The 72089-nt window shown below is 39.2% G+C and overlaps 1 protein-coding gene across 3 annotated transcripts; it reads right to left on the bottom strand.

The window, feature by feature from the left end:
• Positions 1-27926: 27926 nt before the first annotated feature.
• On the bottom strand, positions 27927-58954 carry LGSN (lengsin, lens protein with glutamine synthetase domain). Of its 3 annotated transcripts, none has more exons than XM_059699640.1 (5): positions 58887-58954; positions 42741-42870; positions 41777-41971; positions 35229-35395; positions 27927-30660 (listed from the first exon to the last, which is right to left on the bottom strand). In XM_059699640.1, exons 2-5 carry the CDS (start codon positions 42829-42831, stop codon positions 29455-29457), a joined length of 1659 nt encoding a protein of 552 aa, XP_059555623.1. In that variant the 5' UTR covers positions 42832-42870; positions 58887-58954; the 3' UTR covers positions 27927-29454. The 3 variants fall into 3 exon arrangements, with proteins under 3 accessions (XP_059555623.1, XP_059555622.1, XP_059555624.1); XM_059699639.1 differs by lacking the exon at positions 58887-58954 and adding an exon at positions 58778-58832; XM_059699641.1 differs by lacking the exons at positions 42741-42870; positions 58887-58954 and adding an exon at positions 58778-58832.
• Positions 58955-72089: the final 13135 nt, after the last annotated feature.

Below are 72089 nucleotides of genomic sequence, written 5' to 3'. Positions count from 1 at the left end.
CTCACAAGTATTTGTTCTCTTGCCAATTTAGTTGTGCTTACTTTCCAGCCCACAGATATGACAGGCTTTGGTCACTGAGATATGAGTGGACATAATATTTGTCATATCTGAGCTGCAGCTTCAAATCCAATTGCATTGTTTGGCTTGCCCTTTCTTGCTCCTATGACCACAGACAGGAAAAAAAAAGACCTGTCCCAGATAAAAGCTGTTCTTTCCATCTCGGACACAAAATGAAAAAAAAATTTAGGAGAATACTTTTACCTGATATATAACCTAGAACCTAATCTAGCTCAGTACAATCCACAGTCAAACCCTAAGCCCTCATGTAATATGAACAACAGAAAAAAATTATCGTTATTGAAACCTATAAAGGTGTTGGGGTTATGTTCTTGCAGCAGAAGCTGACAGTTAAAATTACATTTTTGTGATATTTTTGCACTATCTTTTTTACTGAGAATGATTATCTGTTTCTCAACATAATAGCAAAATATATATTTTTCACCTTTTTAATATTAAAAAATAGTCATGTGGCACTTGTTTACATTAACATTAAAATAATCAGTTGAAACATTCTATTCCATTCTTCAGGTTGCTTTTATATCATAGCATCAAAATTTGTCAATTTTTATATATCTGATGTGCTTTATTAATTGATGGGATTCTAAATGTTTAGTATTTTTCTATTCAACTATGATCTCCTAAGTAAATTTTTTATGCTTTGGTTCATTATTTTTAAAATGTCAGTTTGTGACCCTGATTAAGTATCACCTATTGCTTAACCAAGCAATTTTAAGTGACAATATGCTCAAAACTGTGTAACACAAATTTTTATTAATAAATTTTTATAAATACAATCAAATGGACCTCTAAATACTCATTTTAAAGACCAGGCTATTGGAGATTAGTCTCTTAATATTTTTTAATAGACCATGCACACAATCATAGGCCTAAAACTATGAACCATGCCTTGGAAATCTTGAAATTTATCTAGAAAATGTAAGAAAATGATATAGACCTGCTTAATGAGCAAGTATTTCATCAGCCATTAAAACTAGTGGGCCTGGCTGCATCGTGGCCCCACCCACTGGTCATTCTGAAGGTCATTCTGGAAGGTCATTCTGCCATCTGATCTAATTAGCATATTAGTTCTTTATTATGTAGGATTATGCCCTGGCCGGGTAGTTAGAGCATCATCCCATACACCAAAAAGCTTCAGGCTTGACTCCTAGTCAGGGCTCATACCTAAGTTTTGAGATCCATCCCTGGTAGGAGTGAGTATGGAAGGCAACCGAACGATATTTCTCTCTCTCTCTCTCTCTCTCTCTCTCTCTCTCTCTCTCTCTCTCCCTCATCAATTAAAAACTATCCTTGGGTGAGGATTAAAAAAGTAAATAATAAAAAGTAAATTTAAATGGTATGCTTATCAAGGACAACAAGGTTTCTGAAATTATTCCCTGCGTAACTAGCCTGCCAGCTTCCTGGATGTTTTCTCTGTAGAGAAAAAAAACTTTATTACTCTGAGCCCAAGCATACTGGCATCACTCCTCCTTGCCCCAAATCCCACAGAGGGGATGCAAATGGGCTGCAATGCAGGAGAGAAACTCTGAGTCTAGGGAACCTGAATATTTTGTAATGTTCAATAAGCATGCCTGCTGTTTGCTCCGGAGGGAGACACTATGTCTATTTTCCAAGGCTGTTTGCTATGCAAACACCCCTGAAAAAGAGTGTGAAACAAAGACAAGTTAGCGCCTCTCATGCAACATGTGCAGAATCATAAGATTCCTGGAGGATTGTCTCCCAACACACTTCCAAATATGTCTAAGTGGACTCAAATTAATATAAAATAGATCAATAAAATCAATCATTTAAAATCCAAATTTTCAAGCTACAAAAAATATTAATGAATATTTATCTAATATCTTTTTTTTGGTTCATTGGTATGATCTAACACTTTATTTTTTTAATCTTTAAATTCTTTATTAGTTAAGGAATTACAAATGTGTCCTCATTCCCCCCCATTAATCCCCATCCTCCCCCCCCCACACACTCATGCTCTCATCCCCCTGTTGTCCATGTCCATTGGTTTGTCTTATATGCATGCATACAAGTCCTTTGGTTAATGCATATTTATCTAATATCTTTTTTTTTTTACATTTTTATTGAGAGGAAGGGAGAGGAAGAGATAGAAACATCAATGATGAGAGAGAACCATTGATCGGCTGCCTCCTGCACACCCCACACTGGGGATCGAGCCTGCAATCCTGACCAGGAATGGAACCCTGACCTTTTGGTTTACAGGTCGATGCTCAACTGCTGAGCCACACCAGCCGGACTTATCTAATATCTTGAGAGAAGAAATTTCAAACATTAAAGTAAAGGAAATTACAACATAAAAGATTAATGAATTGTACATAAAACTTGAATTTAAACACAGCAAACCACATAAATGAAAATAATTAGCAAATGAGAAACTGGGAAAATATTTACAATAAATGTCATAAATAAATGCTTGGTATCCTTATTATAACAAGAGATCAAGATGAACAAGAAATATTAATCTCCCTTATCCCTAATAATTAACAGAATAAGTTCAAATAAACTATTAAAATTATTAACTCAACAATAGTCAAAGAAACAATGTTATTTATCAACAATGAGTTACCATTCTTTGCCTATCAAATTTTAAAAAGTCTTTTTGAATAATACTCAACTTTTTCAATTATGTAATGAAATTAGAACATTCTTCCCTGCTGATGAGAGATTCAAATGTTGCATTTTCTACAAAGCAAAGAATTATATATCATTTTTAAATGCATTATGTATCATTTTAAAATGTTCTTAACTTATGATTTAGTAATCCCTCCTAAAGAAAAAACTACAAATATAAATGAATAAAGAAGCCACTACAGCATTATTTATATGAGTAAATAACAGGAATCAATCTAAATGTCTAAAATAAAGAGCTGAGTAAATTATGGCAAATGCATTAAGACTGAATATATATTATTTATATGCATCCATCTTTAATTCAATATTTATCAAAATTTAAATTTATTCTTTTTTACAACAACCTTGAGAGAATAAGAAATTGCTGACATGAGAACTTTAGAGAATATATAGCAGTTTAGTTTTATTTAGGTAAATAAGAGTTTAAAAATGTTGCACCTCATGTTACAACAAAATGTAAAATAAAATAAACTTTAATTTCTACCTCTTTTAAATTTGTTTATTTAAGAGATTAAGCATCTTATTCTAATAATGAACTTTTAAAATATTTTTATGAATTTATCACTTTTCATTAACATTATATATGCTAAAGGAAATGCTACTTCATAAAATTTTTATTAGAGAAAATAGTGTTTGTTGGCTGAAAGTTGTAAACTTTAGATTTTATTTACTGACAATGATAATTATTATAATCACACTGGTCTAGTTATGCTTATTCTAACCAGTATGAAAGGAGATATCTAAAGGATTTCCAACTTATAATAACAATTCATTAAATGTGACTCTGGTTAAGAAAACAATAAAGAATGCCACTTTTCCATTATAGCAGAATACTTATGAGATCTCAATGAAATGCAAAAATAATCTTGATATAATGTTAAGTGCAAAAGAAAGATTAAAATTGTAGAGCATCAGACTGAAAAATCTACCTGAAATAATTTCAGAAAGGAGCACCACTGTAATTAGCAATTGCTAATATGATTTGTTATAGGAAATATTTGTTTTTGTGTACTTATCTATATTTTAAATTTTTATATTGAGGAAAAATTATTATTAAAACATATTTTACAATTCAGAATATATCAGCTTCAAATTTCTACTCTATACAAAAGATGGCAACACATCTTGATATCTTCTGTTTTGAGAATTCCTCCCCACCCCTGGTTCTGCTCAAATTTCTCTTCCAAAAATTTGTCCTGATACCTAAAAGTCTCCCATTGGTATTTCCTTCCCATGGCTTTTTTCTAAAATATATACATGCCTCTCCAAAAGCTAAGTACTTCTGGTTATTTTCAACAAATCAGACTGAGCCATAATAATACAGTAGTAACTTACCAAATGTTTTACTTTTGATGAGTGAAACAGAGCAGAGGTAAGAATTAGGTGGAGGAACTATCACTAATGATGCACAACCCCAGAAAAGTGTAGCAATGGGCATCAACAATGAGTTTTGCTTCTTCCCCATTTTAACTATAACTGTCTCTGACATCTCATTCAAACATATTAACCTCCAGGATAATCTAATAGATTGCTTAACTGATGGCTATGCCTGTAATTTTCTATTTAAAAAGAAATTATGAGTAGTCCTCTAGCTCTACAAAACTTGATGGTATTTCTTACTCTCTGTTTTGTACTATCAAATATATCAAACATAAACCAGTGTGTTATCAACTTTTTATTTTTTTAATATATTTTTATTGTTGTTTTTTTACAGAGAGGGAGAGGGATATAGAGTTAGAAACATCGATGAGAGAGAAACATTGATCACCTTCTTCCTGCATGCCCCCTACTGGGGATCGAACCTGCAACCAAGGTATACGCTCTTGATCAGAATCAAACGCGGGACCCTTTAGTTCGCAAGCTGACACTCCAGGGGTGGGCAAACTTTTTGACTCGAGGGCCACAATGGGTTCTTAAACTGGACCGGAGGGCCGGAACAAAAGCATGGATGGAGTGTTTGTGTGAACTAATATCAATTCAAAGTAAACATCATTACATAAAAGGGTACGGTCTTTTTTTTTTTTTTTTTAGTTTTATTCATTTCAAACGGGCCGGATCCGGCCCGCAGGCCGTGGTTTGCCCACGGCTGCTAGCCACTGAGCCAAATCAATTAGGGCTGTTATCAACTTTTTAAAACATATATTGTTTCCTGATGATGCTGCAACAAATCACCACAAATTTGGTAACTTAAAACAACACAAGTTTATTATTTTACAGTTCTGGAGGTCAGAAGTCCAAAATCAATCTCACTGAGCTAGAGTCAAGGTGTTGGCAGGCCTGGTTCCTTCTGGAAGTTCTAGGGGAAATTATGTTTCTTGCTTCTCACAGCTTCCAGAGGCTGCCACCATTCCTTGGCTTGTTGCCACATCACTCCAATCTCTGCTCTTGTTAGATTACCTTTTCTAACTTTGATCTTGCTTTTCTCTTATAAGGACATTTGTAATTACATTTAGCCTACCCAGATAATCTCACCATCTCCAGAGCCATATCTTTGGAGAATCATTATTCTATCTATCATAGTGCAGTATAATTATTACCAAATAACTTACTAGTATTTTATTTCTATGAAACTAATTACAGAGATATAAACAATATTATAACTTCATTGACAGCTGAGTAAAATCTAATACCTTTCACTGAATCAAGTACATCATCAATATTTTTAAATAACATAAAATAAGTTTTAGAGGATGTTGTTATTTGATGGACCTACGATGTGTCAAAAAAAGTGCATCAAATGACTTTAAAGTTAAAGCTGTCCAAACCTTATTTTGTGATCATTCGCTAAATCTGTAAAGGACTTTTTCCTTTTGAGTCTTTAAAGACCATTTGAAGATTAGATTAATTGTCTGTGGGTGTCAGTAATTTATTCAGAAAAGAATGGCATTTAATTATATTGTAACTAGTATAGTGGTTGTGACTGTACCCTCAGGACTCTGAAAATAAGAAAGAATGAATTAAATTGTTTTTTCTGATTAAAAGTTAGAAAGTTGCTAGGAGAAAGTAGTGCATGTTAGTAGAGAAGACAATTTTATTTTTTTTCTGATAGTGACAGGCAGTACGGGGAACAGAAAGGCCTGGATTAGGGGTTTGAGCTAAAGGAAGAAGCAGTGCAAAGAAACCCCAAACAGTACAAAGCACAGTGAAATCACTTCAGTGACTAGACAACAAACATCTGACTTCTCTCTTCTGTCAGCTATGTCAGAAAAATGCTGCCTTAGAGAAAGAGTATTATTTTTAAGAAAAATAAAGTACTTTAAGTTCTCCAAACATTTCTCATAAGTTTCCAAAGTATTTAAGAAGAGGATATAGAAAACTTTACACTGACTTTTATGAAAGCCAGAATTTGTTCACTTTTTAAGAATTAACACTTTGGAAAATACAAATATTTCATTAATAATATTTAATTACATTTTTATTGATTATTTATGATTTTCTTTAATCAGAATAAAATTTTGCTTGTATTTGTAGTATACCAAAGTGGTCAATAAAATGAAACAATAGACAGGAGAATTTCTGTCTGTGTATTGGCAATACTTATAAATAGTAATTTATAATATGAATTTTGTTTCACAAGCATCATCAATGCACATTGGATGCCCACTGGGCATTTAGTGTTCTATGCACTAAAAGCAAGTCAAATGGAAGTCAGATCATGTCATCTTCGCTCAAACTGGGAATGGCATCCAGTGTGAACCAGAGGGAAAGCTGAACTTTTTATAGGGACCTACAAGGCCCCGAATGTTCTGCGCCCCTCCCAGCCCCCTTATTTCCCTGCTGATCCTCGATCTGTCCACGCACCTGTCTACAGCCTCAGCAGAGAACACTCCCATCCATCTGATCAGGCTGGCTCCTGCCTGAGAACATTGCCCGGGCACTTTCTTCTTCCAGGTATCTACTTAGCAAACTTCCTCATCTCCTTCAAATCTTTGCTTCCATCTCACCATGACAGTGAGGCCTCCTCTGACTACCCTATTCAACACTGGGATATGGTCCCAGCACTGCCACCCACACAGTTCCAATGCCCTCTCTCCACTCTTTTCTTTCTTTCTATGGCACTTGTGGCTTTCCAACATCTGCTATAACTAACTGATGGGTTGTTTGACTGATTCTTTTTACTGTTTCTCTCTTCTGCACTATAATACAAGTTCTATGATGGCAGGAGTTTTTGTTATAATTTTATTATATTTAATGTATCTCAAGGTCATACAACTATGTCTGAGACAAGCCAAAGACAGGAATTTTTTTAATTACACTTTAATTGTTGCAATAAATTGTAAATTAAATGGCATTACTAACTTATTTTTGCAGATGGCTAAACGATTTACCCATATCACTTAGCTAGTAAATAAACAATCTGAGCTCAAAATCTTAAACATTTTCCAACCTACCATGCAGCAATATCAGTTCTCATTCTTCAATTCAATAATTCTTTCCTGAGTACCTAAGTCACACTAAGCATAATACTGCAGTAATTATAAAGGATGATAAAATGTGGACCTTGTCTTCAAGGACCTTAACCTCTGATAGATTTTACATGAGAACACTCACAATGTGGACTCAAACCCATCCAGTCATCCAGCTATACGTGCAGAATCCTTAAGCTTTATCCTGATCAACCTACCTCAGTTCCTTCTGTGATTCTTGGTTGGAAGTTTTCCGCGTAAATAACAACTTCTCTAATTTTTTACATTTTGTCAATTGAGAGAAGAAAGTCTTTCTGAATTCTGTTTTATCTTGAAATATTTTACAGACTATAATTACAGTCAGGTCATTGGAAGTCCTTCCAACACCTGAACCCTATTTGTTCTGCAGAGTCTCTGTAAGGTGGGTTCTAATTGATCTATGGATTGTGGACAAGAGGAGAATGAATAATAACCTAAGTGGAACACTTCAGGCCCAGATCTCAGACATTCTCCAAAGCATCTGGAGCTCAAACTGGAAACTTAGCAGGTACAAATACATGAGGACCAGTGTTATGGACTGAATGATTGTGTCCCTTCAAAATTTCATATGTTGATGCCTTAACCCCTTATGTATTTTAAATTAGGGCCTTAGGTAGATAATTCAGGTTTATATTAGGTAGTGAGAGTGGGGCCCTCAGGATGAGATTAGTGCCCTTATAAGAAGAGGAAGCCAGAGGGCACTCTCTTTCTCCACGGTCTTGCACTGAGAAAAGGCCAAGGGCACACAAAACAGACGGCTGCCATCTGCAAGTTGGAAGGGAGGTCTCACCAAGAACTGAATCTGCTGGCACCTGATTTTGGACTTCCTAGCCTCCTCATCTGTGAGAAATAAATGAATGTCTGTTGTTTAAACCACCAGTCTATGGCATTTTGTTATAGCGTCTGAGCTAAGACAAAAGACATTAGAAAATAGGAGCACCAGATGAAATACCTGAAGAGAAATGTCAAAAGGTTCCTCTAATCTGCATCCCCTTCTGACTCTCTTAATAAAAGACCTTGTCAGAACAAGGACTCGGGTTTTTCTGTTATGAGAAGGGAACTGAACTAATAAGTCTTTTAGAAAAGACACTGTGCCATTAGCATGGGGATTGTTCATATTAGATGTGAGAAAATGTTTACTCCCTTGAGTCTGGATGTTACTTTGATTGCTCACAAGATCCTGGTTGGGTTTGTGAAATCCATAAAATCTCCTAATGTGCAAGCTGGACTCAGATTTCAAAAAAATAAATAAATAAAGCATATTTTCAATTTAGGGAGTGGCTTGAAGGAAATAAGGGAAGGAGGTTGTAGCTACTAGTAGTCTGTGGAGGATAGAAGATTCAGGCAGAAGCGATGTGGGCAAATGGCAGTTCAGGTGAAAGGACAACCAAGAGAAAAAGCAGGCATAGTGGTATCAAAACAGCAAGCAAAAAAAAATAAGGACTGCGAACAGTTCAGGAGGACTATGAGGTTTTGGAGGGGAATACAAATAGTAGCTAAGGAATATAAATGTTCTATAGGCAGCTGTGAGCCACTAATGCCTTTTGTTCGGGGGCGGGGGGGACAATATCTGGACTATATCTGAAAGATTAATCTATGTGTAATAAGGATTGAATATCCATATCATTAGTGGAAAAACAAATAGCGAGAAAAGATGTGTATAAGACGTCAACACATTAATGCATGCAACTCATTATAAGAAGACATATACTTACTTTGGCATCCAAGAACCAAAACAGGGAAGGTAGGACAGGACTTGTGCATAGGTTCCCTAAATTACTGGCTCTTATTAAAATGAATGACCAGGTGTGTGCCTCCCTGTGAGACCGCAAATGTTAATAGGCTTTTGGATTATTCATTATTCTGCCTGAAAATTCCTCTGGAGAACCCACCCACTGAGAAGGCCTGAATCCTCCAGCCTGGGAGAATCTGTCTTTTTGTTAATTACCTGAGTCCAATCCTCAGAGATGTTTTTATTTTGCATGAATAATGGAAAGCAAATGTAATAATGGAAAATCCACCCCCCACCCCCCCCCCCAAGCACTGCTCCTCAGCTATTGAGAAGAATGCCCGGTACTCTTAGCATATCCTAATGCAGTGATGGTGAACCTATGACACGCATGTCAGAGGTGACACGCGAACTCATTTTTTTGGTTGATTTTTCTTTGTTAAATGGCATTTAAATATATAAAATAAATATCAAAAATATAAGTCTTTGTTTTACTATGGTTGCAAATATCAAAAAATTTCTATATGTGGCACGGCACCAGAGTTAAGTTAGGGTTTTTTAAAATGCTGACACACCGAGCTCAAAAGGTTCGCCATCACTGTGACCTAATGCATAATTACCTTGGTCCATCTGACTCTGGTGGTCTCTCAGAAGTAGTGTGAGCATTGGAGAATAAATCTCTCATTTAAGCTAGTTATTCTATAGTTCTGATCAAATACAAACTGCCTTTAATAAGCTATTCCTAAACAACATTATAATCTTATATGATATTATAAATGTCCTTCATTATAGAAGTCCATTTAAAGTCTTCTTTTCTTACCTTATCTTTGAAATGATTAATCTTATGTTTGCTCTGCAGTGTCTCTTGAAACTTGAAACTTTCTCCCCACAATCTTAAGCTATTGTGTGAATTCCACATCTTCCGTTCTTTCTCCCCCTGGAGTTACTCTCCTCAAGAGCGTAAGTCTGTGGTTCTCACCTCTCTGTTACCACTGGGCCTTAGCAGTCTTCCTCTCCGTTCCTTCTTCTTTTGTGTTTTCTGAGCCTGTGGTAGTTACCAATGACACTTTTAAAATAGATCACCAATATTATATTATTTAAAAAGGGATAATTATATTATAACTCACTTGGGGGCATTGTATGTGGAGGTCATGTGAACAAAGGAAAAAACTTCTGTAATAGCAATTTTCTCTCACTCTCTCAAACTAGGCTATGATGAGATGATTTTCTATTGGCAGACAAGGAGATATCCTAAGTCTTTCTGCCACTTAAAATGACAGACTTTATCTTTTAATGAAGGAAAAGAAATGTAGTCAGCCTGCTGCACATATTCACATAGACTATTCAGTGGCTTGAATATATTGAAATTGATATATCAAATAGATACCGTATTTAATAAATATCAGAGTCAAATTCAGTTGTTGTGTTTTTCTATAATTTAAGAAACTTATTGGGTTTGGAGAATAGAAAAGGCACTCAACATAGTGAAGCCAAAATTGGTCTTTTAGGCAATTTTTGCATATCTAAGATAAAAAATAATAATTCTGGGGATGATGATTATAACAGTGGTGATAATTACAAGTGTTCTTGGATGATTAGATGGAAGGCACTAATGATAGTATAAGGAAATGTTTCAAAATAAAATTGCATTTTTGAAACCACGTACATTTTTGAAAGCAATATAAGTACGACTAAAATAAAAGACAACCTTGAAATTTTTATTTTTCTTAATAGATGGTAATTAAGTTTTATGATTGTTTCAGGCTTGATATGCTTCTGCTTAATTATCCCTCTCCCCTTGTAATCCTCTCTACATGTATTATTGCTCAGAAAATAATTTATGTATACACTATGAAAACAGCTGCCTCGTACTGAGTACCTTCCACAGGAGGACTGTTTTAGGCACGTTACGTATGTTCTTTTATAATAACTGCACAAAAAAGGTGGTCTTGTACTCATTTCTTTGTTTTCAACTGAATTTATTGGGATGACATGGGTTTGCAAAACCATACAGGTTTCAAATGCACAACTCAATAAAACATCATCTGCACACGGCATTGTGCACCCATCACCCCACACAAAGTTTCTTCCTACCTCCATTTTCTCCCCCTTTGTCCACCTCCACCTAATGCCTACTCTCCTTTCTCCCCTTTCCCTCTGGCTATCACCACACTGTCGTCTGTGTCTACGTTATATATGTATAGTTTTTTGCTAATCCCTTCACCTTCTTTCATCCAGTCCCCCAACCTCCCTCCCTTCTGACAGCTATCAGTCTGCTCCATGTATCCATGTATCTGTTTCTATTTTGTTCCTCATTTTATTTTATTCATTAGATTCCACATATATGGTACTTGTCTTTCTCTGGCTGGTTTATTTTACTTAGCATAATGCTCTCCAGGTCCCTCCATGCTGTTGCAAAAGGTAAGAGTTCCTCCTTTTTTATGGTCATGTAGAATTCCACTGTGTAAAGATACCACAGCTTTTTCATCCACTCACCTACTGATGGGCACTCGGGTATCCATATCTTGGTATTGTAAATAATGCTGCAGTGAACATAGGGATGCATAAATGCTTTCAAATTAGCGATTTGGGTTTCTTAGTCCCAGAAGTGAGACCACTGGGTCAAAAGGCAGTTCCATTTTTAACTTTTTCATGTTTTCCAGTCTGCATTGCCACCAACAGCACACTAGGGTTCCCTTTTCTCCACATCCTCACCAGCACTTGTTGTTTTGTTGACTTGTTGATGGTGGCCATTTTGACAGGTGTGAGGTGATATTGTGGTTTTAATTTGTATCTCTTTGATGGTTAGTGACCTTGAGCATGTTTTCACAGGTCCATTGGCCATCTGTACGTCCTCTTTGGAGAAGTGTCTATTCAGGTCCTTTGCCCATTTTTTATTTCATAGCTGAAAACACAGCTCTCTCAAGTTTATATATGGTGAGTGAAACGCCACAATATAAATCCAAGTCTTTACATCATTAGGAAGTCACTTGATGGATTCATACTCAGGTGAGGCACGTTTATCAATAAACAGTAGTACATCTACCCAAGATTTTCTTCTCCTTTTCTATATTTCCTCCTATTCTTCTTCACTTGGAAGCTGTTTTCCAGCATAACTTCCACTTTTCTGTAAGCTCCCCTCCCCCTCTTCAGCTATGAATAGTAATGTCATAAGGGGTTCCTGTGGAACTCTAAGGATATAAGCCAGTAAAAATTATTTAATAATTGTCAGAGCAGATCAAGAATTCTCTGTTTATGAAGTAGCTGGCTGCGTAAAATATCACTGAGGAGGTATCTTCTTCAAAGCGTATCCTTGGGGACCCACTCTTAAGTAATTTTGCTTAGTTGAGCTGGGATGAGGCCTAGGAATCTGTATCTTTAATTGCTTTCGAAAGTGATTCTCATTCACAGGCAGATTTGAGAACTACTGGCTAAATCAAAAGCAGAATTGCTAATCAATGATTCCTTAAGGCCAAGATCAAAATCAACTCTGCTGCACATTAGACTCACCTTGAGAGATTATTAACACCCTAATGAAGGCCCCACCCCAGACCAATCACATCAGGATGTCAGAAGGCCAGACCTGAGCACCCAGGTTTCCGTGTTTTTTACGTCTCCCTGGGGAGCAATAATGGGCAGCCAAGGTTGGGAACCACTGCTTTAAGGGGTGGAAACAATCAACAACCGGCCAGACTTCGTTTTGTTTTGTTTTTCCCCCAGATCACCTCTCTCTGTTTCTTCTTAAACTCTGGGCTGCGATTGCAGAGTTGTCACCTGAATGAGATGACATGTGACATCTCTGTCTGCAGCTAGAGTACAGCTCCAACAGGAAGCAGGGAACTGGGTCTGCAGCTTCCAGTTGGCCTGTCTTCCACTGGATCAAAATAGCCATATGTCCAAAATGGAAATGTGGGGGGGGAATATCCTAATTTCATTCATTTACCCTACAGACATTTTTCTTAATATATCTTTATTGATTTCAGAGTGGACGGGAGAGGGATAGAGAGTTAGAAACATGATCAGCTGCCTCCTGCACATCCCCTACTGTGGGTGTGCCCGCAACCAAAGTACATGCCTGTGGGGAGCGGCTACAGTGTTTGGCCAGGTTCAAGCCTCGGACTGATGAGAGGGCACAGTCCTCTCATGGCCACGTGCAAGTCCCAGCTTGGAGGGCAGAGCCCTCCCAGTACAATTATAGCCAACAGCTATACAGTGGGGCCTTGACTTACGAGTGTCCCGACTAACGAGTTTTTTGAGATACCAGCTGTCCCTCGGCTGATTTTTTGCATTGAGTTGATAGAGTAATTTGAGTTAACGAGCTCCTTAATGAGCTCCTTAACGAGCTCGGTCTCAGAACGAATTAAATTCGTAAGTCAAGGCCCCACTGTAGTTGTAAGCTTGAAGCTATGGTCCGAACACGTGGTCCCATGTGTCTGAATGATGTGGGCTTGATAGAGTTCAGGTGCATGTAATTGAGTAGGCTCAAAACCCATGAGAATGTTGTAAACATCTCGACCACGCCCTTACATTGCCTCGTGGAATCTGGCTTTAAAATACAGACACGGCTTGCAGTTCGTGGCACTGTCGCTAGCTCTCCATCAGAGAGGCTCTCCATCAGGAAATAGGCAGCCAGTAGCTGAGGCTGAGTAGCGGGGAGCATCCAGGGTCAGGAAATCAAGAGCTAAGGAGGTGATAAAGGACTGGGCGACTCTGAGTCACTAACCCCTGCAGGCATTTTCTCTGGAACAGGTTTGAATCCACTTATTATCTAAAATCTACCACCACTCTTTTTTTTTTTCCTTTATGAGTTTGAATCTGGCCCAAGGTACTCTAAAATCACCTCAAGGGTTGGGATGTTTTCCTCAGTTCCTGTCACAAGACGGTAAAACAAGACAAGAGTCTGACGGGTGATTGGGAAGTAGAGAGAAATTGGAAATTATCTCCAGTTTATGTCTAAGTTGATTTAAATCAGAAGATGGGCCGAAACTCAAGCAGGACAAGCTCATAGTCTTATGAGCCAATTCAAAATGAGCTTTAAAATAAATTTAGAACCCAAAAGGCAATTTAATTCAAAATTCCTCTAGGCAGAAAACCAATGGGACTTTAAAACATGGTAAAATGCAAATAAAAGGGCAGATTCAAGGGTAAAAATATTTTACAAGCTCCAGTGACAGCACAAAAGCGCTATTTAAATATAAGATAGTAGGAAGCTGATATTGTACAGCTTTTTATTTTTAAAGCACTAGACTGGAAATGAGCAGATCCTGATAGAGTTTTGGCTCTGCCAATAACTAACAGCCTTGGGTAGTCATATAAAATTTTCTGATCCTTAGGTTCCTCACTGTTGAAAGAAAGGTGAGAGATAATTGATATATTTCACACCCTCAAATGCTTGGTTTTGTTTCTACTTGGGAACCTTGTACTTTAGATTGTCTAAAACAGTGATGGAGAACCTATGACATGCATGTCAGAGGTGACATGCGAACTCATATTTTTGGTTGATTTTTCTTTGTTAAATGGCATTTAAATATATAAAATAAATATCAAAAATGTAAATCTTTGTTTTACTATGGTTGCATATATCAAAAAATTTCTATATGTGACACGGCGCCAGAATTAAGTTAGGGTTTTTCAAAATGCTGACACGCCGAGCTCAAAAGGTTCGCCATCACTGGTCTAAAAGGTCTACACCATTTGATTATCTTATAAAGTGAAATTGCTTTAAAATTCAATTTGATACTTTACTCTACCAATCTCAGCTCACCCTATGTAAATTTAGTTTACAGAAAATTAATAGTTTTTGTACTGAAAAGGCAAGAAGTTTCCAGATTGAGGAGATATTTTGAGGTTGGCAAAATATTTTTTCTTCAAATAGTTTTTCCTTAATCCCCAAAACATTATAATTAAAAGAGACTATGAAATAAAGTAACTATAGCTCTCTGGCAAGAAAGAATAAAATTTTTACTAAATGATGGGTGGAATTTTTCAATCAATGCTTGGCCAGTATCCCATCTTCTTTCCTCCCACAACTTCCTCATGCTCTCTACACCCTTTGTCCCACCATCATCTCACCTCCAACCATTAGGAGGACTTCTCTTAGCCCTCAGTTTCTTCATGAGTTTGTGGCTCAGAAAATTGTCTTGTTCCTTCCAGTAAGTTTTGTTCCTTTCCTCCAAGTGACTCTAATATTTGACATCATAGAAGGTACTACTTTTATTTTTGAAAAATTCATGTCAATCTTAAGGCATGTCTTAAAAATAAAACTTTATTCTTATCAGAAAGGGTATGCCTCTGAGCTTTACTACCTAATGTGATGGGCAACTATCCAGTTTTAAAATAAATAAAGACACTTGATTTACCATGCAATTCATAGACGCTAAAAGGTGAACCCTATTATGAATCGCCATTGATTGAGTAAAGCACAGTGAAACTTACCATGTAATTCTGTTGTAAAATGCTATTGATTTACTGTACAATAGATAGAAGCTCATGGCGTGGCCTTATTGGGAGACTCTTATTCACCGCAGTGTAGCATGAAACAACGGAGTCCCTCGGTGGCGAAACTCTCCGGTTTAGTATGGATCTCAGAGGACTTAATTGTGTCACTCCATGGTGACAAAGCTTGAACTTCCATTAATCCATTGTGAATTTCTCATTAGAGGTCCCTCTGTACCCTGAGATGTGGCTCCAATCATCCATGAGCAATGGCAAGCACAGTCTTACTCTATGGATCTCATTCATGAAAAAGCAACCTCAGGAGAATAGCTTCTGGCAGAAGACATGTGTGTTACTAATCTTTCCCTTAATAAGAAGGAGGAAGATTTTTTTAAATATATTTTTATTGATTTTTTACAGAGAGGACGGGAGAGGGATAGAGAGTTAGAAACATCGATGAGAAACATCGATCAGCTGCCTCCTGCACACCCCCTACTGGGGATGTGCCCGCAACCAAGGTACATGCCCTTGGCCGGAATTGAACCTGGACCCTTCAGTCCGCAGGCCAACGCTCTATCCACTGAGCCAAACCGGTTAGGGCAAGGAGGAAGATTTTACTCTCCCGAAAAATAATTTAATCAGAATTCTTAGCATAAAAATGCCAAATGTGACAAGAGAAAGAACAATGTGATCATCTTTAGTGTTCATTCACTTTAAGAGTAGCTATATTTTATAAATGCTTTGAGATTGCTTGTGAATATTTTAATTTGCTCATACTTGATTTTTTATTTAGAAAATTCTGTTAATCATTATTTAAACCATGTACAACTAAACGAGGTAACACAACATAAAATAGATTATTATTCTAGAGATTTTTTTTAAAAGCCTTCCAAGATTTTCAAATTTGAAAATTATATAAAAGAACTCATAAAATGTGTAAAATTGTATGATATTTTTGGTCTAAATACTGTTATCAATTTGTAACGTTTTATTTCTAAATTTAATTATAAATATTCCTCATTGGGAAAGAATTTTTATTCCAAAGGTTATCATAAATCTGGTGCTCTTTAGGTCTCCTTGAAATCTAATAAAATAAGCTCTTTTCAGAAGAAACCCCAGTGTCAAACATAATTTTTTGTGTATGTTAGGTTTATGTCCTTTATATAAATTATTCAAATCTGCCTTTCTCATAACCCTGCATATTTCTTCTTTGACTTAACATAAAAATGTACTTACTAGTAAGAAAATGAGTGAGTAGTCATTCATTTCAATTCTTTGTACTGTTCAAGAAACACATTTTGATTTAATATGCTACAAAGACTCCTTTCAACTTCACAGGCAGATGAAACTCCATGCTACATGGGATTTCTTCCATAAACTTTAGTTTACAAATGTTCTCTTCTTACGTGAATATAGAGTGTAACTCTGAAGAACAATGTCTGAGGGGCTGCTGGAATCTGCTATACTATTATATTTTCTGTCAGTCAAAGACTAATTACCTCTGATGTGTATTATCCTATATAATAAAAGGCATATGCAAATAGACCGAACAGCAGAACAACCGAACAACCAGTTGCTAGGATGTGCGCTGACCACCAGGGGGCACACAGGGACTATGGCAGGTGTTGGCAGCAGGCAGCAGAGCACAGAACATGGCGTGTGTCGGCGGGCATCAGCCATGGAAGGATGATGGAGGTGAGTGGGGGCGCCAAATCAAGGCGGGGCACTGGTCACTGTCATTGGGTCGAGCCTCTGCTGGTTACTGACAATTCTTTGCTCCAGCACGCTGCGGTCCTGCCAAGCACTTGCACCTGCTGCTGGCACCAGCTCCACTCACACCCCCTGCAAATGCCCAGTGCCAGCCCCGATCCCTCAGCACTGTCAGCAGGTGCAAGTGGCAGCTGCCAGCCCCAATCACTCCTCAGGGCTTCTCCACCTCCTCCTGCTCCTAAGGAGAGATCAGGGCAGCAGCCGTCATTTGCACCCGCTGATGGCACCAGCCCCAATCGCTCCACACCATCAGCGCATGGGAGCGGGAGCCAGCTGCCAGGAGACAGGGGACCGGAGGCTGTGGCAGGAGAGGCCAGGCAGGGGCGTGGAGGATGGGCCAAGACCCAACCCTATGCCCACCGCAACCTTGAGGCCCACAGTTCCTTTCAACTCCGCAATGGGCCTCTAGTACAGTGATGGCGAACCTTTTGAGCTCGGCGTGTCAGCATTTTGAAAAACCCTAACTTAACTCTGGTGCCGTGTCACGTATAGAAATTTTTTGATATTTGCAACCATAGTAAAACAGAGATTTATATTTTTGATATTTATTTTATATATTTAAATGTCATCTAACAAAGAAAAATCAACCAAAAAAATGAGTTCGCGTGTCACCTCTGACACGCATGTCATAGGTTCTCCATCACTGCTCTAGTAAGTTATAAAGTATATTTGTAAAAGTAATATATACTCCAAAAAAGTGCTCACTTATCCTGTCCAGAGTGATGAAAATTATTTGTAATGGGAAGAAGAAAAACAAACTGAGAAGCCAGAAGGCATCAGGGTTCAATGCTATAACTGGCCCCTCCACTTGCTTCCTCTATGCACACCCCCCTCATAAATGTCTCCAAGGAAACTCCTTTTTAAAGCTATAAACCCCCAGATGGGGAGATCTCAAACCATATGGACAGGGTGAAAGGGAATCCATGTTCTCTCTTGTCACACAAAATGAGTAATACTGTAGTTCACTTGCAGTCATTTACTGCATGCTTCACAAAAGTCAGGCACTATATTAGGGGCTTTTCGCGCATTATCTAATTTAATCCTCAAAGTGACTTTTGAGGCATTATTATGAACCTCGTTTTACAGATGCAGAAACTGAGCACAGAAGGCATACAAAACCGTCCCACGGACACAGAGATAGTAAGTGGCAGAGCAGGGCCCTGACTGTGCTGTAGAGGACTCGACCCTGCACTGCCCCCACAGAGACAGTGACCACCCTTTTTCACATTGTGCAGTTGTGTGTGTTCTTATGTAAAGGGTCAGCTCTATTGTCGATAAACACATTGTTTTGCTCTCTTCTGTTACCATGTGTGTGGGGGGGGGGAGGGGGGTGTGAATAAGGCATTTCAGAAATTTAAGAATCCTTTAGAAGAATGTGGACAAATGCAACGTGTATAATGTGTTTTCCTAGTGTTAGTATATATCCTGACATAGCTGCTTCTGTCCTATGGGTGGAAAGTGAGCTTATTATTAGAGAGAATTAAGAGGCATTAAGGGAATTAAGAGGAATTTCATAACCAGTACCAAACAAAAACTACATGACTTCTTGATCATGCAAGAATTTTGCCTCCTGGGAAATCAGATAGTTCAATAAGGTTAAGTGTGCTTCCAAAATTATATTCTTAAAAATATCCCCAAACCAATAAGTAACAAGCCATTCAATCAGAGACTTTTTTATTTATTTTCTTTTGGGTGTGTTTTTTTAATTGATTTTATAAAGAGAGGTGGGAGAGGAAAAGAGAGAAAAACATCAATGTTTCAATCGGTGGCCTCCAGAAAACGTCCTGACCAGGAATCGAACCGGCAACCTTTCGGTACACAAGATGGCACACAGCCATCCAGGCCACACCAGCCAGGGAGAGACTATTTTGCAATCTTTCTCCTTCCTTAAAGGAGTAAGTAATGAAGTGAAGTGAGATCATTCACATGTCAAAAAGCATTTAAGTGTCTTAGCTGTAAACTTGATTAATAGTCATCACATTGAACCTAATAGCACAGCAGATAGCATACTTTTCTGAAGCGTGTAAAAGCCTTCCTTGGGTATTAAGAAGATAGCCTAGGTGTGAGAACAGCTGTTTGGCTTCTGTAGCAGTTTAGAATAGCAAACTTTTGCCCCAGGGGCACAAGAAACTAGAAGCATGGAAGTAGCATCTTCAAAACAACAGAAGCCTTCGTGTGTGTGTGTTTGGCCATAGATTCAGGGCTTAGGGAACTCTGTGAATGTCCAGGCAGGTCTCGATCTTGAGGAAAAGTGGTTCTTAAACTTGGGCATGTGGAGGAATTGCCTAGAGCACTTGTGAAAACACACATTCCTGGGCCTGAGAATTTGCAGCTCCAAAAAGCCCAGCGGTGTGCCTCTGCTGCTGCAAGGACCCCTTTGAGCAGCTTTGCCCTGTGTGAGGGCATCCTTGTAACCAGGGTGATTCCTCAACTGCCTCTCTTTCTCACTCTGTTATTCTCTTTTCTCATACCCGAGAGACAGAGAAACTGCTCTGGCAACCACAGGACATGCAAAAACAATCTCTGTCCCCTGACCAAAAAACAAAAACAAACTATACAGTTGCCATGCAGCATAGGGCTCCCTCGACTGGGTACCTGAGTGTGAAAAATGAGAATCGCTGCAGGGGGACCAATTCTATCTCACCCTCCTCGAGAGCTGCAACTGTGGCAGGCGACCTTGCCGATTGAATCCTTAGGGTGTTGTTTCACACTATAAAGAGAAGCCAAGAAGGTTCGAAGTTGAATACATGTGGGGTGCAATTCACATGTTCTCAGCAGATTTCAGTCAAGACATTTCTTTAATCTTCATTCAGCTTTAGGTTACTATTGATCCAACTCGTAGCAAAATTTTCAGTAACCATTAGATGATCCAATCATACAATCATCCATTTAATGTTACATTTTTTAAAGGTATGTCCAAAGGAGCTCAGCACAGTACATTTTAGATGCTCCTTATCTATGTGATATAACATTACATATAGTGTTTTTAAGGTAAAAAGTGAGGGAGGAATTATTGTAACAAGTCTTCTGCTGTAGATAAAAAGGATATCCTCATTTTATTGATTGAGGAGTTGTGATTAAAAAAATTAAGTTATTGGGGATGTAAACTACAACATAGAAAATATAGTCAATAATATTGCAATAACTATAGATGGTGTTAGGTGGGTACTTGAAACAGCAGGGGGACCACTTTGTAAAGTATATGATTGTCCAACCACTATGCTATATGCATAAAGTCAGTAGAAGAAAATAATATGGATAGTACACTGTCATTGGAAATTTTAAACATAGATAGGTTATTTGTCCAAGATCATGTGCCAAGAGCATAGAGAGACAGCAGGCCTGCTGTGGGCCACAGTGTGGAGGGTGAGATGAAGCCATAGCTGAAGCTGCTTAGTGAACCATGTAGGGCCTTCAGTGGCTAGCAGACAGGCTAAGACTCAGAGGACCTCTCGTGCCAGAAAGAGCTGAAGGACTGAGGCAACAGATGAGAAGGATCTGGGGGACGCCCTGCCTCTGTGAAGAGGAGACCCCAAGTCTCGCCAACTCTCACTGCTTGAGCTATGGATGGCAGCAGGTGATCAATGACCAGGTGTGACAAGGGATTTTTCTTAGAAGGAGGCCAGTGAAGACTTAAAAAATAGCAGAGAACCAATATGTAAACTTGCAGTCAACAGGTCATGAGTTAAACAGTGGAAATATTGAGTTTGAGGTACCTGGGAAACATTCAAGTAGAGGTGCATTTTGAGAAAGCAGTTTGGCAATCACCTGGTTGTAGATGGGAATTGAAGGTATGGAACGTACCATGGACAGTCACTGGGTTTTCACATCACCCCACAAGGGCTCTCCTGCTCTGTCCCAGCCGCATTGCAATAGAGAGAGTAGCCATGATTGTACACTGTGGCTTCTCCCTTCCAGGCCACAGTTAACTGGGTGAGAGAGGGTACACTGCCCAAACTGAACCAGGCAATTTGGAATTGGAACTAGAAAAGTCCAACTTCAGTCAGGTTGATGATTATAAAAGATATAACTTTAGTCTGTGGTTTTAGCCGCCATGTTCCAATGTGTAGAGGAAGAAACAGAGAAAGCCAGTCTACCACTAAAGAGAACACATACAGACAAGGATAGAGAGGAGAACAAAGAGAAAAACATGTTTTTGTTTATTTACAGCTCTGTGGCCCTTGGTTAGGTACATAGCTGAGTCAAAGGTCTTTGAGTCCACGAGGCAACTTTCTATCTCTACAAAAAAAATATATTTTTTTATTTAATCAAATTTAATGGGAACACATTTTATTTTAGAATGAGGAAAAGACTTTTTAGAGAGAAAAAAGAGTTCCTGAATAATAACCAACATTAAATATCGGAGAGAAGTTTTCAGGAGTTTGAGAAGGGGTGAGAGAAAGAAAAAAAAACTTAGAGACTATGGTGTCTTACAACTCAAGAGAAACCCATTTCAACAAACGGTCAAATTCTGCCTGTCTACTAGTCATGAACTATAAAGAATGAGACGTGGCCAATGGGTTTAACAAGAGGGAGGTCACTGTTGGCTTTGGTGAGGACAGTTGGAGTGGCTTGGTGTGGAGCTGTGAGGAGTAAACAGTAAGAGAACAAGGTATGTGTAACCCAATCAATACATTTGATTTTAAAGAGGAGAGAGTATGAAGGGTTCTTGGGATTATTACAGGGTTTGGTTTTTCCCTCTTGGAACATGTGTGTATATGATACACACTGGAAACATGTCACATAGTTAAATTCTGATGGGAAAGGAACATCGGGAGATTGATACACTCGAGATACAGTAGAAAGGGGGTATTTGGTAGCATTAGGGCCTGAGGAGGTCGGAAGGGTGGGATCCTGAGAACACCCGAGGGACACCTCTTGCATCGAAAGCAGAAGGAAGGGGGAACCATGGTGATATGAAGTAAGAGTCTAGTTTACCGCCAGAGAATTGAGGAAGTGGTTTTCTTCTCTCCTTTCTAGACATACTTCTTTTCCTTCCCCAAGTCCTGGAGACATGAGCTCTGACACCCTTGCCACCCCGGGGTCAAGGAGGTTGGAGCCCAGGAAGTCTGTGATACGAGACCTTAGTATTATTTAATCATTGTCACCCTCCTCTATGCTGTTTTGTTCTCTTCTGCAACACATATAGTCTGTCCTCAACCCATAAATTTAGAAATAAACCTAATTCCCTCAATTAAATTGGAATCTCTCTGTGGGAGAAAAACATGTCTTATCCAGTTGTGTGCCTTCCTCTTCAGTACCTATCATACAAATGATTTCTCAGAAACAATTAGTTAATAAATTGAATAGAAATAGTACTTAGTATCTAATATCAATAACAATTTAAAATCTCACCATCCTTTCTAACATCTGACACCAAAGCATCATCATTTCTGATTACCTCTTAAAAAACTGAATTGGCATATGTGTTTTCCGGTGAACTCAGAAAGAAAACTAGCCCTTTGTAGAAATTATGTAATTTGTAGAGGCTCTAGAGGCTTTTATCCTCTGATTCATATAAATGAACCTCCAAATGAGTAAAAAATTATAGATTTTTTTATATTCCTTTTATAGTTTATTTAATGTTAAACATTTCTTCTTTACTTCTTTTCAGAACTATTTATTCCAAATCCGCTGCAGAGTCACCCAGAATTTTTAAAACCTGGATTAATTTCAGACATCACATAATGCAGCTAATGTTTCCATGGTTTCATATTTCTAATGGCTCTCGAATATACCCTTCAGTATCAGTAATATCCTTCCAATGCTCCCTTCTGCTCTCTCCACTGATACTGAGCCTGTACTTAATAACTGTTAACCAAAACATATTCAAATATAAGTCATGTGATGGAAAGTACATTTCTGCTGTTAGTATTTCTAATACACTTTTTCAATTTCTATTCATTTAAGATCTGGTTACTTTCATGTTTAATATTAGGTTTTTGTGATGATTTCTGAGCCACTAGTACTGACTCTTTAATGGTGCGCTGCTGCCCTCTAGCGCATGTTTGAGAAGTTCCTTACAATGTAACAATTCCTTCAATAATCTCTTGTATCTGCCCAATGAATAGATATCCATTCTTTTTCAATGAATTATATATTGGCAGTTTTATGTAAATTCAATTTGCATGTTGATTAATTAAAATTATACATCTCTTTCCTTTCCAGATAAGATTAATATGATCAGTTGGTCAACTGATCATATTAATCTTAAAAGGAAAAAATCCTTAAAAGGGAGGGGGGAAAAAAATCTGTTTCTCATTGTGTTTTGTATTCTCAACCAATTCTCTTTTCACCATAATTTATACCTTTTCCCTTCAGGTAAGCTGCCTGTTTGTTTGTTTTAATCAGTGTGCTTTCCTATCTGTTATTCCTTAAGCATCCAGAGAGAAGTATCAAATCTTCTATGTGCTTGGTGAATGTGCTTAGTGAATACTTGTCAAAGGCTATTTTTGAAGATGGAACAAAATAATTTCAGTTCAAATTCCAAGGGCTGTCAGAAATTTTACCAGGTATCTGTTATATTAAAAAAAATTATAAAATTCTTTAAGGCTTGATGTACTATTCTTCTTGGAGAAATGTTCTGAAATAAATCCTGTTATGGAATGATACTCTTTTGTGAGAAGATTTCCCTGGCCTGGATAGAGTAGCTGGCAGGTAGCTATTACCTGAAAAATTCCACATCTGGTTTGCTGAGATTTGTTTGTAGTCAAACTTATTAACTATAACTCAATGAAACTACATTGAACTGTATATTAGCAAAAAGGAACAGTCCCATTATTTAAGTATCTACCTGCATTTGGTGCCCAGAAGCCTTAAAATTGAAATGTAATGTGCAACATAATTTTCAGTTTTGTACTCAGCTGAAACTGTATGGTGAATGGCTTTTGGGTATAGCACAGAGACGACGAGGCTCAAAAGGTGGAAGAAATCCACATTTGTCTCAACACTTAATTTCTTTGAGTCTCACTTCTCTTACTTTTAAAATAAACAGCATGCCCTTTTCGTGAAGTCGTAGAGAGCATCAAAAAAATGCAATGAACAATAAAGTATCAGAATGAAGTATGCTCTATACAAGGAGCTCAACAGACCTTTGTTTCATTTAAATTTCATATAAACATTAAATTGTTCCTACTCTTCTGATTAAGGAGCACTCCTTCCCTTTTCCCCCTTCCCACTTATCCAAGTTGCTTGCTCTCTGTGTATCTTTTATATACTCCTTTTCAGTCAGTCTTCATTTTGCAAATTCTAGCCAGTTTAAGCAGGAAATGGATTTATAAAAAGATATTAGGTAATTCACAGAACCTGAGGAGGATCTAAAAACCAGGCTTGGAAGCTACACTTGACTGCTCCGGCGAGAACCTAAGCCACCAGCACTGGGACGCTTGTCACTGCTGCCCCCTCAGGCCGACCCGAGTGGAGTCCCCAGAGGGTTGAATGATTGCATCAGATTGGCAGTCTTTACAGCACTGTGGCTGCAAGAGAAACTGGACAGGTGAACCTCTAGACAGGAGGCAGGAGACAAAAGGAGAGGAATCCCACAAACATGAAAAAGCTAACGGAGGGTTTCACATGGCCCAAAAAATCATGGCCATTTCTCCCTGCTCTTTGTTTTCTATGAACCCCATCATGCTGGTCAAATGTGTTTCCTCAGGAGTTTCTAGAAACAGAGAAGCTGTAACCAATAACAAACCACAAAATATTGATTCTCTCAGCTGTCCCTATCTCTATTTCTCACTCTCTCTGGGCATATGAAGGTATGTGAGAGTATTATACTGTCATAGGATAGAACTGTATTATGCATATAGTATATAGGATAATGGATTAATCAATTGATTAATTAAATAGCTATTGAATTCCAGAACATTGGCAAGGGACAAAAAATATAAATATAACTATAAATATGAATAAGATCTGTGCTGTTCATTCTTGGAACTCACATCCTAATTAGGAAAGCTGTAAGGTAAACCACTAATTATAGGCAACATGAGAGGAGCTTTAACAGGGAACATGCAAGGCACGGTGCGCATATGCAGTGTTTAGAGATACAGGTTCTAACACCTGTAATAGAAAACCCAAGATTAAAGGTATCGTTCGATAACACCTATACCACAAACATATTGGTAAGTCTGTTTTGTTATACAGGTGACTGGCGATATGTCAATAGGCTGCTGTGTGATGCTGATAAGTTCAGACTGCACTGTATGCTTTCAATTTTTATTCATATTTAGTTTTTAGATCTTTCAGTGCCTTCAAATCATTTCAAGCTTCATTGTTATTCAGACACTCACTGTAAAATGAAATTTTAGATCATAAAATGTCCTTGAAAATAGAAACTTCTTACTATGATACTAATGTTTTACTTTCCAGTCTTAAAATATTATCGTTTTTAATTTACATTTCTCATGTATACTCATTTAATAACCAACTTTAAATTCAGTAATCACATTTTCCCCTAAGCTTTGATTAGAACAATTATAGGGAATGAAAATAAGAAAGTAATTTCTGTAAAGAGATCCATAAAGCATCCTTTTCAAGCCATAAAAGCAGCCTTCGAAGTAGGTTTTTGTTTGTTTGTTTTTTCAGCATTAGGGGTACAAACAAATTCTTTCTGTTCTGCTTAAGATACACAGATCCAAAACTCTCCCACTGCCTGCTCATCTTCTTTGTCTTGGTCTCCCCTGGTGCTGAGTCCCAGCAGAAGACTCGGCACACAAAAGGTGCCCAATAAGTGCTGCTGAATATCTGTCTGGCCTTCTTAGCTAGATTAAGGAGGTACCTAGAAGCATCAGCAGAAAGTCCCCTACAAAATAGAAACCAACAACTGAATTTTTATACCTACCCCAATTTTTCTTTAGCTTAAACTCTCTAGGCCAATGTTTATTGCTGGTTTGCCTTATACAATAAGAATGAACATCGGCCCACACCTAAGGGAAATCACCGTGAAAATGGCCACACCAACTTATGCTATAAACTGACTGGTAGTACATGGCTGACTATTTTCTGTTACCTCACTACATTAAACCCTGAAGATAATATTCCCATAATTTCCTCACTCTGGCATGCTGAATGTTGTGTTTTTTAAATGCTAATAAAATGTGTAAGGGAAAAAATAAAGGCTACAAGCACTGTGATTAGCAGAGTTTTTTTGTTTTTTTTTAATCACATCTTTAACCCATTGACATAAAACCAAGCCAAAGCATGAGATGTGTTTCACAAAGGCCCATAGACTCTGAATGGGTCTCTAGAATTCTGTTAGGGTGGGAGACAATACAATTTTTTTGCATGTGTGGATCCCTCTAACTCATATTCTCCTCTGCGAAAGTGGAAAGATTGAGGAAGTAGGCTTTCACTTCTTATATCTTTACTAGAGGCCTGGTGCACAAGATTTGTGCACTGTGGTGGGAGGTCCCTCAGTCCAGCCTGCACCCTCTTACAGTCCAGGACCCCTCTGGGGATGTCCGCCTAAGCCAGCAGTCAGACATCCCTCTCACAGTCCGGGGCTCTTGCAGTCTGGGACCCCTCGCTCCTTACCACCCACCTGCAGCAGACTCAGGAGAGGCTTCCACCACTGCCGCTGCACTCGCCAGCTGTGAGTCCAGCTTCTGGCTGAGTGGCGCTCCCCCTGTGTATGTGCACTGACCACCAGGGGGCAGCTCCTGCATTGAGCGTCTGCCCCCTGGTGGTCAGTGCACATCATAGCAACTGGTCATTCCACAGTTCGGTCAATTTGCATATTAGGCTTTTATTATATAGGATTCTTTCATCCTCAATTTCTCAGATTTCCCACACACACCTACATTTAGACATATCACTCATACTCGCACAGTCAGTCACACTCACACACAAGTAAGATAGAATATAAAGTTTGTCACAAGTAATGAAGACCCTAAATCACTATTCCTTTCAGGAGATAGAAGTTTGTTACTCTCTCAGATTACAATCTGAATGTGGGCAAATCGAGTTCTGCCCCACAAAACTGAGGTTCCCTCTTATTACTTCACCTTGTGTGGCCTCCATCCCCTGGGGCATTACTCCAGCCACCTGATCTGAGGCCAGCCAGCAGGAAGGGTAAAGGCAGAAAGATGGAGAAAGGACCAGGAGCAGAGCATCTGTCCTTTAAGGAAGTTCCTCAGAGCTTCCATACAGCACTTCTACTTAATTCCCCTTGCTCTGAACCTAATAGCATGACCATACTCAGCTACAATGGAAACTCAGAAATGCCACTTTGATTTTTCAAACTTTGTTCCCAACTGACATATTTAGGTGTTATTACTGGGAAGAGAGGGGCGAATGAACATTGGCAGACAACTAGCAAGCTGCCATGGGCTTGCTCCTTCCTCTCCCTGACATGATGTAGTGTGTGGAATCTCATTCTCGGAAGATTCAGGGAAGATTTCCTTTCCTTGTTCTACCCGCTCTACACTAACTTCCTCTCCACCACTTCATCCACAAAGATCCTTATTCTTCTGTATACAAACACATTCCTGCTCAAAGAAAAAGGGAGAGGAGCAATTAGTGAAGGACAGACCAACTGTCACTATTTAAGCTACTGAGTAGAGTAGTGCCCCCCCCCCCATCTGCGGTTCTGATTTTTCATGGTTTCAGCTATTCTAGCCACAATCTGAAAAGATGAAATGGAAAATTCCAAAGATAAACAATTCATAAGTTTTATTTATATTTGTACTGTTTTGAGAGAGAGACAGAGAGCGAAAGAGAAACATCTATCCCTGACCCAGAATCGACCTCTCTGTGCACAGGATGATGTTCAACCAACTGAGCCACACCTGCCATAAGTTTTAAATTGCACGCCCTTCTGAGTAGCGTGATGAAATCCCACGCTGTCCCTCTCTCTCCGAACAGGACATGAATCATTCCTTTGTCCATCATATCCATGGTGTACATGCTAGCCACCCATTGGTCGCTCAGTAGCCCTGTGTGTTATCAGATCAACTGTCACAGTATCACAGCACTTGTGTGCAAGTCACCCTCATTGTATTTAATAGTGGCCCCAAAGCTCAAGAGTAGTGATGCTGTCATTTGGATATGCTAAAGAGAAGCAGAACGTGGTTCCTTTAAGTGAAAAATTATGTATCTATGTACAGAAAAAAAACCCCCAGTATATTTAGAGTTCAGGCCTATCCTCAGTTTCAGCACCTACTGGGGGGTCTTGGAATGTAATCCCACAGATAAGAAGGGGCTACTCTACTACAAAGTTGAATAGGAGAGTCTGAGCCAAATTCTAATCCTCAGCTCGTGTGTTTGCTATCTAAATCGAGAACACAGTCAGTTTTAATTGCACACAAATCTCCTGTTTGATCCTGAGCACTAGAATAGGGTTTTCATTTGCTGGTAAGTGGATGTTGGCATTTTTCCCAAAAGAAGCTAACCTTTAGTGATAGTTACAGTATTATCTCATTCAGGTCCGGAACAAATATTCTCTAGAGAGACACCAACCTCTGTGGGCAGCAGAATCAGTCATTTAAATACAAATTTAAGCTGCAAACATAGCCCTCATTATCTAGGCAGTTGTTCTCACACTTCACAAAGCACCAGCGGTATCTTTGAAATCTCTAGTTTCAAAGAAGGGAGCAAAGCACACAGAGCCCACCCACGCCCACACGCATACCCATTCCACCTTGCTTTATAGATCGGGCTTCTAGGTGAGGCATTGTTTTCAAATATGGTTTTAAACACTCGGCCTCATCATTCCCAGCCTGAATTCTATTTCTTGTGGATTTTTTTTTCTTGCGGACCTTATAGCCTTGAAGTTCCTTGGCCTTTGAGGAGTTGCTGATGAAGAAGGGTAAAAAGAGAAGGGACATATGGGAACGCTCTTGCTGACTTGTCATCATGACATATTTTTGCCAAACTTATTTTAACTTATTTGGAAACATCACGATGAGGCTTGCAAAATAGATCCCCAGTATGTCTTGATTCGTGAGATTATACTCCCAGTCTATTTGTCTCCCTGGCAGTCACAACCTATCTGTATGATTTAAATTATTGTTTAAGTGATTAAATTTTGCTTTCTAATTCTTAAGACATGTTTATTGTGTGAATATACATGTTGCCTGAAAAAAAAACTGAATATTTGATCGAGGTCAACATACACAGGAAATGATGACCCCCTGGACAAGACATGGTGAGTTTGCGTAGCACAGCCTCACGGCAACTTTATTGTCATCAGAGTCCTCTCAGCAGCCCACTTCCATGGCAACAAAATAGAAGAGCGACAGCACTTGTAATCTTCTTGTTCATTACAAACGCGCAATCTTTTCTTTCTGCTAGCTCGGCCACTGAAGTCACAAAACCACATCTCTAAAGGAATCGGGAAGGGAATCCATGCTAAATAAAATACTCCAGGAATTTATTTCTCTCCGCATCTGTGTCTTCATTTTCCAGCTCATATTTCTTCATGGCAACGAAATACCGAATGAAAGTTTCTCCGAGAGCCTGTCGCAGACATGGGTCTTCCTCCAGCGCCACAAGGGCATCTTCCAGCTTCAAAGGGATCTCAGGAGGCTTTGACGGGTAGAGCTCAGGGCTGTCATCATCCTCGGGGCCAGGCAGGGCACCCTCGCGGCTTTGAAGTCCGTCCAGACCTGCTGCCACCGTGGCGGCCAACACCAGGTAAGGATTGGCCGTGGCAGAGCCCAGCGTGTTTTCTACCCGGGCGCCCTTCTCCCCGTGACACTTGACATTAAAGGCGCAGCTGTTGTCATTGTAGCCCCACGTTGTGGGCACGCTCTCCTGCTGCTCTTTGCTCTCTTTGGAGTAGCGTTTCCGGCAGCTGCGGGCAGGAGCCAGCAGGCAGCTGAGCGCGGCCGCGTGCTTCAAGAGTCCGGCCACCCATCGCCTCCCGGCGGCGGAGAGCGGCCCGGGGCCGGGGCTGCTGCAGAACAGATTGTTCTCCCCTCCCACATCCCAGAGGCTGTGAGAGAAGATTCCTGAATGGCAGAAGCCAGTCTCGATGAAAAAGCTGGTGATGTAATTGTATTTCCGGGCCACTTCTCTGACGCCTGCTCTGAGGGTGAACGCGTTGTCGGCTGAACCGATGCCAAATTCGGGCAGCAAACAGATTTCCACCTGCCCGGGCCTGGTCGAGGAGGAGAAGCTCTCCACATGGGCTCCGGTGCGGCACAAACCATCCACGAGCTCCTGGATGAAGGGCTGGTCGTGGTTGTTGAACCAGGTTGCAGCGGGAAAGGATATGGTCTTGGAATTGATCACTTCGGGCGCCCCGAAAACGCAGAAGTCGTAGAGGAAAGCAGAGAGCAGGGAGAAGCCCGCGCCCCGCAGCTGGCGCAGCTGCCGCTTGGCGATGTGCCGCGGGGACGTCAGCAGGGGCTCGCCCGTGACCGTGAACGGGTCACAGATCACTCTCGCCGTCCTCTCGGCCCATGGCAGCGCCCGGAAGGTGGACAGCTCGGGCATCAGGACGATGTCACTGTTGAAACATGTGGCTCTTATGTGATCCACTTCGTGGCCCTTAGGACTCGGCATCAATTCGAGATAGCCTCGGGGCATGAAAACTCCGTGGGTCACTTTTTCCTAAAGTTAAAGGATAGAGCAATCGAGGTTTTGAAACTTGAAAGCAAACATAAATGGGGAAGGGAGGGGAGGTAAGGGGGAAAAAATGTGTTTAACATCTATTAGTTAACATTAACTTAATTTTAATTTTTTGAAAGAAATCCCCAATGGTGCTTTTATAAACAACTCATTATTGTTAGCCTTGAAAGGCTTCCTGGGCTCTGGAATCTGAAAATAGCCGTCATAAGTAAAAGGTATGCTGATTAGGAAAATGCCTTGAGAGCAAATGACAAAGGTCAAGTAAAGCCTTATGGAATTATTTGAAATGGTCGTGACCAAAAGTACTTTCCAAAGCTCTTTTTATTTTACAGCATAGTTCCTAACGCTTCGGATAAGGCTTGCTTTGGGCTTGTCCCGTTGTAATCCCCATGGTTAACTGCCTCTCAGAAGTCTACACTAGAGAATTGGAAGTCCTCAGAGAGCTGAGTGTAGTCAGTCCTACAACACACACCTGAGAAGCCAGGTCTGCTGACAGCTGCCTTCCTCTCTTCATTCACTTTGACATCCCTCTCAGAATGAGCTACCTCACGGCCGCACAGAGTCCCAGAAGCCTTGCCTGTGAATGTGGACCTGTATCTCCACCGTTACCGCTTCCAAAATGTTGTAGCTTTCAAGTCAGCATGAACTGGGGCTCACCAAATCTGATTCTAGTCCTGGCTCTTCCATTAATTATTTGTGTGAAGTTAGGCAACTCGGACTATGTACCTCGGCATCCGTGTCTATGAAACAGAAGCTAGACTAGGTGATAGCTAAGGTACTTTTTAGCCCTATACCCTCTTGGATTCCATGGGTTTGGTCATTCATTTAACTTTTGCTATGTGCCAAACAACAGGAAAGTGATGAAGTTATAAAGTCAATCAGACACACACAAAAACCCAATTTCTAGAAATGGTGTAATAGGAATATCAACAAGGCTTCATGTGTGGAAGTTTACATTAATGGACAGAGGAAAAAGCCGACTAGAAAGTGTGGTTCCCATGATGCCAGTGAGCCTTTTGAGGTTAATAAAACGTACTGCCATTCGGCAAGCCAGATTGTTTCCTATATTACCTCCAAACCTCAAGAGCATGGCTACCAAGGAGGTGTTGGTGCTAGCAGACACAATCTACTAACCCACTCTTCTGCCTTTGATTGTGAGCCACTGCCTCCTTCACTCTCCACTGTCTCTACACATACTTTCAAATGCCACTTGACTTGGCTGATCCAAATCTGCTTTAGCAGTAATAATGTTGAGTAAGGTGAGCACTACTCATCTGCTGCCTAATTTTTTAAGTCATTCATAGACTTGTCTATATAAACTTTACACACAAACACACATTATGGGATTTTAGAGTACTTTAGTATGAAATGCTTTCATTCAAATTTTTGCTGTAAGAAATAATGTGATTTCCCGAACTTGTCAATTTTTTAGTTTGAAAATCTGTATGTTAGTACTGTATCTAAAATGAGGAGGGATGTATTTTATTCATGAGACTTCCAAGAGTTTCTGCAATTTAAATCTGTGTTTGCATGCACTTGATTGTGAACAATAGAGAACAGCTTGCTACCATTTTACTCTTCATGAATTTAAAGAATAGTAAAAAGTACCACTTTACCTTTCAGGTTATTTAATCTGTGTTTTTCTGAGCACTCTTTTTAAACTGTCATTTTCTTTATTCTTTTATGAACATTCAGAATGCAAACTACTCTTTCTTAGTGGTGGGAAATACATAAATATATACACACAGACTTTGTTCATGACAATTGTTATCTTACATTATGTTTAAAAATATAAACAATAGGGCAATTTCACACCACAATATAAATCACCAGCGAATCAATAAAAATTCTTACAGAATAGCTCCAATCTCTATGATCACTGACATTTGGGCCATATTAAAGGTCACCTTTTGAAACAACCAAAGAATTGGTCATGAGTTCTATATCATGTTTTGATTAAGTCAGAGATAGAAAGAATCTGCATACAATTTAAACAAAAACTAATCCTTTGATAGAGCAGGTAGTATAAGTTGGTTGTGTGGTTTAAATAAACTAATATTGGTAAGGCATTGAGCATAGTGCCGGGCACATGGTGAGTTTTCTCTAAAAAGTAGATACCATCATTTTCAGAGGTTCCCCATTTGACCTTTTCCAATTATATAACAGTCTTTTCCTCTACTCTTAGTAGATGGCTTGTTTTAAAAAAAAAAAATCAATGTTTTTTCAATTTTATAAAAAAGAACACTTAGCTCAAATTAACAATAAAAGGAAATATAAAAGCAGAGCTGGAGGCAGAAGGTGCAGTTAAAAAAAAAAAAAAGAGAGAGGCAGTGGAAATGGAAGAGAAGAATCACTGACTAATGTCCCAGCTCTACCACTAACTGCCTGTACTATTTTTTAAAAGCTTTCCTTAACTTCCTGGGCCTTACTCTCCTCATCTATAAATGAAGTCAATGGATTAGATTATGTTATATCTTTCCATGGTCTAACAATAATTCTCAAATTGATACTTTATTTTCCCCAAATAGAAAAAAAATTTTAACTACTTTATAAAGATTAAAATTACTTTTCACTAAGCCATTGGCAAATTATTGACTCCACTCTTTAATGAATTTCCCATACAGAATTGTATGTCTATACATATACAGGTAGCTTTATAGATATACAAACACACAATGTTTATTTTTTTTAAATATATTTATATTGATTTTAGCGAGGAAGAGAGAGGAGCGAGAGATAGAAACATCAGTGGTGAGCAGACCTGGCTGCTCAGGTGTGTATTGTCGGACTGAGAAGGACTTCCAATTCTTTACTGTAGACTTCTAAGAGGCAGTTAACTATGGGGATTACAACAGGACAAGCCATGGACCTGCTGCCTCCTGCCTGCCCCTCCCCCCTACCCCCACCCCTGGGGATTGAGCCTGCAAACTGGGCATGTGCTCAGACTGAGAATTGAACCATGACCTCCCGGTTCATAGGTCAATTCTCAACCACTGAGCCATGCCACCTGGGACAGACACACAATGTAAACATTGGTTTGCACAGATTAACCTATTTTTAATGTGTAGTCATGATAAATTTTCCAAAATCAATTTAATCTTAAAGTATAAATATTCATGCTACACATAAATACTCATTCTCATTTATACCTTCAAAAGTTCCAAAATAAATTTGAGTTGTTTTGTTAAAACTACTGTACAATCATTAAATAATAATAATGGTGATGAAATGTATTAGAAAACTGGGGTTAAGAATAAATAGCAATTGCCCTATCTAAACTCCAGAAAAATAAAAGTGGTTCTTATATGTGGGATATTGAATAAGATAATGGAAAATATTTTTAATAGCAATAAAAAAAATAGAATGCAGAAATTTTCTCTGTACATCAATTGTATCAATGCTCAGCAAATACAGGGAGCATATTAAATTACATTTTCATAAAGGAGTTCCATTGAGGAACTAAAGTAAGGTTTTAAAAATGTAGTTTCAGATGCCATTAGTAGAATAAATGATTAGAAGTTGGCAAAAATTGAGTAACAAAAAGTTTTATATTAAGGTCTCTGGCAAGTACCTGAAGTGCCAGTTATTGTTTCTTATTGATTGAAAGAAAGTCATGTGAATTAGATCCTGGGCCTATCCACAGTAAATTTCACATTTTGTTATCAAAAGTAACCAACATTTGCTCTTGCCTGGATAAAGAGGAAACAATATCTGCAGGCTGATCTAAGTAATTTCTTACGAAACAAATTTGAATCTGTTAGCAATTGTTTTAAAAGGTGTTTTGAAGATACCCAGTTTTTTTCCAGCATAAAGCCTATGAGAAAAACTACAGTTTGATATCACAGTGATAACAATTACATATTTTTTAATTTAGAGCATGCTTAACAATTATCTTTTTTATATAATATTGACTGATGTCTCATTCCTAAAAAGTAATGTTTCAGTTGCACAATATACCTGTCATTAAAATGAAGACATGATATAAACTGAAAAAAATCTTAAAATCTTAGAACATATCCAAAACTACAATATTTCTTAATATCACTATTTTAGAGAACGTAATAGTCATTAAGTCATCCAACAATAGAGTATTTTCTTATCAGAAATAGAAGCCAAAAGGGATATGCTTTTTATCTAGCAAATTCTTTCTATTTAATTATTTTTCCCCCTTTTATATTTGCTCCTGGGTCTTCTGTTGCAATTTTCTCATGTCAAACAAAATATAATCTTCATAATTGCAGTAAGAGAGAAAAGATAATTCTGTAGAGGGAAATTATTCAAAGCAGAAGGACTAAAATTACCAGTCTTAATTAGTTTTATATTTCTATTGGGTAAAGGAATGGCTGTTTGGGAGCTGAAATTATGTGTTCAGCTCCTTGGGGAGAAATAATGTGTTTGGGAAGGAACAAGAGAAGAAACAAAATAAAGTATTGGTTTTCAGCTAAACTTGCTGTGTAGATTACAATAGAATAAGAAAGAGTAATAAGGACCGTTGGCTTGCTAATGGTCATGAAATTACATTCAGTCGTAACTCTCCTTGTAAAACTCACCTGGAAGAAGTGTGCAGGGATACTCTTAGACCTGGACACCCCATGGAGATCTGTTGCTTCAAATCGCACAAACTGAAGGTGATTTTTGGCCAACTCTTTTTTAATGTGCTTCCTTCTAGAGGAGAGGTGAGGTACCTTCAGAATTTGTGTGCTGTCCCCAGTGTCATCTGTGAAACAGAGAATGGTTCTAAAGCATTAGACCATGATGAAATGAGAAGCAAAAGGAGGCTGGATAGCAGTGGATTATTCTTTATGATTATTAACTATGACATTCGTGTCGTTGGCTTAGAGCTAGAAATCTTACCTTTCTTACTTGACCTTACGTATTCCCAAGGACATTGTCTCTAAAGGACCTAGGAGATTGTTTATCACTTGGGACTAGGTGAAAGTTAACGTCATTTGCATAAGTACATAGCAATATCATATGTAAATACTTACTGAAAATGCCTTTGCTTATGGAAATTAGAATATATTTGCATAATTAGACAGCTTTGGCATCATATAAATCTGTATATAGATGACTACCATTGAAAAGAAAACACTTTGAGCTCCTTGAACTGGTAATATCTAAATTAAAAGTTCTGAGGTTGTTTTGTTTTGTTCTGTTCTGTTTGCCAAAAGGGCTTTATATCTTTAAAATGTCATCTGAATCTAAGGCATCTACATCTTTCTGTCAAATTTAAAATTTGTGTCAATAAGCAAACAAAATAATTTTTCAAGAATGAGAGTGTAGGAGATGAAAGATCTAGACTGAATACTCAATTTTAACATTAGAAACCTAGAGCAACCAGAAAACAAAAGATGGAATGACAAAAGGGGTATAGGCAGACACCCTCCCCCCCCCCCCCCCCCGTACCAATAGTCACTAAAATTAGAAGCCAAAAAGGTTTTTTGTTCTTTTCAAGACGTTTAAAATAGTCTTCAAATTCTAAAACTTTACAATTAGAAGAGACTTTGGAGGATAAGTAATCTAATCCAATCACCTCATTAGCTTGAGTCCCAGAGAGGTATGAGGTGCCCCAAATCACACTCTCAGTTCATTGCCAAAATTGAAACCAAAATCTGAACCTTTGGTTTCCAGTGGGTAACGCATCACCATAAAATGACTGAATATATAATGTTATGGTGATGAGTTATAAAGCACATAGAAGGGTCAGGCACACAGTACCCATCACAAATGTTATCTGCCGTCCGCACCTTTGGAGAGGCAGCAGACTGTAGGGATTCAGCACAAACACTGGAGATCATCTGCCAACCTCCAATCCTGCCTTTACCCCAAAGACTTATGCTCTCTGTGCCCCAGCATTCCCATTGATACAATACACCTATGGGCTTGCTATGATGATGAAAGCCTATAGCACAGGCTTGTTATGACAAGTTATTTAACAGTTCCTGGAAGATAGTAAACACCATATCAGTGCTTCTTAAATGCATACAGTGAGCACCATTACTGTAAGTCTAGTAATGGTACTGTGATCATATGTGAATTGAATACCCATCAATCTGTCACATCCCTGACAGTGAGCAGCTTTAATTTTAAAGTGATACCTGAGTATCCTTTTTGACATATAATTAGGCTTTAAAAATAAGCATAAAGATGGACAGTTTAAAATATAGATCAAGTAGATTTAAAGTACATGAAGCATGAGGAAAACAAATTACTGGTTTCACCTATGCAAATATATTAGAGATAATGTCCTGTTACTGATACATTTGGCTACACTGAGATTCCTGAGGGTTTATTACTACCTTCCATTTAACACAAACAATTAAGCTGTAGCAATTACAGTATTTCATGCTAAATTAGCAGTTGCTGTGTTCCCAACCTATTCTGAATGATTGGGTATTCGGCCCAAGTTAAATAATTCTCCTTAAAGAAAATAAAATTTATAAGCATGTTAAAATATGGAAATTTTCAGATAATCGGTATTCTAAACATCATGAGCAATTACATATAAGCTACAAATTTAGTTTGCTGTTTTTTAATTGATCTTTATTGTTGAAAGTATTACAGATGTCCCCCTGTTTTTCTTCATTTTTCCCCAATGACCTCTCCTTCTCCCCACTCCCATATTTTAACAACATAAAAAGTTAGAATGTCAGATTACAGGTAATCCTATTAGTCTTTTACCTTATCTGTATCTTCTAAGTTTCTGCAATAAATGTGTTATTTTAAAAAAATAAAAATATCAATCCACTCAAGATAGATTGTTGTTGTTTTTTAGTTACCACTACTAGTTATTCGGGACATAGTCTAGGGAGCTGCAGAAAAATCCCTGCCCTCATACAGCTTTATATTATTGAATAAGGGAACTGTAGGCAATAAACATGCCATTGAATGCAAAGCTGAGATCATTTGTGGTGAAAAATGAATAAAACATAATCACCTAGAATATCAATTCTATGGGATTTGATTACAATGTGCACAGGTCCAACCATTGATTCGGTTGAAGATCACCAAGTTTCTCTATGGCTGGATAGTGAGTATATGTATTAGTTTGCTAGGGCTGCCATAACAAATACCAGGTATCTTTAACAGAAACTTATTTCTTACAGCTCTAGAGGGTAAAGGTCCAAGGTCAAGGTGTCAGGAGGGTTGGTTTCTTCTGAAGATCTCTCTCCTTGGCTTACAGATGTCCTCTTTACATGGTCTTCCCTCTATGTGTGTGTGTGTCCTCATCTCTTTTTCTTATAAGGACACAGTCATACTGGACACCGGTCATATTGGACATAAGGGAGATCCTACACAACTCACTCATCATTAATTACCTCTTTTAAAATCCCATATCCAAGTACAGTCACATTATGAGGTACTTGGAGCTTGGACTTCAACATATGAATTTTGGGGAAATTCAATTTAGTCCATAACAAATTTGATCTAGTTTCGTTCAGAGTCCTCATCACCACCTGCATATTGTATGACACATGTTACTGCCTGTCTTTCCCACTTGCATGTCAGCTCCAAGAAACCAGGGGCTGAGGTTTACCTGCTGCTGTAACCCTAGTACCTGTAGCAGTACAGGCATATCATAGGCACTGGATGGCTTTCATAAGCAGGTGCGTGAGTCAATTAATTCATTCATTCATTCATCAATGCATGCTGTGTGAGTTGACCTTGTCTAATTAAGAAGCAAAAATTGACATCACATATTTTGGCATGTTTCCTAAGTATCCATTTTTCATTTGAAAGTTCATTTCTTTCACCAACTATGAGAACCCTATCCAACCTAATTTCATTTTTAAGGCAGTAACTAATCTTGCTGCATCATTGTCTGAATTTCTTTTCTTCAAATAAATCATACTTGTTAGTTACAATTAAACCTTTTGGTCAGCCCTTCCCAGATGCCCATGATGAATAGCAGGCAGATAATTGCTAGTTCAGGGTCTCATTTGTTTTTCTTACAGTGTGGTTCCTGGGAGGTGTTCTCCTTTTCCATCCCCTCAGAGGACTAATAAATTAAATCGGTGTGCTTTTTAGAGGAAATTTTACCAGTGTGAATGTTTAGGGGGAAGAAATCAGAAAATGCATACCAAAAAACATAAAACCTCCAAGTTCTGTAGCAACTAGAAGGCTGTGTTCAGTGACAACAAGGACATAGTTCAGTTGTAGTGAGCAAGCCATAGTCACTTATAAAAGGCAGATTAGCTAGACATGTGGGCTTTCAGAAATATTAATTCAGAAAGTGCACTCTATAAGCATTCAGCTTATGGAAAGCCGGGGATAATCTGCCACGCTCCCTTCCCAGGGCCTGCTCCTCTTTATCCACATGTCCCCTCCGAGAGCCACCCTGCTAGTGCAGATGTACCCCACCCTCGTGCTAGCCCCGCAGTGTTGGAAAGCCCAGGTGGCAGAATAACCTGGTACAAAGCAGGGACAGAAACAATAAAATGTAGAAATGTGGGTGGGGGAGAGGGAAGAACTTTTCATATACATATGAAATTTCAGAGTAAGTATTATAGAGAAGAAAATACAATGTTGAAATTCCTTGCACTTATTTGGGGGGGTTATTTTTAATTTAATTTTAAATTAATTTAAAATACACATGAATGTGTTTTGTTTGGGTTTGTAAACTTTTTGGTGCTTAGGGCTTTAAAAACTTCATCCTGCCCAGGGCCAGAGAAGGAGCTTCTGAATTAACTAAATTATGTCAGTAATGGTACCCAAGCACCTAGCTGATTTGTGCAGAGACAGCTCATGACACAAATTCTTTCCTCAGATTTTTTGACTTGAGACTAAGCAATGAAAAATTCCATCTCCCTTTTTTGGCTGAAGGTTACAAATTGCTGTGGAAGAGCCAATGTGGCTGGCAGATGTTTTCGAATTAGTCTTCCCAATGTTTGAAAAATATTTTGAATGAGTTGACATTCAAATATCAGAAAATTTCATATAAAGATTTTGAGCTCAAGCTTTTCTTGATAAAACTAGATTTGAAATACTAGATGGATATGTCTTTATAGCAACCATTGGCTGGAGCTCTGAGGTAGCCTGGAATGGTGCATGCATGTTCTAATTCATGGATTGACAAATAACCTTCTATAAAAAGCCAGATAGCAAATATTTACAACTTTGCAGGCCAAATGGTATCCAACTACTCAACTATGCCATTGTAGCACAAAAAACAGCCATAGACAATACATAAAGATTCTTTACAAAAACCAGCTCGCAAGCTAATTTAGCCCGTGGGCTATCATTTGTCACCCTCCACTCTAGTTTCTCACAGCCAGCACCACTTCCTGTTTTCTTTTACCAGCCCACCTCATGCATTTGTATTATTTACCTGGCCCCTGTACCACTTGTGTTGATAATCCCTGATGCTTAGGGGCTGTCAGTGCTCATGCTTTTCATGGAGAAATTCATGAAACCAAAAAGCATAGAGAAATGCAGAGATGGGAGATAGTGTGATAGGCCTCCCAAAGACTTTCAGACTCTAAACCCTGGAACCTGTAGATTACATCAAACTGTATGGCAGAATGGACTTTGCAGATATTATTAAGGTTATGTACAAACCTTAAAAATTAATATTGTTATGGATTATCCATATTGGCCCTTAAAGGCAGAGAACTTTCTCTAATTGTAGGCAGAAAAAAAAATATTATTTTGCGGAAGAAGGGGAATTCAGAGAGATTCCAGACATGAGAAGGATTTGAGGCATTGCTGGCTGAGAGATATAGAAACAGAGAGAGGATTCTAGGAGCTAAGAGCCACCCCAGTTGGCAGCCAGCAAGGAAATAGGAACCTCAGTGCTGCAACTGTAAGGAACTGGATTCTCCCAACAACCTCAATGAACAGCAAGTGGATAGTCCCTGGAGTCTCTGGCTAAGAAGCTAGAGGTCCAACACTCTGATTTTGACCTTGCAAAACCTGTAAAAGAGAAACCAGCTCAGCCAACCCAGGCTTGTGACATACAGAAGTCTGAGATAATGAATTGTGTTCTTTCAAGATGCTAAGTTTGTGGTAATTTGTTATGCTGGCAATAGAAAACTAATGTATACGGAGTCCTGATAGCGTTCACTCCCAGGCTCTACTTCCTCCTCAGGCCCTGTGTGTAGTAAAGAATTTCCCCTTGCCCAAGGAGAGCACTGGCCTTTACCTTTGGTCCCTGGGAAGTCATCTCTAAGCTTTCGGAATTTCCGGCCTGACAAGAGTAATTTACCGGGAGCTTCTGGCCCCACTGGAATATCTAGCAATGTCATTTATTGTTGAGTCATGGGGTATCAGCTTGACCCTCAGCGGGACTGAAGACTCAGGTCAGTCTCATGGCCAGTTGCCTGTGGAACCCCAATAAAGGTTCTGGACACCAAGACTCAGATGAGCATCCCTGGTTACAACACTCACACATTGTTGCCGAGAGAATAGTGTTGTCCATGACTCCACTGGGAGAAGGCAAGTGGAAGCTCTACGCTTAGAACTTTCCTGCACTCCCCCCATGAGTTACTTCTCTTGGCTGATTTTAATCTGTATTCTTTCACAATAATAAACCATAACCTTGAGTATAATCACTTTCAGTGAGTTCTGTGAGTCCTTATAGTGAATTATCAAAACTAATTTTGAGGAATTCCCAAATATGCAATTAGTGTCAGAAGTAAGCGTTGCTTGGTGGATACTGTACCTCTAACGTCACAAACAGCTATTTCCTTACTTTCCAAACCTGTTTGTTCAATCCTTTCAACATTGATTCCCTCATGGGGAGAGAAAAAATACCTCTTTTTAACTAGTTTCTGTCATTTGGATCTCAGAGATTTTTAACCAATACATTCATAGTCCGAATTAGCCGTATCCCTATTAATAAGCCATAAATTTAGAATAACAGAATTTCACTTTTAGAAGACTTGAGAGATCATCCATTACAACCTTTCCATTTTCTAGATGAGCAGTTTGTGTGTAAAGAAAACTGTAAAGCACTTTTATCAATGATAGCTGCATAAATTATTTTAAGTATTCTGACTCCCAGGCTAGCATTCCTCAACCAACATCACATTATCTCTAATACACATACGCATTTAGGACTAGTGGCTGGAACTATATCAGTTTGTCCCAGAGTCCTTACCAGTACAGCTGGAGTCTGGGTTGAATTCATTACCAGGAGCCCTGGCTGATGTTTTGAGGGGTGAGGGTTTCATCTCTGCTGTATGATCCTGGGAGTCCTTGTCATCTTGCGGATGCGATTCATCAGAGCCAGGTCCCACAGCTGGGTTGCTCGTATCCCCTAATGTGTGACACACCATTTGTTCTTTGATCCTTTCTGTAGTAATACAGAAAAATGTTAAGGGATGTTGCCATTGTTTTCAGCTGTCTTCCAATGTGATATGGAGAGAAATGCTTGAGGAAATAATTTATTCCTAGGCGGTAAAATGCCAAATAAAGGGCAGTGAGCATAGTACACCCTGGTTGCAGGCCATAAGGGGGTGCAATGTCTCTAGAGAATCTAAAAATAATTTTAAAAATCTATAGAAAGTCTGACTGCTTTTGATTGCTGCCATGCACTGCCCTTTCCTACTGACCTGCCTTGGAAAACACCACTGCTCCTAGAATGGAGCCTGTTGTCCAGTTTAACTCCTAGGTTCAGCACTGTTTCAGGCCCATGAGAGTCTAACTGCAATTCCAACATGTGGTATGAAAACGTGCCCCCACCTTTACTGTGGCCTCCCCAATCTTCAGTAACGATCTTTGTGCTCATTCTCAGAACAGAAATGTGCTTCTCTTCTTACTTATGTGTTGCTTCTTTTATATTCACTCTTTTTATCCCACTGTATCCCCTTTAAATTCTGAATATTTTGGCTGATTGTTTTTATATATTTACATTGTAACCCTGTATTTGCCATCTTTTATGTTGACTTTGTACAAATAAATTTTATTTGTTTTTGCGTCTTCCATAGAAGAAAAGCAAATGTATTATGAAAATGTGGACCAAATAGAGATTGTCATTGATGACATATTCTTGAGAGATAATGGTAGCAAGATATTTGAGATTAAGTGTCTCATGCTCTTAGCTGAGCAGTTGTACAAACTACCTTTTGAGATGGACATATCCATTTCTCCTATTTCAGTTGAAGAAATATGTGATTTAGTGACTTTCTTTCTTGTCCTTCTTAATTTACTCATCCTGCTGCCTCCCGTCTCATTGCGTTCATCTCTTGAATCCTGTAATAGTTAATAAACAAAAAGTCCAATAACAATGCACACAACCAAATTTGGTTGTCAAGAAAGTATGATGATTGGAGAGCTAAATTTTAAAATTAATATAGGAGACTTTTATAATGAGGTAAATTTTGTCATTTCCACGTCCAATTGAATAACTTAAAATTACAAAGCCAACGTTCTGCTGACAAGCTGGATATTCTATATCACCTTACATATGTGGTTTGGGAAATATCATGAAATAAATTAAAATCTTGTCCAACTAGTCAAGATTTCTATTCTTACTTTATACTCTGGGGTATTTTACATTATTTATTCCTAAATAATTTTGCCGAAGGCATTTCAGCCCAAAAGTCTTCTTTTTTAGCATCTCTAATGTCTTTGACCAGAGGCATAAGTACCTGAGATTTGATTCTCTTCTTTCTTTTTTCTTACCTCAAACTTATTGCATCAAAATTTACTTTACTTCAAAAAAGCACTTCATGAAATACTATTCTGTAACTGTGTTTTACAGTGTAAAACTGTCATCCCTAAACTGTCGTATAGCTTGATATGTAAAGAAAAACATTTTTAAACAAAATAACCAAACCTCCTACACTCTAGTTATAATCTTTGCAAGGATCCCTTGGTAGACTTGACACGGCCTATTTCCAGCAGGGGCTAGAGGTGAAGAGCTTCAGGGTCTTCATACCAGCAGCGGACAGAATCCCCCCTGAGTCCCAGGACACAAAAACCAACACTAAAACAAAAAAAATTGAAATGTTGTGCTTTTTTAAGCTGACACTGGTATGTTTAATGTTGTTATACAAAAGCATTAGGGTTTCAGAGGAAAGAAAAGTGGCAGAGTCAGGGTCAAAAAATACATTCTAAAATGTTTTAAGCTATTGTCTTTTTTGAAGAGCATGTCCTGAGAAGTTTCATATCTGGGGGCGAGTTATATAAATACATGACCAGAGTCGCTGCTGAGGCACAGTTGTCCCCATTTATCAATAAAGCCAAGGCAAGTCAGCTTCTGGAGACTGAAAGAGGGGGTACAATTTTTACTTTTGTAACATTCACCTGTCTTCAGGTAATCCGGACCAAAAAGAAAAGATTCTTAAGAAAACAACAAAGACCATTCACCTAGTTACTAACCTGAGAATTGCACCAGCAAAATCCCAAGAACTAAGTCATAGGACATGCCTCTAACTCTATAATAGACGTTCAAATCAAAAGTTTTTATCAAATGAAGAATACCTTTAGTTCAGTCTTTTGACTTTCTCTTCTATACTAGGATAACCAGAGTATAGGCATAGCTATAATAACTGAAACAAATTTAGGGGAATCCCTGGTTTATCTTGCCTCAAGTGGAGTATTTTTATTCTCCTTAATCTTTCAATTACAGTCAGCTACAATATGAATGATGTTTCATTAAAAAACCTATGAGCCAGGATTCATGTGGTTTGGGTTCTAATTCTGACTTTTCAACTATGTAGCAAGTCCTTCTGGAGCCTTTGTATTTTCATCTAGAATCACCACCATAAAAACAATCTTACTCAGCAAGTATATTAACATTTTACAAGCATTTCATAACCAGACAATATTATGTCTCATTTAGTACTTACAAAACACGCAGGGAACATTTGCTATTACCTATACTTTTGCCAAGGCAGAAATAGGTCTGCAGGAGTTACGTGATTTGTTCGAGGTCACATAGCTGCCAAGGAAGAATGGGAATTATTTAAGGAACTTCCCACATCACCACAGCCTGACAGTTGAACTAGATGGAGTTCCAATTCTAATATTATCTGTGTGACTCATAAAAACTTGTTCACTCAACTTCCTCAATTATATGTTCTTTTACAGTTGTATTTTTGTTGTTGTTATTTTTACTAGCTGTGCTAATGGTTAAATATTTCAACCAACACCTCTCAGTACCATTCTAGATACCACTGCTGGGGAAAAATTAGGGTCATTACAGCTATCACTCTACCCAGGGGCCCTCTAGAACTTCTGCGTACTCTGAGCAGCATTCCAGTCTTTTTGAGATCTTCTATGTGGTAATTGAGAAACTTTCTTTTCTTCTTTACTCTCTACTTTATAGTTGAATTGCCAATATTTAAAAATTATAAAATTTAACATAAAAATCCAGATTTCTGGCATTCTTTGGAGACTTGGAAAACTGGCATCACTGGGGCCACATTTTGTCATGGCAATGACTGGCTAGAGCCACATGTTGGCTCCTTCTTGGAAAGGGGTGTCAGCTCTGGTGTTCACCATCTAGCCCATCATGTCTCTCCATTATCTGCCTGGAATTTGAGTTTGCTAATCCCTGAACAACCTGAATAGCTTTCTTTACCACATGGAAGCCTTCAATTCCATCACAGTACTTTATTGTAAGATAGAGGCCTGGTGCACGAATTCGTGCACCAGTGGGGTCCCTCGGCCTGGCCTGTGGGATCAGGCTGAAACCGACTCTCCAACATCCCCTGAGGGGTCCTGGATTGCGAGAGGGTGCAAGCCAGGTTGAGGGACCCCACCGATGCATGATCAGGGCCAGGGAGGGACACAGGAGGTTGGCCAGCCTGGGAGGGACTATGGGAGGGCTCCAGGGCATGTCTGGCACATCTTGCCGGCCGGACCACAGCAGCAACCTAACCTACCAGTTGGAGCGTCTGCCCCCTGGTGGTCAGTGCACATCATAGTGAGCGGTTGAATGGCCTTAGAGTATTATTAGTATATGACGCTTTGATTGGTTAAACAGATGGCCAGATGACCAGTCACTTAGCATATTAAGCTTTTATATAGGGTTCTTCATGAAAGGGATCATGTTTTATTTGTTTTTATGTCTTTGCTTTTGCCTCATCCATAGCAGGTTATCCATAGTCCTCATTATTTAGATTGATAAAATTTAAGCTGGTGGGGAGTTAAGATAGTTTTAATCCTTCTACAAGAAAGAGTTATAAAAAAAATACAATTGTAGCCCTGGCCAGATTGGCTCACTGGATAGAGCATCAGCCCTCGGACTGAAGGGTCCTGGCTTCAATTCTGGTCAAGGCCACATACCTCGGTTGCATGTTCAATCCAGGCCCTGATTAGGGAGGATGCAGGAGGCAACCAATTGATGTGTCTCTCTCACATCAATGTTTCTCTCTTTCTGTCTCTTCCCCTTACACTCTCTCTAAAAATCAATGGAAAAATATCCTCATGTGATAACACTTTTATTATACCTACTATGAGTTAAGTCTCTTCTAAATGCTCTGTATATATTGATGCATTTAATTTCAAAACCATCCCTTGAGATAGATACATTATCATCTCCCATTTTAGAGGTGAAGAAAACTGAGTAAAAAAGAAAGATTAATTTGCTTCAAATCACATATCTTGTAAATAGGAGAGTTAGGATTTGAATCCAGGCATTTGGCACTAGAGCACAAGTACTTAATGTTCCCTAAATGAATACTGTCAGTAAGACTGCCCCCTGGGGTGCTGCAGTGCTGGGAGGCTAGAGCAGAATTCAAGAGAGCTCTGCAGGACCAGGTGTTAACTATTTAGTGCATGGATTGTAGACAGGACCAAGGGCCTTAGGGAAACAGTAGGACAGCTAGAGAAGTTTGGAGGGTTTGGGGGGACCCTTTGCAGCTGTTACCTATAAGTTTGGAAACGTTTCTCAAGCAGTCAGCAATGCAGTTGCAGCTGACAAATCTTTTGGTTGCACATTTATGCTGCACAAGCAGTGCCTGGTGCCTAGTAAGTACTAAACAGATGTTAGTCCTGATTGTTAATACCCAGGCACCACGCATTCCTGGGCATTTCTATTGGGAGAATACTTTATGTTAGGTTACCTCATGGGCCCCTAACTTACAGGAGATGGGTCCCATTGAGTTAGACTCATTTATAGATTCTGAACTCAATAAATGACAGGAACCACTCAGGTGAGGTAATATCAAGTAGTCTAAGGGTTCTCAGAGAGGAAAGTGTGTCCAACATTCTCGTACTTGGACTCTAAATGCTGCTATTCTTAAACAGGCAGGACATTTTATAAATAGAGTCATCAGAAAGCCAGAGAAACGAGGCCAGAAAAGGGGGCATATGAGCCGAAGATAGAGAGGGATGAAGTAAACCAGGTTGGAGGAACCATGAGCATAAGCACAGGTACTCAGTTTTATTTGATCGCATAGCATAAATATGCAAATCTGATTCATGCTTAATGTAGATGATCTCAAAATTCTACAACAGGTTGATTCTGATTTCTTTTGACATTTCCACCAGAGAAGCTTTTCCCACTTCAGAAATGTTTCTGCTATCATTCCATCACATGGCTCCGTTGTCTCATACACAGGAGTGACCTTACAGAATGCTATCTATTACAAAATATTTTCATAATGCATGTTTTTCTCATCATAGTGTTTCTTTTGAAAGTTGCTTATATGGGTTAATACAGTGATGGCGAACCTATTGAGCTCGGCGTGTCAGCATTTTGAAAAACCCTAACTTAACTCTGGTGCCATGTCACATATAGAAATTTTTTTATATTTGCAACCATAGTAAAACAAAGATTTATATTTTTGATATTTATTTTATATATTTAAATGCCATTTAACAAAGAAAAATCAACCAAAAAAATGAGTCCATAGGTTCGCCATCACTGGGTTAATATAAGGTTGTCATTTTGCATTTCAAATCCATGGTTTGACCAAATTAACTAAAAGAGGCTTAACCTAAATTAATGCCAAGCATTAAATATAAACCTTAATTTGACCTAATAAGTTTCCTTTTAATAAAGTAACCAGTGTTATTTACATTCTAAATATCACTGATTTTATTCATTTACTTTTAATTTTCTCTAACAATTAGCTTTTTAATGCCAATACTTTAAAAAAAAAAAACTTTGTTTTGACCCCTATATGTTGGCTATCGTCTGAGGTATAATCCTTCATACACTTGGATTTTGTTAAAGGCAAAGGTGCACACAAAAAGAAAGCAAGCCAAGAAAATCTCACAAGTTTTCATCTCTGTTAGAAATAATGGGGGGAAAAGGATTAATGATTATCAAAAGAATATGTCAAACTGAAAAGAATGTGTCTTCAGTTTTCTTAAAGTATATTCTTCAAAGAAAATGGGAGGAAATGTATTTAAAATATTCACAGAAGATATATTTCAAAGAGCATATCATAAACTTGCATCAACTGATCTAAAAGTATCCATGCCTACTAACTCCTATTCTTACTCTGGCAACCTTGTCTGGGAAAAATAATTCAAAATACGTAAAGTTACATGTATGTCCAGTGCACCTCTGTTATAATAGTGAAGACTTGAAAGCAGCATAGATTAAAGTAGGATGAGTTAAATACATTGTGATAATTCTGTTCAGTGAACCCACCATTTACTAGTAAAATTGAGTGCTGTCACTTCCCATTTTCTCACCTGGATTAACATAGCCATTACCAAACTGTTCTCCCTACTTTCAGTGTGCCCATTCTGTTATCCTCTAGCGTCTAGACTACTTCCTGAGTTACTGCTCTAAATCACAATTTTGGTCTTGTTATTTCTTTGCTTAGAACACTTACACAATTTCCCAGCACCTTCTGGAAAAATTCGAATTAGTATTACCTGAGATGCTGCATAACCCAGCCTCACCAATCTCTCCGGGCTCCATAACTGGTTATTTTCACCCACAAACTCTATCTCCATCTTGACAAAACTGGTTTTATCATTTCTGTGGCCAACATTGTTTCCTTCTTGCCCAGGCTATTTTTGATTATCTACTATTCTGGCCACTCCTCAAAATTAATCCAACTCTCTGGACAATTTGGTATAGCCACCCTGTTCGAAGATGATTATTTTTCTTAAATCCCCAGTGAAAGTAGATCTCTTATTAAACTTTGTAGCCTGTTAAAATAAATCATAATTATTGCCTTTTTCATCACAATTGGTAAACTGTTTAGTCTCCTATTAGAAATTTTATTTAGTGCTTTGTAAAATGATTATCAGTATAATTAAAGTAGCTTTCTTTCATCTACATACTTTTTTCTCCAAATCAAAAGCCAATAATTAGTTTAACTCAAGTATGGTGATTCCTTAAGTACCATGTGTATACTTAGGTGCCCCTTCTAGAGGTAAGAAATACTGCAGCAATAAACCAAGGAACTAGGTAGGATTCCCAATATCCACTAGGGCAAAAAAAAAATGAAGATATTCCAGATATTTGTGAGGTAGATTTGGTGGTTTGGTGCTTCACTTGATACAAAACTTTACTATATCTTCCTCTCTAAGAGAAAGAAAAGAAGAATGTTAGAAGAAAGAGGAAGGAAGAAGAGGGGAATTAGCAAAAAGGAAATTGTCAACATTAAATTGCCGGGGTCCAACCCCAGCAGGTCCAGGGGTCCCCAAAGGTGTGGACGGAGTCGGCGAAGAAGGAATGTCACGGAGACAGCGTTCAGTTGATCAGCAGCCTAGCCAGGATCTCCAGCCCGGATCTCCAGAGAGGTTCTGCTTCGGATCTCCAGCGAGGTTCTGTAGCCATGTTCTCTCGCTAGGTTCTCCAGCCAGGTTCTGTCCAGGCTCTCCAGTCAGGTTCAGTGTCCAGGTTCCAGTCAGGTTCTCCTGCCAATCTCTGTAGTCAGGTTCAGTCCAGGATCCCTTGCCATGTTCTCCCGCTAGGCTCTGTCTCTAGGCTCCGAGGCCAGTCCCGGTCCAGGATCCTCTGGCATGCTCTCTCCAGCGAAGTTCTTCTGTCTCTAGGCTCCGTGTAGGTTCTGTCTTCTGAATTCTGTCTCCTGAGTTCTGTGTCTTTCTGTCTTGTTACAACTGTATTTATACCAGTTGATTCAATCCTATCAATCTCTATTACAAAGGTTAGGGCGTTTCTTATCTCCATTCCAGGGAGAAAAGATTATGTAGTTTAAGCATGATTGTTCGTAGTTAAAGGGATTAATTACCCGCCTGGCACTTAGTTGAGGGGTTTTATTCCCTCCCTAACTTCAGGGGAAAATCCCTATCTGGGGATTCAACCTTTCTCGGAGAGGTGACCTTGGTTAAAACACAGCGCCAAGAAGGTGAGCAAACATATTAAGAAAAGTATGCCATATATGCCAGGTCCCTTGAAACAGCAAGGATGGACCGGCTCCCGGCATTAAATGATCACTTTTCAAATGACATAACTGAGCCTCAGGAAGATTAAGGTCACTTAAGTGGTGGACAAGAAAGGTAGACAGTTCTGGAGCCTTCAATTTCGTCTTTCAGGTGGAAAAGCCTCAGACAGGAGGGATATGGAAAACTAAAGTTTTTAAGGAGGATGGAACTGGTTTGACATATCAAAGCAGAGAATGAGAAAGAGCCAACTCAAGAAACAAAAATGTTGAGTGTCCCACAGGAACTGGAGACTTTAAAGTTGTGGTGGCACCAATCCGCACCACACAGGTAAGTAATTTTTCTCCAGCAAAGCTCTGTTTGAGATGTTAACATGGTTGAGGTTTGTGAGGATACAAACTCAGGAAGACAATGACAAAGTAAGTTGAAGATATTGGCAACTAAGAGGCTAGAATAATAAAATAAGAAATCCAAGATAGATGGACTAGGAAGTGAAATCAGGAAAGACTGACAGGGCAAACCTAGTCAACGGACTGGAGATTTCTGGAAGGTGGCATTTTAAATGTACCCTTGTGCTTAATCTATTGCCTAGAATAAAATGGAAATTTAATATTTTCTTTTTTTAATATTTTAATTGATTTCGGAGAAGAAAGGAGAGGGAAGAGAGATAGAAACATCGATGATGAGAAAGATTCACTGATTGGCTGCCTCCTGCACACCCCTTACTGGGGTTTGAGCCCACAACCCAGGCATGTGCCCTTGACCAGAATTGAACCTGGGACCCTTCAGTCCACAGGCCAATGCTCTATCCACTGAGCCAAACCAGCTAGGGCTAATAAATATTTTCTAATGAACGAATGGCAACTAAACCCCACCATGTTGGAATACAAAGTCAGAAGGGACATTTGACTCTGATCTCTCTTTCAGAAACGATTCCAAATGAGATTCTTTGGCTGTCCAATAGGAGCTGATGGTAACCCAATAGGCTAATGTAATCAAAACAACTTTCCTAGAGAAAATGTTACATGGACGCCTTTGAACTTTTCTCAGGAAAGGCTTTTAAAAAGAAAAGTTTCTGCTGATGACAAGCTGCCCCCTAACAACTTTGTGTCTTGACCTCATTAATTTCATCTTTCCTTAGTGGCGGGGTGGGGGGGAGGGGGTCACTCTATTTATCCTCTAAACCACAACTTATCACCAGGCATATGATTATTTCCTTTAAGACATGGGCAAAATCTTATTTCCTGCATCTCCTCATAGCATAACTAGAACATGCTGATATCTCAAGAGAATTTTCTAAACATTAAGGAATGATAGTAAAGAAACATTGAAAAGAACCAATTACAAAATATTTACTCAGTCCTGGCAATTAACTATGTTTGCAGACTCTGATCTATTCCACATCTTACTCCAGGCCCTGCCCAAACTATGCTCCTTTTTTCATATCTAGTTCACCAGCCAGATAAGTAAACATGATTTGGAGCTTATTTGAAAACATAGAACACTTATTTATGGCCTAGTAAGTGATTCAACCAAACTGTTTCTGCAAAGTCCCTTTAGTCTCATACAAAAATTAGGAAATCTCTGAGATCATTATGCACAAGGACCCAAAAGGCCACCAATTTCCAACTTACAGAAAATGAAGATATTCTTAGGGACCCATTACCCACAGAGCTATTTATCCTGAAAGCTAGACCTTCATCTGTATATTTTTAAAGAATTGTAATCCTTAAAGTCTATTGCATTCTAGGAGGCTCCATCTGAATACATGGAATCTCTGAAGATTTTTGTTGTTCTTTGTTCTTTATTACAAATGTAATAATCCTCATTGAAAAAAAATTAAAAGGTACAGAAACTCATAAAGTAAAATGGAAAACTAAAAATAAAATAATAAAAGTTCTTTATTTCCTATAACCTTTAGGTTTTTGACAAGTAAATATTTTCAGAAAGAGTTGATTCTTATTACTAAAAATAATTCTTGTAATGGCTCATTTTCTAATATAAATTCTTTAATAGTTGTTTGTAGTAAATATTTACTGTGTCAATACTGATTGGGACCACACACATTTTAAAATATACCAAAACCAGAAATTGAAGAGAATATTTATAGTACATTCACACCTCTTATTGACAAGTGACTTACTGGGACTACTCTACTTGCATTTATTCAACAAATGAATACCTAGAATACTAGATGCTTTAGGATAACTAAAGATGAATTACTTGCTGTTTCATGGAACATAATATAATACATAATTTTTTTAAAAAAAGGTGTGTTAGCATGTGTCATATAAATGATTTTTAAAAAAATAAAAATAAAAAGGTGTGTTAGCATGTGTTGTATAAATGAGGAAGGTACTGCCAGAACCAAGATGTGGTAACTCACCTAATTTCACACCTAGAAAGTACAGAATCCAAACGGATGGTTTGAAACTCTTCTTTCATTCTTCATGCTACTTACAAACTTTACAGACAACAAAACACTGAAAACTAAAGATGTTACCTTTAGGAATACTAAAGGCAGGGCAGTTTTATATAAAATGCAACAGGAAATGCAACTCCTTTGTCTTTTAACTTTACACTTCAATTTAGCATCCAGTGGAATCTATGTCCTTTGAGGTGAAACTAAGCACACAAGGAAAATACAGATAAAATTCTTGGAAGTTACAGAAAATCAGAATTTTACTAAATATAATGATATTTCAAGAGAATTTTCTAAACATTAAGAAATGAAATTAAAAGGATGGGCTACTTGGAAAAGTGTCATGTTTCTCATTCTCAAGCACATCTGTGGATGAGTGAGATAGTCCAATGTCAGGGATCACCAGATGGTTTCTAGTTCTACCACCAGAGATGCCAGCACTTTTACCATAAAATAACCTAGGTCCAAGTTGGGAGATTAGGTGGGACCCTGCTCCACCTGTATATCCACATCCATCCGAGAATTATTGAGGAGCTATCATTACAAAGAGCCTCTGTGTGAAAGAAGTGCCACATGGTAAATGGTGGGATGGATCCCTCGTCCATCCCAGCAAGATGGTAAAATACACAGTAGCAGCACCAAGCCCAGAGCAAATCCCACCTCTGGGGCAAGGCCATGCAAAGTCTGCCACAGAACATTCTGTATCAGAAAATGTGCCTGACCAGCCGTTTCACAAAAGAGACAAGATTTATTTTCTATAGATATAGCACCATGTTATTTACATAAGATGAAGCTAAATAACAAAGGATGCTAAAAATTTGGTGAATTCCCTGAGCTTGGTATTAGCCCTGGTCTTATTTAGCATTTTCATCAGTAAATTGAATAATAAATCCTTATATTTTTTTCAGAGAAATTAAGATTTTGCAGCTAAATTATATTTATCTTGTATAGAGAGGATCAAAGTGATTTCTGAAAGCTTTGTGGATAGGCAGAAAAGCAACAAATATACTTCAAAGGTAAGGAAGACTTGCAAATATTTTTCCTTTTTTAGTTTCTATTGAATTTATATGGATGACACTGGTTAAGATATTGCAGAAATTTTTAAAAATACATAAAGTATATAATATATATTTATGAGAATGGGTTCTGTGACATAAGATCCAAAAACAGAATTGTCAGTAAAGAGATCAACTAATGGGCTGCTGCAGATAGAAATGCTGGGCCTCATCAAAAAGAATATTTTAAATATGATGGGAGAAGGCATTCTATCTTTCAAAAATATAATAAGCCCAGAACTAGAATAATAAATATAGTCCCAGCCACTGTACCTTAAGAAAACCTTCATGGGCTATAAAAGAATGGATATGGGTTTATATAAATGTATACCACATATAATTGTTATCATTATTATACCAAAGGCAAATAAAGTTTTACTATGCAAAGGAAAAAGTGTAAAACTCTTTAAGACTATAAAAATGAAAACTTAGTTGGAGATATTACTGGCCAGTCTACAACACAACACACAGGCATTCTGGTTTCAGTGAGTAGTCTTTTAACCACTATACATGAAACAGAAACCTATTTTTAACATCGAGAGAGGTACTTGAACTCAAAAAAGGTGGTTTTAAGGTAAATAAAAATTAATATGAAATGAACTAAAAACCTTGAGATCTGAAAACAAAACTTTGAATCCTAAGAGACAAAACACATTTGCAATATAAAAATAGAATCGGGAAGTTTTTATAGAGTTGCACAGAAAATAGCATAAAGCAGGGAAAGTAGGGTAAGTTGGGGCCATAGCCTCCCACAGAGCTGCATTAGTGCCCTGGCACACAGACAGATACAGGCTGCAGAGCAGGATGGACCTCTGGTCTCACCCCAGGTGGCATCCGTTCCCCCTGCACTGTGGAAGCATCAGCTCTCTGTGTCTACCTGTGCAGGTGTTTTCTGGATGAGTCATAAGCATCTACAGGGCAGAGAACAGATCTTACCCAACTTGCTTGACATATCAGCTAGCTCAGTGCCACACACAAGGTTTTTGATAAATAGATTTTAATTATTATGATACATTGCCATCTCCCTCAATTTCACAATCTCATACACCCATAAGGTCTATTTTTGGTGATAAGAATGTGTTTTTTAATCTATTTTCTGTTCAGCACTGCTAAGAATTTGGCTGAATGCATGACTTTATGACATTGCTTTGCATAGGGAAGCTCTGTAAAATATTCTGTATTGAAATACCAAATCTAAGATTAATAACTGTTCGTTTTTATGGGAGATTTTTGCAGATGAATTTGTTCTTCTTGGGAAGTGATCATCCTAGCAGATTTTCTTCACACACACTACCTGCGCTTCTGAATCCATTGAGCCTTTGTTCAGCTGCCGTGTTTTTGCAGTTAAGTTCATGCTGCTGCTGCTCACATTATCAGAGCATCTGGTATGGAACACAGTCTTTGCCCTTTTCCAGACATTTGTTAACTGGGAATGTCACACACCATCTCCTTCCCTCCTCTCATGTACTTTCTCTTCCTGAGAATATGGCCCAACTCAGGAGAGCACAAAGGAGGTGATTCGGTGGAGAGTCGGATCAAGTGGATGCCAAGGCTCACCTTTATTACATCTATTAAATATAATGTTCCATCCCAGTTATCAAGGAGAGAGAGTATGCCTCTTGCTGTGAAAATTCGTGTACCCTAAAATCATATTGTTACTTTTTCTATTCCCCTAAGAGTTCATCAACATTGGCCTAGGCCAGTGGTTCCCAACCTTTTTTTGGTCATGCCCCACCTAAGCATCTCTAAAATCCTTATATAATTCTTATTATTCAAAAAGTGAGCTCCTAGGCGTGGTAAACTGTCTTGAGCCCCACCCTCACTTGCCTGTGCTGGCAACCAGCGGCCTGGACCATGATGTCAAGAGCTGGGCACCCACAGCTGAAGCTTCTACTGAGCTTATAGGGCTAAAGGATGTGATTAAGAAGAACAAGCGGGAACGGGATGAAGATAGCTTGCACCACACTGACCTGTTCGATAGCCACATGCTCTGGTTCCTCATGCATCACCTGAGGCAGAGACGCCATCACCGGCGCTGGCGAGATCCTGGGGTCGGGGCCACAGATGCAGACTCTGATGAGTCTCCCAGTTCCTCAGATACATCGGACGAGGAGGAGGGCCCTGACCGGGTGCAGTGCATGCCGTCCTGAGGCCTCGGACCCAGGAGGGCGGGCTGGGGCTGCCAACCTGATCCTGCCTGGGAGCCCTTTCCTGTCCTTACATTCAGCTGAAACGCACTTTGGACTTTTTGCTTTAGATAAAAGAAAGAATCCCAGGAGGACAAACCAGAGAGGAGTGAACCTACAGAGTACCTAGGAGTGGGGTTGAGCCCTGGAAGGGGTTCCATGGAAAGATGCCTAGGACTCGGTAGAAATGGCCTCTCCCCAAAGCCTTTTGGGGGAGTAGGAAAGGGAGCCTTTTTGTTACCTGGTTTGGGATAAGGAGTGGGGTTTCCTTTTCTTTAATCTCCCTTGTTTCTTGGGTGGGGGTTTGGGGATGTAACTGGCTGTTCAGTACCAAGGAGCCAGAGTGGGGGTGGTAGAAGTTCCACTCTCTCTTTGGTTTAGGTTTTTGACCTTTTTTTCCTTTATTGTTAAAAAATCTATGACAGTTATATTATTCCCCACCCATTCCGCCGTCCCCCCCCCCCCAGATCCTGTTTTTCTGGGAAGTCCTTAGAGCCCCTTACCATCCCACACTCTTCACTTTCCTTTCCACCCATTCATCCTCTCTACTTATCACAGTGTTTTGCACTTGATTATGTATCCTTTACTTTCTTCTCTTCATCCCATCACACCCTAATATCTGGTGAGGGAGGTTGGTGGGAAGTGGGAAGAGGGGCAGAAGTGGAGGAAGAATAGGAAGGATGTTACCTCTTCTGTTACTTTAAAAAAAGTTGTTTGGTGGCAGCAATCTCCCTGTCCCTATCACTGTTAGAAGCCTAATTTTATATCTATTATAAATATATTAAAAAGCAAGTCAAATCTGAAAAAAAAAAAAAAAGTGAGCTCCTATTCACATGGAAGAAGCCTAAAAGGCCATTAATTTGGTCTAAACAAGCTTCCAAAGAACATGGCATCCATACAGAGAAAAATAAAAGAATGAAAGGACAGTTGAAGTACTGAGGAAGAAATCACTAAGAAATTGTTAAATAATAATAATATGAGGTGATATGAAAAAATAGCAAATAAAATTTCAAAACATATAATGGAGAACTGAAATGCATAAATATGTCACAATATATATTTATAAACTGTATATGAGGCCCCTAGAACCATAAGAAATGAAAAAAATTCACTGTTAATATCTCGTTCTCTAATTGCCCGCCCTTAAAAATCAAATCCCTCCCTCCCCCGTGGGACTTGTGCCCCATGTTGGGAACCACTGATCTAGACTGATCTGGAGATAGCATGACTCTTAAGAGTTTTCGCAAAAGCTGGGTCGCCTGGAATCCTTGGCTAAAACTGTATGGGGTCAGGGAGAAAACACAATTCTACCATAAGCTCAGGAGTAACAAACTTACTCCGATTTAATTAGAAACCAAAATTTCAAAAAGCTGATGATGTACATACTAATTACTCTCTTTCTCTAAGCCGTCATTTACAGCTACAAATTTACTTTCAGATAAATTGGTTGTCTTACACAAACATATGCATCATTTGATGCCTCTGACAATGATAGGTCACTACTTGATAAGCCACAGCTTATCACTCCAGTGAATCCCTTCTTCACATACTTACCCACTTTTTTCATGGCAAGTGCACTTGTCTCCATACCAAAGCACACTGCTTATACTCAGTATACATGTCAGTGACCTCATTCTCCCTTCGGTTTTTTTCTACATCTGTTTTTATTGATTAGATAAAGAAGGGGAGAGAGGGGGGAAAGAAAACATGGATGTGAGGGAGAAACATCAATTGGCTGCCTCCTACCAGCCCCCTACTGGGGATCAAGCCCAGCAACCCTGGCAAGTGCCCTGACCAGGAATCGAACCTGGGACCTTTTGTTGCATGAGACAATGCTCAACCAATTGAGCCGCACTGGCCAGGGTTTCCTTAGGTTTTTATTGGTCTTCTCCTCTAGAGGAAGAAGCAGTAAGGACCAGGTCTATTCTCTGCATGACACTATTCCAAACAGTGTATTGGTCTACCACAGTGCCATACACATAGTAGGTGTGCTTCTTACATTATATTTCCTTAACTTCATCTAAAGAAAACTGACACTCTCCCAGACCTGAACACAGCACTCCTCCCAGTCTACATTTCAGCTTTTCAGAATAATCTGTCTGAAAAACAAGAGTAGAACTCAGATACATTACACATAATGAGAATGCTACATATTGACAACTGAGTGTTTTAATATATTCTAGAGCAGATGAGTGGGCTGTCCTATTTAAAATGCTGAACATTTGAAACTGCGGTCTGAAAGGGACCAAAGTTTTGCCACTCTGAAGCTGTCTTTTTAATATACTGATTTTAAGCTGTTTATTAAGAGGAAACAAACAACAACAACAAAAAGATGCGGAAAGAACCTTGGCCCTTCCCCTTTTCCTGCCCAAGAGAGTCAGATAAAGAAACCTGCTTCAGGAAAGAGATTCCAGGGTTCAGTTTAGCCTCATTTGAATTAAGCAAGCAGGAGGGCTTCAGGCAGAGGCCTGACAGCTAGATAAGCCCTTCGTTCCATTGTTTCTGGGTTACCTAACAATAACCTGCCTGCCAAGTGTGCTCCAGCCCATTATCGCTTTTGTAACTAATACCCCTTTTTTCCACCTTTTCTCTTTGTCCAAAATGTCATATACACCCAATTTTGCATCACTGTTTTGGAATTTTCATGCTTACGTGCATGTATTAAAATTTGATATTCTCCTGTTAATCTCTCTGTTCATTTGATTACGAGCCCAGCTAGAAAAACTTAGAAGGTGAGAGGAAGAGTATTAATTTTTTTAAGCCTCCACAGCTCTCAATTTTAATCACTTAACCTCAAACAGTTTTATTAGGATGAGACAAACACTTTGAGAAAAAACAAAGATGATGCTCTTAATAACAATCAAAACAGGCATAAAAATTTTATAGCATCCTCATGCTTCTGAAACTCAGTGCCTAATGAAGTTATTTGAGATGATTATTAAAACTAAGTGAGCTTTCCAAATGCAAATTCTAAATTAAGTTTTTTTTATTATATTTTATAAACTCAGTGTGCAGTAGAGAAGAGCATTTCATCACAAACTTCTCCAAAGCAGACATAAAACAAGTATAACCATGCTGCCCTTATTCATACTGACAGTCCAATAGCTGACAGACAACAACAGAAAGCTTTGCTGTCAGTATTTTGGTAAATAACATTTTAATTATTAACTTCATACCTCCTGCAGAAGGTCCCCTTCATTACTCATCTCTCACTTTTTTATTCAAGTTGCCCTTGGAAACCACAATATCCCCAACCAATGCATTCACATGTATTTATATGTATACCTGAAACAAACACTGTAGGTGATGAATTCCATGGAGGCTCTTTCCAGAGGGGACTGGCAGGTAATAAAAGATGAACACCAGACTCTGATGTGTCATGCCCAAGGCACAGTATGCTGGAAACGCACTAGAAAAGTCGAATGACAAATGCTCCTTTATGCCTGACTCCCTACAAACAAAGGCATACAAAGCCTGAAACTGTGTTGATTGACTTTTTCTCCAACACATTGAATTTTTGTTATATAACAATTGTATTCTGGAATGAAATCTATTGTTAGACTCGGATGATGAACACTTATTATTAGACAATTGTGCAATCAAAGTCCCAGACAAAAGCACAAATGGGAAAATACAGCTGTCAGTGACCCAGATTTTCACCAGTGGCAAAAATCTACTCATTTGTAATTCCCATTTTTATTTGCTTTTTCAGGGTCCCTTCCGGCTTCTAAATTAATTCTGGCCCTTCGTTATATAACTGCAGCCATCTTTCTGTAGCCTTTCCAATGCTCCAAATGTTAGTCTCTGACAAGCCCCAGCCCTTCCCAGCTGGCTACAATGAGCATAGAATTATCTACAGGCTGCCCTACATGGTCCCATTAACAATCCTAGCTCAGTCAGAGGAAGTAGGGAAAGCTTCTCAAAGGGAGTTTGAAGTTGTGACTTCAAGTACAGTTGATGGAGGAGGGGAGGGGAGGGGAAGGAGGGGTGGAAAGGGAGAGGTGTTTTTCCTGAATCAAATCAAATCCTCTAAGCATTTTTCATGAATGAGTGTACAGGCTCCATAGCTGGTCATTTCTGACCGGGATTTGTAGGCCTGAGAAAGCTAGGCCAACACTCCAGCCACTCGGCCAGGTCTTGTTCTATTTCTGCAATTGCCGAGTCATTATTTTATGTTGGTTGTAATCAACTCTGCTTTTTCCTTTGTTTCTTTGTTCATCTTTCTACCTGTCACTCCCTTTTTCCCTCTTTTCTACCTGATGAATTTCAATTTCTTCTCAGTTTTCCCTCCATGTCTCCTTCTAATCAAACCAAAATACTCAATTCAAACATACTGTTTATAGCAGTTGCTATATTGCTGACAAATTTTGTTCTCTATTCTTTCGCTTTTTATTTATATTATTTTATTTTTTCCATCACCATTTATGCCCTCTATGCCCTCTTACACCTCCACCACCACTGCCCCCCTCCACACACACACACACACACACATACCACAGTCACCACACTGGTTATCCATGAGTTCTCTGGGGGTTTTTTTCCTTTTTTGCTCAATCCCTCCACCTACCACCTCAACACCCCCTTTCCACCAGAGCTGTTTGCCTGCTCTCTATCTGTGAGTCTGTCTCTATTTTGCCTGGTAGTTCAGTTTGTTCATTAAATTCCACATATGAGTGAAATCATATGGTACTTGTCTTTCTCTGACTGGCTTATTTCACTTAGCATAATGTTCTCCATTTTGTTCTCTATTTTTAATCACAAAACTGAGTCTTTTTAAAGTTTTCATTTCTCTCTTGAAACCTAAAAAATTAAATTGGCCTTATTTACCTATTCACCCAGTTGATTTTTCATAATTTTATCAAAATCCAAATGCTGATTCTTTTATAAACTTAATAACCCATCTATTTATTTTATACAATTAAGACAAAGTAAAAAATTATAGCTGAAGTTTCCAGATAATCAACATTATTTATGTAAAACACAGCACTCTAAATGCTGTTTGCATCCACAGCCACACGGTCTTTCCTTAATCCTCTAAATTAATAATGAATCCTAATTCTAATATTCAAGATGAAATGGAAAAATTGTTGTGTCATATAACATGGGATTGGTACTTTTCCAACAAACAAATCAGTTAAACAGTTAGATCTTAATAAGTTGTTAGACCTTATTTATTGCTCATTTAGAAGAGTTTTCGTATCACAAAACTCATGTCCGTGTATTAGTGGCATGAGCTGCATGCACATCATAAGTCAGAGATACTCATTTCCAGTGAACCTCCTCACTGAGCATCTTTCTAATTCTGTGGTCCTCCCTGGACCTGGACCCCATCATCCCTAACCTCCTAATCCAATTGTCTTTAGCCTCTCCTCATTATCACTGGACTCCTTCCTGACTCAAAACCTCAAGGTTAGGTGTTTTAAACAAGTTTCCACCAACTTCTTCTCCCACCAGTCTAGTTGTATACTTATTAAAAATCAGTTGTACTTATTTCACAATTGCTTATTCTAGTCACACTGGTTATTGCAAATAAAAGTTTAATTAAATATTATGTAAACTAATGTAAAAAAATTTTTTTAATTAAATCTTTGTTGTTCAGATTATTACAGTTGTTCCTCTTTTTTCCCCCCATAGCTCCCCTCCACCCGGTTTCCACCCCACCCTCTGCCCTTGCCCTCCCCCCAACTGTCCTCATCCATAGGTGTACAATTTTTGTCCAGTCTCTTCCCGCACCCCCCCACACTCCTTTCCCCTCTGAGAATACTCAGTCCACTCCCTTTCTATGCCCCTGGTTCTATTATATTCACCAGTTTATTCTGTTCATCAGATTATTTATTCACTTGATTTTTAGATTCACTTGTTGATAGATGTGCATTTGTTGTTCATAATTTGTATCTGTACCTTTTGCTTCTTCTTCCTCTTCTTAAAGGATACCTTTCAGCATTTCATATAATACTGGTTTGGTGGTGATGAACTCCTTTAGCTTTTTCTTATCAGTGAAGCTCTTTATCTGACCTTCAATTCTGAATGATAGCTTTGCTGGATAAAGTAATCTTGGTTGTAGGTTCTTGCTATTCATCACTTTGAATATTTCTTGCCACTCCCTTCTGGCCTGCATAGTTTCTGTTGAGAAATCAGCTGACAGTCGTATGGGTACTCCCTTGTAGGTAACTGACTGTTTTTCTCCTGCTGCTTTTAAGATTCTCTCTTTGTCTTTTGCTCTTGGCATTTTAATTATGATGTGTCTTGGTGTGGTCCTCTTTGGATTCCTTTTGTTTGGGGTTCTCTGCACTTCCTGGACTTGGAAGTCTATTTCTTTCACCAGGTAGAGGAAGTTTTCTGTCATTATTTCTTCAAATAGGTTTTCAATATCTTGCTCTCTCTCTTCTTCTGGAACCCCCATAATTCGGATGTTGGTACTTTGAAGTTGTCCCAGAGACTCCTTACACTATCTTCATATTTTTGGATTCTGTTTTCTTTTTGTTTTTTTGGTTGGGTGTTTTTTCTTCTTCGTATTTCAAATCTTTGACTTGATTCTTGCAATCTTCTAGTCTACTGTTGGATCTCTGTATAATATTCTTTATTTCAGTCAGTGTATGCTTAATTTCTAGTTGGTCCTTTTTCATAACCTCGAGGGTCTCACTAGATTTCTTGAGGGTCTCACTAAATTTATCAGTGGTTTCTAGAGAATTCTTGAAAAACTTTAAAACTGTGGTTTTGAACTCTATATCCAGTAGTTTGCTTTCGTCATTTCTGTCATTTGTGACCTTTTTCTTTGTCTCCACATTTTTTATGCTTCAATGTGTTGATAGAGTGGTTTTCTGTGCTAGGTGTCCTATAGGGCCCAGTGGCTCAGTCTCCCCAATTACCTGAGGTGGACACTCTTGGTGCACCCCCTTGTGGGCTGTGTGCACAGTCTTGTTGTAGTTAAGCTTTGATTGTTGTAGGTATCACTGGGAGGAATTGACCTCCAGGCCAATTGGCTGTGAGAATCAGCTGTGTCTGCAGTGGGAGAACTTCCGTGCTAGAGACACCCTTCTGGGGCAAGACTTGCTTCAGTGGGGCTTTGGTGCTCACTGAGTCTTCCCCCTAAGGGTGTCCCTTATGGATCTGAGGAGTTGTAATCTGGATGGTCCCCCTCTGACCACTGGGTACACTGGCTCTTGGATCTCTAAGGAGGTGCTAATCTAGCCTCTGCCTGAGGCTACCCAGCAGGAGCCCAGCTGTGAAGCAATGCAAGCTGCTGTGGGGCCTTGGGTCTTCTTTAGGAAGTTCTGGGTTTCTCTGACCCAGCTGCAGTTTGTTAGGTAATTTTCAGATTACAAAGGGCTAGGCCTTCCATATGCAAAAGCCTCTGCACACAGCTTGGGTGGGGCTGGGTATCAGGGGATCAACAGGGCGGAGCAAGCAGCTATGGCTGCTCCTCAGTCCTACCCTAAGAGGCCCAGCTTCTCAGTGTCCCGGTAATCGCTGTAAGTACCTCTGAGAGAAAGCCGCCCTCTAGTTCCGCCCGCTGCCAGACTGTCCAGTTTCTCCTGTATGAGTCTGGGTCCCCAGAGGATTGCCCAGAACTGGAGTTCAGAGCAGTCAGGAGCTTGAGACTCCCTCCCAATTGAAAAAGACAACTGTGTCCTCAGCTGCCAGCCCTTTCTGCGTGTGCCTCCGTACCTCTGCACTTACTTCCGCACCTCCTCTGAGTCTCAGTGTGCTTTTCTCTTTCCTTCTTGTTGTAGAATTTCCACTCAGCCAGCCTTCCTGTGGTTCTGGATGATGTCCATTTTGTCTTTTAGTTGTATTTTTGAAATGGTTGTGTGAGACAGCAATTTCCGGTGTTTACCTATGCCGCCATCTTGGTTTCTCCTCCGTAAAAAATATATTGAATATTCTTTAAAACTAAGCTCGATGTTTAAAAAGATTTAAAAATGATGCATGTCTTAGTTTGAGCTACTATAACAAAAAAACCTGTAGACTGGGTATCTTATAAACAACAGAAATATATTTCTCACAGCTCTGGAAGTGAGGAAGTCCATGATAAGGGGGCCAGCAGATTCAGTGTCTCACTGTGTACTCTGTGGGAAAAAGGTGAGGAAGCTTTCTGAAGTCTCTTTATAAGGATCCTAATCCCATTCACGAGGGATTCAGTCTATACTATAGACTGGCACTGTCCCCGGAGTGGGTTGCGCCAGAAGCGAGAGCCCCTCAGGACTCGCCCTCTGCCCCCCCTCCCGCCCCTCCCCTCACCTCACCGGGTTAGTGAAAAAACAATCAGACTAGTGGTATTTCACCGGTGGCCCTTTTTTTATTTTTATTTTATTTCATATAAACCATAGAATATATTTAATTCAAATTAAACATGAAACTAGAATAATGTCGGTCCTTATCAAGTAGCAATTACATAGTTTTTAAAGAACAGTACATTTCTTTCTACATCCTGGCAATCCAACAAGGCACAGGACATCCAGTTGGCCGAGGTGGCGGACCCAGCAGCCACCATCGGCGCTCATGGTATGAGGGTTGAGACAGACCACACTTCATGCCAACGACTCTGCAGCAAGAATGACGGTCCAAGTGGCGGGGAGGAGGCCAGTTGCACAGTGAATGTGTTATTAAAGGGACTAGTCACGCGCCACTGCTGATTCACCCCGAATGGCCGCCAGGGCCGCACTGTTGAAGGGAGGAGAGCGGCAAGAGGGCTGCCTCCTCTAGGCCTGCTTGGTGTGTGTGTGGCGTGATGTCTTTCCCACGTAAAGAAAGCCAAGTTCCTTGAGACACAGGCGGTTCAGCTTCCGTGGCAGCACTGCCGCTGGCGCACAGGCGAAGTCCTGCGGGGCCAGGCTCGCTCTCTGCCTGGAAAGCTGCTCCCTGTTGGGTCTGCAGAGATCCGCCCGCCTGCCCTGTTCCCTCTCCGGGAGGAAGGGCCGCGGCGGGGCTTTCTTCCCAGGGCGGTGCTTTCTGTATCCGTGTCCATGTCCAACCAGAGGCGGCCGGGCACGTCTTCGCTGTCTGAGTCTGAGTGCAGGTCAGAAGAGACGCTGCCAAGCGGATCTGACACCCTCGCATGGGCGTCCGTCACTATTTGGGAGGCAGTAGGCACTGCGCTGGAGAGGCTGCCATCCGCCGCTGGGTGGGCCCCAGGAGGGCGCGGGGGTGGGGTGTGTGGGGGCTGCTCCAGTCCCTGCTCCCCCGGCCTGGCCTGTGACTGCAGCGCCGGCGTGGGGGGCTGCGGTGGAGGGTGACTGGGTGCCTGCCCAGGAGCCAGGCTGCCTGAGGCTCTCCGGGGCCCACACCGCTGTGAGGTGGCGCACGGCTGCCCGGGAGCTGGGCCTGCGCGCGGGCCAGGAGGAGATGGACTTCCCGTGGCTGGCTTCGGTGACAAGCTGGGTGCCCGCTGCGCTGTCCGTGGGGCGCTCTGGCCCCCGGGAGGTGGGTTTCCTGGTTTCAGGGGTGCTGGGGCAGGTTTCTCAACAGCTCTCCGCCAAGTGTGAGTGCCGGGGTCCAGCCCCAGCGGGTCCAGGGGTCCCCAAAGGTGTGGACGGAGTCGGCGAAGAAGGAATGACACGGAGACAGCGTTCAGTTGATCAGCAGCCTAGCCAGGATCTCCAGCCCGGATCTCCAGCCAAGTTCTGGTCTCGATCTCTAGAGAGGTTCTGCTTAGGCTCTCCAGAGAGGTTCTGTCCAGGTACTCCAGTCAGGTTCAGTGTCCAGGTTCCAGTCAGGTTCTCCTGCCAATCTCTGTAGTCAGGTTCAGTCCAGGATCCCTTGCCATGTTCTCCCGCTAGGCTCTGTCTCTAGGCTCCGAGGCCAGTCCCTCTCCAGGATCCTCCAGCATGCTCTCTCCAGCAAAGTTCTTCTGTCTCTAGGCTCCGTGTAGATTCTGTCTTCTTGATTCTGTTCTAAGTTCTGAGTCTTTCTGTCTTCTGAATTCTGTCTCCTGATTTCTGTGTTCTGAGTTCTGTCTTCTGAATTCTGTGTTCTAAGTTCTGTGTGTTTCTGTCTTGTTACAACTGTATTTATACCAGTTGATTCAATCCTATCAATCTCTATTACAAAGGTTAGGGCGTTTCTTATCTCCATTCCAGGGAGAAAAGATTATGTAGTTTAAGCATGATTGTTCGTAGTTAAAGGGATTAATTACCCGCCTGGCACTTAGTTGAGGGGTTTTATTCCCTCCCTAACTTCAGGGGAAAATCCCTACCTGGGGATTCAACCTTTCTTGGAGAGGTGACTTTGGTTAAAACACAGCGCCAAGAAGGTGAGCAAACATATTAAGAACCGTATGCCATATATGCCAGGTCCCTTGAAACAGCAAGGATGGACCGGCTCCCGGCATGTGAGGACTGGAGCCAGTGGAGCTGTGCGCTGGGCTGACGGAGAGCCGATGGGAGCCGGCAGGGGGCTTCCCCTGCCCCTGGCGTTGGCCACTGGCCACCTGAATGCTGTTTCTTCCGGGCGCCAGAGTGGGCACAGCTGTAGCTGCAGAGTCCTTGGGCTGGGGAGGACTGCTGTCGCCTGGGCTCGGCCCGGCTCCAGTGCGCACGCAGAGGAGGCGACAGGCCCACCCGCTGCGCTATAGACTCTATAGCCCTACATGTCTAATAATTGTTAAATTCAGTTTAGATGATACAATCATAAAAAATTAAGAAAATTAATTAAGGCTTATTCTTTCAGATTGTTTTACAATGGTCTTTATGATTTTTCATTACAAAAAATTACAAAAATTTTATTCTTATATGATGCACTATGATAACAGTTTATACAAAAAAAGACAATATGGGATTCAACTCAATGGATACATGGTCAAAAGAGGCATTGTTCAAAATCAATACATTGACTAATAAATGCAAATTATATGACTTAATTTAAAATAATATGTGTAAAGGGTGTACTCTTTTTTATGATTTCCTATTTCAGCTGGCTTTCTTGATTAACCAATCAAATTTTTGCCTGATTGTTTAAGGGAGAACAGCTTCTTTATTTTTATAAACTTTTCTTTAAAAAGTGGATGAGCCCTTTGGGGAGAGGTATCAGATTTTAACACGTGCACTAACTTTTGACTGCCCCCGTCCAAAAAAAAAAACAACAAGAACCAATGCAGTATACAACACACACTTCCCAGAAATAAGTGAACAAAAAGACCAAAAATAAAGAAGAAAAGGAATAAACATCCGAAATAAGAGATTAAACAAGAAAAGAAAACAAAAGACCAGTCTAGGAGATCCAACATATGAATAATAGGAATTTCAGACAAATATGAGAGAAAAAATAAAGGGGAGAAAATATTCAAAAACATTAATTTCCCAGAATTGAAGGTCACAAGTTTCCAGAACACAAGGGTACATTGAGTGCCAAACTGAAAAGATTACAATTAACCCACATCAAGGTTTGCCATCATAAAATCTTAGAACACTAACCCATACAATGAATGAGGAATCAGAATGAACTCAGACTTCTTAATGTCAACACTGGAAGCTGGAAGCTGGAAGACAACAGAGAAAAGTTTTCAAAATACTGTGGGAAAATACTTAGCACATAATTCTATACTGAGTCAAAACTTTCAATCAAGTAAAAAGAGAGAGATATTTCAGATACCACTCCTAAACCCTTTCTCAGAAAACTAATGAAGAATATGGTTCTCCAAAATAGGAAACTAATACAAAGAAAAGCCAAAGATCCAAGTACCAGGAGATCTAACATGGGGAGATTAAAGAGAATCCCTCAGAAATTGATAAAGTGGAATCTCAGAACAATAGCTGAATACTAAAAGAAAAGTAGTCAGGTATTTTCAGGACAAAAGGCCCAAAAAATATTTTTCAAGAAAAATAAGTTAATAAAATAACTCTTGTGTTGGAATGTTTGGGGAATAATTGAGATTAACTTTCTAATATATACATAGGATACTAAGTAACTGGATAAAAGGTAGTTTTTAACTCCATGGAAACCAAAATATGACATGGGCAAGGAAAAATAATAATATAATAATACTACATGGCTCAACTGTGAATAGCTTTACATAATCATAATAATGTAAATACTACATATTGATCATATTAAAATTACAATATTATTTTATTAGGAGGATTAAGATAATTGATAGTGTGCATGTGCATTCAAGGAAGAGGGAGGAAAACATGTTAAAACCTCATTAATTCAATGTGAAAAGTCAACAATAGTAATGTAGGTATAATTTTTAGAGATATTGAGTTAAAACAAAGAAATACAGCTAAAGAAATTGAGAATGGGTTGCCTTGGGCAGGGGGGAGTGGGAATGGTGGTAGAGTGAGGAAATTTGACTCTTTAAACTATAAGCAAATATAACTTTAATTTTTTAAATATATTTTTATTGATTTCAAAGAGGAAGGGAAAGAGAGAGAGAGATAGAAACATCAATGATGAGAGAGAATTATTGATTGGCTGCCTCCTGCAGGCCCCCACTGGAGGTCAAGCCCACAACCTGGGTATGTGCCCTAACTGGAAATGGAACCACAACCTCCTGGTTCACAGGTCAATGCTCAACCACTGAGCCACACCAGCTGGGCTATATATAACTTTAATAAACATGAAAATGGAAGGAGGGACATGAATTGTTTATATCCTTTCTTCAAAAAGTTCTATTATTGTACTTACTTGATTTTTTTCTTTCTTTTTTTTAATGTCATATTTAATTTCTTAGTCACTCTATCCTCTGGCTTTCACAAAACTTTACACAGTGCTTACCATATTGTACTGTTTTTTACCCGTCTTTATATCTCCCACCTAAGCTATGAATGCCTAGAGCAGTGGTCCTCAACCTTGGCTGCACATTAGAATCACCTGGGAATCTTTTTAAAATCCTGATTTCTGGGCCTCATCCTCTGGAAATTCTGTTTCTTTGTTATGGGGTGAGGCCACAACATTAGTAACAAGGAAACAGAATTTCCGGAGGATGAGGCCCAGAAATCAGGATTTTAAAAAGATTCCCAGGTGATTCTAATGTGCAGCCAAGGTTGAGAACCACTGGCCTAGAGAGTTTTGATTCTGTTTTTTAACTCAAGTACCTGGAACACTGCCTGTTTCATAGTAAGAGATCAATATACTTCTGTTGAATGAGTGAATGATGCCTGGGCGAGATTAAATTTATTATCTGGGAAAAAATGCCCAGACTTCTATTATAAGAATTAAGTATGTATTGCCAAAGAACATATAGTCTCGTATGCCATCCTAAATCAAATTTTTATGATGGCTTAGCGTCCAGTGATATCCGCTATGCTCCTGTCAATCAGCGCAGCCACTGAAGCTAACATGACTGCTTCCTTTCTATTAGATAAAGGACTGAAGCATCTATTGTCAGACATCTTCACCCATAAATAACAATTTATATTCATGGTTCTTTTTTAGGTAGAGTCAGAACCCTTCACACAATTTATATACCAAACACTTAAATGTTCTCTGACTAGATTGCTGATTTCAGAACGTAATCTGTATTATTTACGCCTATTTCAGGTTTGTTGAGAATCAGTCTAGGGTTGCTCAGTTCAGAATAATTCACATGGAGCACTTAATACATAAAGAATGTGGAAGGGAAGGGCACAATAGAAACTCTGAGAAAACAGTCTGGAAAGTGTCTGAGTTTTGCACCATCCATTATTCTCGCCTGTTTGTATGGATGGACATGAATGTTACCCATAATTTTAAATAGTGTTTTAAGAAGAAATTGTAAGTGATCTCTGAACCTCCTGGTGATCTTCCTTCATTGGGTCTCTTTACTTCCTCTTGTTTGTATCTTGGGAAAAAACGCCTCTTGAATTTTTAAGCAGAATGTGACTCTTCATTTGTAAAATAAAAACAGATTTGAAAACTCAAAAGAAAAAAAGAAAGAATAATTCACAAGCTAAACACAATATTCCTACCACATTTCCTCCTAGATAAAAGACAGAATTAAAGATAAGTTGTATCTTCTACCTGATTCTAGATAACTTATGAATAATTTTATTCTGTAAAACAGAGAGAATTATAATCTATATGCAAAATAAAACAAAAAATCTAATAAGCATATTATACACTAGAATAATAAGGCCTAAGCTCATTTGAAAAATTGGTTTCCATTATATACTGGCTATAATAAGGATAGGTGGGTGATAATCTAAACGGTATATATCTCATTTCCATTGGTATGTTTTATGTTACATCACAAATAAACTTCTGTTGACATCATACATTTTAAAGTAATATGTCTTTATTAAGCAAACATACTTTAGAAAAAGAAATAAAAAATTTTTCAAAAATAACTTCCTTTGACTCATTAATTGAGCTTCAGTGAAAGTCCTTGTGCCAAGACAATGCGTATCAATATCTTCACTTTGAACTGTGACCTAGATAAAGCTGGAATGTCCACACCGCTTCCTCTGTTCTACTTGTAAAAGTTTGTAATTACAACAAAAGCTTTACAAAATTTATAAGTATTTAGCACTGCTACATTATTGTAGTAGGTAAAATAGTATACACTTATGTGGTTAGTGCATACAAATGAACTTGTAAGTGCTTCACAGGTACTAACTCATTTAATCTCCCAAAAATCAATGAGGTACTACTATTAATACTCCCATTACAGATGTGCTAACAGAAAGCTTAAGTGTCTTGCTGACACCCCACAGCAAACGAGGATCTGAACTCCTATAGCAGTGGTTCTCAACCTTCTGGCCCTTTAAATACAGTTCCTCGTGTTGTGACCCAACCATAAAATTATTTTCGTTGCTATTTCATAACTGTAATGTTGCTACTGTTATGAATCATAATGTAAATATCTGATATGCAGGATAGTCTTAGGTGACCCCTGTGAAAGGGTCGTTTGACCCCCAAAGGGGTCGCGACCCACAGGTTGAGAACCGCTGTCCTATAGGCTGGACGAAGTCCATACTTTCAACCAGAAGGACAAGATGAGAGGGAATTCATGCTTTAAAAAAAAATGCAGCACCTAAGAAAACATAAATATATACAGAAATAACATGAGGAAACTTCAATAACCCTTGTCCTTTTGCATTTGTGAGAACCTATCTGATGTCACACAGAATAAAGAAAACTCTTTTGGTCTTATTTCTTGGTCTAAAATTGTCTGATGTGAATGAGGAATTTATTTGACCACTTGCAACAAAAATCAAATTGCCAATCTAATTTAGGAAGGCACAGGTGGTTTATAGTTTTTAGGAGTGGTGTTTGATATCATATATTTAGTATTCCTAAATACTGAAGACTTCAGATAAAAGCAATAATGGTTTTTCACCCACCCAGTGTGACTCAGTAATTGAGTGTCAACCTATGAACCAGGCAAGAGGTCACGGATCAATTCCTGGTTAGGGCACATGGGGTCCGTACAGGAGGCAGCCAATCAATAATTCTCTCTCATCATTGATGTTCCTATCTCTCTTTCTCTCACTCTCCCTTTCTCTCTGAAATCAATAAAAATATTTTTTTTAATAATAATCATGGTCCTTCATCTGTAGCAAGTTGGTGATAACTGAAGATATGAGGAAATAGGAAAAACTTTAGAATGATGTTTATAAAGAATTTAGGACCAATATGTATTTCATATATTTTCTCATCTTCTTCAAAAATTGTTAATTTGATTTTTTTTCTCAGTTTTTCAAAGAGAAAGAAAAAAATCCTTGAAGGTAAAAAAATGTTTAAAAGAAACTATTGAAATATAATTAACATGCACATGTGACTTTAAGAATAAATTTGAGGAAAGAAAACCCTTGTGCACTGTTGGTGGAATTGCTAATTACTGCAGCCACTATGGAAAACAGATGGATGTTCCTCCCAAAATTAAAAATAGAACTACCATATGACCCAGTGATCCCACTTCTGGGTATTCATCCAAACACAAATTCAAAAAGATATACACACCCCTGTTCACTGAAGCATTATTTACAATAGCCAAGATTTGGAAGTAACTTACTAAGTGTCCATCAATATATGATTGGATAAAGAAGAGGTGGTACATATATACAATGGCATATTACTCAGCCATAAAAAAGAATGAAATCTTACCATTTGTGACAACATGGATGTACCTAGAGAGTATTATGCTAGGTGAAATAAATCAGACAGAGAAAGACAAATACCATATGACTTCATTTATATGTGAAATCGAAAAATAAATAAATAAACAAACAAGACAGAAACAAACTCATAGATACAGAGAACAAGTTGATGGTTGTCAAATGGGAGGGGGTGGTTGGAGGATGGGTAAAAAAATATGAAGGAATTAAGATGTACAATTGGTAGTAAAGCACAGCATAGGGAATATTGTAATCTATAATAATAAAAGCATAATATGCTAATTAGACTGCACTACCTTCCAGACAAAGCAGGGCCTGCGAGGGAAGCCCGGGTCCCAGGTGCCTGCCAGCAGCTGGAGAAAAGCCCCAGTCCCAGGTGCCGGAAGGAAGCCGGTGCTGGCAGCCGGGGGAAGGAAGGCCTACTCTTGCACGAATTTTGTGCATTGGGCTTCTA

The sequence above is a fragment of the Myotis daubentonii genome, chromosome 6 (genome assembly GCF_963259705.1).
Source record: "Myotis daubentonii chromosome 6, mMyoDau2.1, whole genome shotgun sequence".
In the NCBI taxonomy this organism is placed as follows: domain Eukaryota; kingdom Metazoa; phylum Chordata; class Mammalia; order Chiroptera; family Vespertilionidae; genus Myotis; species Myotis daubentonii.
This window is presented reverse-complemented; position numbering and strand designations above follow the sequence as displayed.

Excerpts from the sequence above, each read along its gene's own strand:
- LGSN (XM_059699639.1), bottom strand. The coding sequence starts at position 58,807 with ATGAGTAATGAAGGGGACCTTCTGCAGGAG. Across the intron at positions 42,871-58,777 it reads AAGGGGACCTTCTGCAGGAG|GATTCAAGAGATGAACGCAA; the intron begins GTATGAAGTTAA and ends TAACTATTACAG. Across the intron at positions 41,972-42,740 it reads GGATATGTCCATCTCAAAAG|AAAGGATCAAAGAACAAATG; the intron begins GTAGTTTGTACA and ends GTATTACTACAG.